Raw genomic sequence first — 72,089 nt, forward strand, 5'->3', positions numbered from 1 at the left:
AGAAAGTTTCATCTAAGATGGACTCTTTAGTTACTTACAACTAGAATGCCTATGAGGAGAAGCTTAGTAGATTTTTTAGTTGTGGTCATTCTATCCTTGAATCCTCTATATCCTTCCCAAAACATGTAGCATTATAAATCTAAGGTTTTTTTTGTTAAGTTAGAGCTTCATAACCATAAGGAGGACAATTTTTCAAAGGTGGGAAAATGCTTTATCAAGAATACACTATGGAAGTCGAACACGGATCTTTCACTATCTAGAATCATTATGAGGATGAGACATTAATGTTTAATGTAGTTACTTAAGAAAAAGAAGCAAGCCAATAAAATAGAGCCCCTAAAATTGGAAAAAGGGGATGTGGTTAGAAGAATGAGAGGTAGAGTACTACTTTCAAGAGGGAGTCATTAACCATTTGTTTTGTAAAGGGAATATTATTGAATACTTTAATGGGTTCCAAATTAACATGGAGAAAAAGAAATACTACTCATGAATCTAAAATTTTCATATTAGAATGTTAGGGAGTTTGAGTCCTCTAATAAAAAATATATTATTTCTAAAGAGATTCCAAAATATGAACAAATATTTTGACATGCTCTGACTAAAAGAAGTCAAAATAAAACATATTTTGAAAGGATGAAGTTGCATCAAAATGGAAAGGGACGTTTTTCTATTCTTATTTGACTAACATTGAAAATTTGATCAATAATTGGAGATGTTTTCCCTAAAAAGAGAAATATAAGTCTCCCTTAAATAGGAAAATTTTGAATCTATTTTTTCTCAATCTATGCTCCGAATGAATAAACCAAGAGGATAAAATTGTGGTAATGGATCTTTGATATTCCTACCATAAATTTGGTGATGTCACGAGTCCTTAACATGCTCAAAAGCACCGAGGACAAGGCTAGAGAATTGATGTTTGAATGTAAGTGCAATGAAAAGTTTTTCTAGAATAGATTGGTAAAGAAGCTCAACTTGATTGATCCTTTTGTAGTCATGAAGAACACTTTCAAAGGTATAATGTACACTTGGTCTAACATTCAACAACATGATAAGAGGATTTATTATAGAATGGATAGAGCTCACTTTAAAAGGTTTTTCTTCAATTATGTAAAAAATCCTTATGACAATCATGTCAAGGTGCTCCCATATCCACTATTTAATCACTATCTTGTGATAAATGAATATTTAGAATTGATTACCAAAGGATGAAACATAAAAGACTTGATGCTTTTTCTATCAACACTTCACTACTCAAAGACATAGATGTTCTCATAATAATTAAGATCATTTAGTGGTACAAAAAGAATATATGTAATCATGATAATCTAATTAGAAGATGAGTTCAAAATACCCATCCTTGGAAACATATTTTTGGAATTGTGGGAAGAAAAAAGGCTAAGGATGCTAGAAGCCATGAGCTATCTTTGAAAAAATCTTTCTAGAAAGTAGATTTGGATTTGCAAGATCATTCCTCCATATTGAGTGATGTTGCAAAAGTCACTAAGGTAACAAATGATCTAGGCAAGATACAAACTAGGAAAGTTCCTAGAGTGAAAGTTATGGCCAAGATCAACTAAATGAATTTGGGTTACAAATGCTCCAATTTTTTATTCATGTCCAAAAATAAAAAGAAGAAAAATATAAAATTGAAAGGCTCGATGGAAATGAAGAGACTTTCACCTCTCCTGATGATATTTTGAGAGCCATTATATAATATTATAGAAATTCATTCCTATCAAAAGATGATGGATTAATAATGAACGAAGTTAGGGATAAGATAAGAAATGTTATCCCCAAGAAAATTTCAATAGAGGATGTAGAATAACTTAACTAGTCTATCTTTACTTCTATCCATAATATGAGAAATATTAAAGCACTAGGTCCTGAAGAACTGCCATTTTAATTCTACAAGATTAATATAGAGTTTCTAGAATTTTATGAACTCTATTTTGAAAAGGGCTCCCTAGGGAAAGAGGCTAATGATTAGTATCATCAAGATAATTCCATGTAGTGATGAAAAACATCTTACTAAGAACTAGCAACCCATTACCCTCCTAAATGTGTCATACAACATTTTAGCCAACATCTTAGCCTCTAAGGTGGAGAATATTCTCCTCAAAAACATTAACCCAACTCAAATAGGTTTATTCAAGGGAAGATAAATATTTGAGAGTTTGGTTAGATTCTTGGAGAATCTTAAGTGGGATAAAACGTTAGGACAATTTTGGAAGGTTGTTGATTTATTATAAAAAGCCTATAATAGGGTTGAATGGGGTTCTATGAAAATAATGCTTCAAGCACTTAGATTTCCCTATGTGTTTTTCCATATGGTGTCCACCCTTATAATAGGAGCTATGGATTGAGTTGATATTAATGGTTTTAGGTCTAACTAATTTGAGATATCTAGGTCAATTAGATAAGAGTTCTTTCTTGTTCCTTCATTATTTATCATTGCAGTAGACTCTCTTCATTATATTCATTGAGATGGCTTATAACAAAGAGATCTTAAGCAATTTTTTGATGATACTTATTATCTTAGTCTTCATAGAATGTCTTATGATTAAATTAGACATTTTTTTCTTAGCCTTGGCTAGCAATATCTTTGTATCCAAATCTATCATTTTAGGATGCAATGATCAACCTCTCCACATTACTGTGTAAGTTTAGAATTGGCTAGGGAGGTCCTAATCATGTTGCAAGGAATTTAGGAACTCTATTTACTATAAACTTGAACATTAATAAAATGTGGAACTAGATCAAGGAGAAAATCACAGTGAAGATGAACAAATGGAACTCCAACTATCTTACCATGGATAGAAGAGTTCAAATCTATCAAAAAATCATCTTTGCCTATTTTATTTGATTCTCCTCTACATGGATCTTTGATATTAATCAATTTGAGTTACTCTAGAAAGCCATTAGGGCATTCCTATTCTGTGGTGATAAAGGGAACATGACATCAGATGTAGTTAATTGGGAATGGTTCTCTAAAAGAAAAGACATTGGAGATGTAGAGTTCAAATATATGAGAACATAGATTATTGCTTTGGCAATAAAGTGGATGGCTAAAGTCATCTAGGGAAATGAACCTTGGAAGGTGTTGATAAAAAATAACCTAGCTAGAGCTCATCTTTGCATAGCTAAGTCTTGTAGCAATTTGAATATGATAAATCTTCTCACCTAAAAGGTCAATGCTTGTGTAGGAGGATCTAGTGTATTCAAGTCAATCTAGAAGAGCTAGAGATATATTAGAAGAGTGTTTAGCAATAAGATAAGGATAGAAAAGGGGAAAATATTACATGGACAAAGCTCTATTTTGTTGAATCCTAAGAATGGAAATGGGCTACTAACACTTGTGTAAGGGTTATCTTCAAGGAAATGAAATAAATATTGCATTTGTAGCTTTAAGAACATTCTCAGTGGCGGTTCTCTTGTATAATGGATAGTGTTAAAGGAGAAGTTTGGCATACCTATTTTCCATTGGAGTACTTACTACAAGGTAGCCTTCTTGTAAATCCTAAATATTTCTCTATCGAGCCTTATTCATCCCAGATTATTTGGCCTCACTCCACACCCCTCTATCTTGTTAAGCCCAAATATGTATATTTTGTCCTCATATTTAGCCCTCTTATCTATTTCCACCTTTAAAAAAGTGTAAAATCTATTATGAGCTACATGAATGGAAAAACATCCTTGCTAACCTCTAAGCCAAGCCGATTGAACCTAAGATTGTATTTTTTAATAAAGACCCTTTTTACTTGAGTCACCATTTAAGAAATTAAGAGGGGCACATAATATTGTTCTACCTGCAAGAAATTGGATTTAGTTGACCATGTCTTTTTTTATTTCATTTTTCCCAAAGAAATTTGGAAACTTATTGGGCTGAATCTTGAAAGTAGCTTTCCCTTTAAATGCATTTTTACTAATTAGCTTATACATAGAAGTAAGTGGTGTAATATTTTTTAATTTCTTTGATCATTTATCTCACTTTTGAATTATTTGAAGTTAAGGAACAATGATGTTTTAAAGGGTAAAGCTACGCACCTTACTGAGTCTCTATAGATGCTCATATTTTGCATTGTGGGTTGCAAAACCATAAAGATGAATGAAAGTAAATTGCTCTAAACCTTGATAGAGGGAAAGACAATTGTAGGAAAAAAATAGACAACTCATGAGTATAGAACTATTAAAGAAAAGAATGAATTTGAGATTACACTAGCATAGTTTGAAACCATAAACTCAAGGATGAAGGCAAATGGAAAAGAAAGAATTAAAGAAGAGAAGAACTATTTGTTCATATCAGGCCACCTACATTTCCCATTATTGTTACTGCCTCCAACTTAGGTAGTGACCTACCCTACCTGATTATGTAGTGGAGGACTTTGATTTATATTTATATTTTGAGTGTTCTATCTACGATGTATGTAAATCTATAAGATAATCTTGACAAATCAGTCATAGTGAACTGATTTTTTTTTAATAGCTGTTGAGTACACTAGTATGAACTTAATAAGTTGAATTGAATTTCCTCAAAATATAGATTCATTTTGTTTAATTTAAATGATATGCAATAGAAAAGAAGTCTTGGAACCTTTTATATTAAGAAAGATACGACACATAAGGCTTTACACCTAAAAGAATTAACTATTGGAATAGTAACATAACTACTAATGACCATCTAGATATAGCACAATAGAGCCAAAAGAAACAACAATAAGAAAATAATACAACAAAACAAGACACCACCTAAATGAAAGATAAATATGCGAAAATTATGAATACACTATCAATGTCTTATTATATGAGGTTCAAGAAGAGCATAAAAAATATTCTTTTATTTAAAATAATAAGTATTTTACTCTTATCTTTGTCTATATGTTAATACCCTTATGACATTTTGAAGTGTGTATTACTAATAAATATAAATTAACTAGATTTATGTTAAATAGAATAAAAAAGAAGTCCGTCTATAACTCCAACATTATAAGTCTTTTTCGGAGGTAACTTCTGACTGATCCTTCAACCTTTTTAGCCTTTTTGTACTTCAAGATCAGCCCCATATTTTTTTGTTATTATCTAATACTTCAAAAACACTATGAGCCTTATAAGCCTCCCTTAAAACAGCAGTGACAAAGCAGAAAGATAAAAGAAAGAAAGAGAAAGACGTTATCTTGGGGCCGACCTCATTTAACATGAAAGCGTGTCATTCGATGGAGATGGTTCGTCACGTATAAATACTCAACACGCCTAACTTGTTATCAAACGCAAGATTAATTCTTTTCTCCATCAACAATCTATCTGTCTATTTCGCATTGTCGTGCTCCATTTGCTCTCTGAATTCGGGAAAGAAGACCAGAGTGGATAGTTTCTGTGATGTTAGTCACCACATTCAGTTTTCCGATTCGATTCACGTCTTAAACCCCTCTCTGAACTAAGCAATGGGAAACTTGATAATATTTACCCTGTTATTTGTTCTCTCATGTGTTGGGAGATGTTCATGTTACAGCAGCTTTTCAGTGACAGGCTACGACCCACAAGATTTGGCGTCAGATGAAACACTTTTACAGATCTATGAGCGGTGGCAGTCGGAGCATGGGAAGGCCTACAACAGGCTATATGAAAAAGAAACCAGATTCCACATATTCAAGAGCAATTTGCTTTTTATTGACGCTCAGAATCGAAAAAACAATTCGTTTTCCCTTGGCCTGAATCAGTTTGCAGACCTCACCCATGATGAATTCAAAAACATGTATTTGGGTACTGTTTTTCGTTCTTCAAGACGCCATTCGGAAACCTCTCCGAGCATTCGATATCAGTATAGAAAAGGCGATCACTTAACTGAATCAGTGGACTGGAGAAAATCTGGTGCTGTAACGGAGGTTAAAGACCAAGGAACTTGTGGTAAACTAGGTTTTATGTTATTCAATTGTTCTTTATCAATTTAGTTGTTTTTTCCAAAAGGTTAATACTGATTGTTTTTATTTATGTAAAGACAAAAGGTTTGTACTGATGGTTTAATTTTTCTATGTTTTATAGGAAGTTGTTGGGCTTTCTCCACAGTTGCAGCTGTCGAGGGGGTTAATCAGATTGTGACAGGGAAGTTAATATCTTTGTCTGAACAAGAGCTTGTAGACTGTGATACTTCTGTTAACCGGGGATGCCATGGTGGATTAATGGATGCTGCATTTCAGTTTATTGTGGATAATGGTGGTATTGACAGTGAAGCAGATTACCCTTATAAGGCTCTAGATGATGCCTGTAGCATGCAACGGGTACACTTCATTATTTTTTTAATGCTTCATGTTTTGCTGTGACCTTTACTTCCCTTGAAACTAATTGGATTTTTTACTGTAAGATTCTCTTGTCTCAATAGTTTGCGTTTCTCTTTTTCTACTTATTTCACAAATTGAAACAAACCATGGAGAACCAAAGCATTCATTGTTAGGTCTATGTCAACAATAAACTCTAAAGGTTTTTAAAGATTAGGGTTAACCGTCTGCTCCAAAGCTGTTGAGGAAATTACAAAACAATTTAGAGAGGAAACATAAGAAAGAAACATAGAAGATGGAATATGGCAAATGAAAAATATACCATGTTCATAAATCATGCTCTATTATAAAATCTACTCCTTTGTTTGGCATAAGCAATGATGTTTAAGCCAAATCCCACAATGACTTTTTTGGAAGTCTGCTCCTTACGTGAAGAATCTCAACTTAGACTAGTCTTATTTTGACACTGGGCAAATAGTGTTTAAGATCAATGTGAATATGGTATAAACCCGCAATTGAATTTTTATGGCATGACCTGCAGAGAAAATCCCACGTAGTTTCAATTGATGGCTATGAAGATGTACCTACACATGATGAAAAATCATTGCAGAAGGCTATAGCACATCAACCGATCAGTGTGGCGATTGAAGCTGGTGGAAGGGAGTTTCAATTTTACGAATCTGTAAGTTTTATTTTCCTCGGATTTTAGCTAAGGCTGGTACTAATAAAAATCATTTAAGTGTTTTATGCTGAATTGGTTTTTGGACAATTATTTAACTGATTTTTATGGATACAGGGTGTGTTCGATGGTAAATGTGGAACAAATCTTGATCATGGTGTCACATTAGTGGGTTATGGTTCCGCTGATAAGGATTATTGGATTATAAAGAATTCATGGGGTCCAAGATGGGGTGAAAATGGATATGTCAGGATGGAAAGAAATATTAAAAGCTCATATGGAAAATGTGGTATTGCCATCCAACCATCATACCCAATAAAAAATGGGCTCAATCCTCCTTCACATAACCCTTATCCTCCATCTCCAATTCAACCTGCAACAAAATGTAATGCATATTATTCATGTCCGGCTGGTACCACATGCTGTTGTGCATATAGATTTTATAGATTATGCATTCATTGGACTTGTTGTCCTGCTGAATCTGCCAGATGTTGTAATGATCCTTCTCATTTCCATTCTGTGATTTGAGTACAAGGAGCTGTCGTAAGGTCAGACTCCGTATATCTATTCCTTAAATGGTTTTCTATATTTTGTTTGGGAAACATTTTTTCATCAGGTCTTTGTAGGTTTTCTTAAGAGATCTAATAGTTGTTCATTTATTTGTGCAGTGTTGAAATGATCTATTCTTGAGAAGCCGTGGTCAACAGCTCTCAAGCAAAGCTTCATTCATTATCAAACTTATTACACTAGCACACTCCTAGCTTCCTGCTCACCGTCATCTTATCAATCTTGAAACACATCCATCATTTTGGGTGCCTTGAAGTTGCCAATCGAGTTTGTCTTAATCCTAATATATTTCAATATTTTTATTCCATGTTATGGCAACTGAAATTACAGTTCTGTCGAATGTTGTGGCAAAGTTTTAGGCTTGGATTTATATATTTTAAATGAAAACTAGGAAATTTATTTATTTTCATTATTATTTACTCTTTGGTTTGTATACAAATAAAATTCAAGAGTACAGCAATGGGATTATTCAGTAATGCAATGGTTATTAATTACTTAAAGGGATCCCTGGTCTTATATTTGTGTAAATGGAAATCAATAGCATACAAATTCGAAAAAATAATCAATATATAAATGGAATGATTCTTAAAATTATTGAGATTCTTTTACTTCTTTACGTGGAAGGAAGAACAAGTACTAATAAGTGAGAGTATCTGTTATGGAAAATTTGCCAGGGGCATGATCATAATAATATTTCTTATTATGTTGGCGCTCTTTCATAGGCTCATTCTAAACTATTTAATTTGACAAATTGATCAAAGCCCTATTCATATAAATGAGATTTTGATATAAAAAGGCTGAAATTTATTAGTCTTATATTTATAGTCTACCTTCAAAATGAATAAGGATTCTACATAAATTTTCCATATAAAATTTCATCTCATACTAAGAATTCATATAATATGTGGATTTCAATTGTAGCTTGTTTCAAATGTCATTTAATCTTCTTAAATAATAATAATTATATGTAACATAAAAAAAAATTGTTCTTTAAAATATGATAGTTGTTATTAACTCTTTTTGTCCTATGAAACTGTACCTCAAACAACAAAATCTATTTAAACCAAAAGATCTAATTCCTAACATACTCCAAATCAAATGTTTTAACATCAATCGAAAGAGATAAAACTTGGATTAAACTATTTCAAAGAATTTAATACTCTAATAAAAGAACAACGAGCATTAGTGGATAAAATATTTTTATTTGTCAATAAAATGGAAGTGCCTATATTTTATTAATGGAGATTTATTTAGAGTTATCCCCATTCAAGTGCAAGCACTAGGAGAAAGAGGATTGTGTATGAAAACTCCTTGTGTATGAAAACTCCTAGTGTAGCCAAAATAGAATTTGTTACTCAACTTGGTGAAAGTTTAAAAATTCATATAAAAAACTCTTTATGAAAGTAATTCCAACTTGTTTTGTTCTTTTGAATTTATGATTCAATCTTAAGGTTAGTTATTTATTTTGGTGTTTCAATTGAAAAACTAAGAAATTATTTCATCATGATTCCATAAAATGAATACATATTTTGTGATATTGTGCACATGATTAGTTTTCACATATTACTTATTAAACTGTGGTAGTATGATTCCAATTTAGTGTATGATTTTGTTAAGAATGTGTTTCCTAAGGTTATCACATACCTAATCAATATTTTGAGGTTGAACTGACTCAAGTCATTAGACATGGTTCTCTCTGCTTCTTCTTCTTCATTATCCATCTTTAGCATAAGCATTCTTCTTGGTTTCTTAACTTTTATTCTCTACTTTTCTTCTTTAGATGGTAACTTTCTCCTTGTTTCACTTGTCTTTGGTCTAGGATTGGTAATTTTTACAACTTCATTCTTTTGTGGCATGACAACTATAGTGCTAGCTACCCTTGATCTTTGTCTTGTGACCCTTGATGTTGTGGTTATAGTCTTAGTAGCCACCTCTTCAAAAATTTATTCACTTTAGGTTTAACCACAATAATTTGTTTACCCTTGGTTTTCTTAGCCTTGACAAGAACTAACTCTTTACCTTTTTCTTCTTGTCCTTCATCATTATCACCTTCTTTTATGGTTCTCTCTGATTCTTCTTCTTCATTATCCATCTTTAGCATAATCATTCTTCTTGGTTTCTTAACTTTTATTCTCTACTTTTCTTCTTTAGATGGTAACTTTCTCTTTGTTTCACTTGTCCTTGGTCTAGGATTGGTGGTTTTTAGAACTCCATTCTTTTGTGGCATGACAACTATAGTGCTAGCTACCCTTGATCTTTTTCTTGTGACCCTTGATGTTATGGTTATAGTCTTAGTAGCCACCTCTTCAAACATTTATTCACTTTAGGTTTAACCACAACAATTTGTTTACCCTTGGTTTTCTTAGCCTTGACAAGAACTCTTTACCTTTTTCTTCTTGTCCTTCATCATTATCACCTTCTTTTCCTATCATCTTCTTTCTTTTCCTATCCAACTAAGGAACCTTTGTTTGCATCATCATTATAATCTTGGTTTTCTCATAGATACTAAAAGGTTCAACATTCTTATCAATATCATCTACCCATAATGCATTAATGGTTGCTGAAACTTCATCAGCACTGACTTCATAATGAAGAAGTGTCAACCATGGAACTCTTATAATTATAGCTTGAAGATATGTATAATTAGTATCCGCTAAGAAGTATATATCATCATAATATTGATCAATGGCCATTTTAGGGATCCTGAACCTATTTTTCATCTTTTACTTAAAATATTCAAAGTACTCATCTATAACTGTCTCAAACTTATCACTTGTTTGACTAATAAACTTTTTGACTTGCTCGGTAATAGGTTTATTGTTATCCCATATCACATCTCCTATTGTAGGGAATGAATTCTATAAATAAAAGAATATACAAATAATAAGAGAACAAAATTTACATTATTCTTTGCCTTTCTTATGGCTCTTAGATTGTCTACCAACTGAGTGAGATGTAGTTCAGCTAGATTATAATTATGATCCTTCTTAACAAGTTTTTATCCCATATCCACAATAGCACATGACACACTATTAAGTTGGCTTGACTGGTAGAATTTGTGTGCTATAACTCTAACAAAATATTCTATCTCTGGTTCTTCAATGGTTATGATTGATATACGTCTACCATTCCATTTTGCATGAGCATTGTTTGCAGTCACATCTCTTTCTTGGCAGAGAATGGTCTTTATCCTATCTGGAATAGGGCATCCCATGATGTGAAGGATGATAAAGGTTATTATCTTTACTAGTTTTTTCTCCAACTAGAGTTTCATGTCATGGATCCATCTTAACACAATCTTGATGTATTCCACTTTGAAAACCTTCACGAAGTTTAGGGAGAGAGTTAACACTTTCTTGTCTACTACCATGTGCTCATCTATCAACCTACCATTCTCACACAACTTGTTGTATAGACTCCTCAGCTCAAAGTCTCCAATCTCTCAAATCTTACACATATAACATGATTTGATATTGTGAACTATAATAACCATTGGTAGAAATGTTGATAATACATGAGAAGAATCTCTAAGTAATGCAATATCTGGGTATGCTTGAACTTCGATAGAGAACATACTTCATTTAAAACTATATGAGCATTACTACAGTTCAATACATCCTTCTCACTTGCAGATATGGTTGATACCATTTCTTTAGATCAGTTTTTAAAGTGCAAGAAACTTTACAACTGGTCTTAATTCAATCTTAAACAACTTACTTAAGATGCCAATGACACACACTAGATCTTCCCCAACTACTAATAAAGTTTCTCTGCAATTACCTTCACGATTTGCTTTGCGAGTTCTCAAAATCCTAGTAAGTAAAAAGAGCCTTGAAATCTACTATATAGGTTCAAATGATCAAGTTACATCTCCATAAATTCTTTGTACATGTATTAGGTGCATAACTATTGTCTTGGCCAACTTAGTGGAACTCATTAAACACACTTCCCTAAACTTTTCCTAGTCTGTATCATAACTTGGTACTTGATGTTTACTAGATTTTCATGTTGGCATAAAAAAAAATCATTTTTCTTTTCAAATCTTATATTTTTCTTTGTACATCTGGGTTGGACTTACATGTCCTTGTAGATTATCATGCTCAGTTGGAATTACATGGATATAGTATTAGGAACTAATTTATAATTTATCAATTTATAGCATAGTTCCATACATACCTTATCATTTTAGTTTGAGGTGTAGAGTCACCTAATTCATTGGATTTGGTGATCACAACTTCACCCTTTTGGATGCAACCTCCATAAGTTTTCTTCTTCCAAGTTTGATTCATCTAAATTCTCACTTCCTCTATATTGACCTTTGTCTTTCCATTGTTCTCCTCAACATTGAGTTTTGTCACCTAGTTCATATAGTTATTTCTTAGGTTACCAACCTTTAGACAATTAAAATATTCTAATCTAAAACTTCTCAATTTTTCACAATATTGACAATTCACCCAAATATTTTAATCCCAATTTACGACATTATCTTGTTTAGGTCCTTTTCCTTGATCTTTAGGTGTGCAATTTTTATTTACTTTGGACCTTCAATCTTTTACCTTATGACTATACTTATGACATGTATAACAATAACCTTCAAATCTAGATGTATTTGGTTTCTTATTGAGGTCTTTGATCTAGACTTCATGTTCTTGATGACCTTTTTTTTACAAGTGAAACAATAACCACTAACTTTGGGTTTAGAATTTGACTTACCAATTTTTTTCCTATAGACATTTGTTGGATGACTTGGTTTTCCAAAATGATAGCATGAAGGCTTCTTGTTCTTTGGTTTTATAGTCACATTTCTTTGTTCTCCCTGCTTTGATGATTATCCTTTTTTGGAACATGATAGGAACTTGACATAGTCTAGTCCAAAAGGTATCATGAGGTCTCCTTGATGCATTCATCTATCCATTAAGAAATTTCATAGCCACTTTAGGTTTGTTCAATCTCTCAATGAATTCTTCTTCAAATTTCAACTCATTCACCAATCTATCATTCTCAAATTTCAAATTGGCAATCTCCATTTCCTTTCTTACAATCTCATGCTTTGCACTTAGTAACTGATTGATCATGTCAAACTAATTGTGAGTCATATTTTTTACTTCATTGATCCTTTAACCAAGTCATGTAGCTGTCTATATTTTGTCTTCATCTACCATTTCTTTGTCTTCTTTAGCCTTTTCTTTGTCTTCCTAAGCCTTTTTTATTTGTTTTGTTGCTCCACATTATCTTACTGCTTGTATCTCATGTTATCTTTTCAATGCTCTGACTTCTTTATTCAAAATGGTGTTCCTCTCCAATAGATCTACTACTACTATATCTAATTCACTAGAACTATCTCATCAAATAGTTCTTCAACAATCTCTTCTTTGTATTGAGTTTCATTTTGTTGAAATTCCATCTCCTTTGTAGTTTTAACTTGTTCAAATCTATAAAATTATTTACACTTCAAACATGAAACATATTGATCTCTTCACATTAACCCTAATTTAAACATTAACCTTATATCAATATAATTATTCAGTACTGCATAATATCATATCTAACATCTAACAACATAAATGAAAAATCATAAACTCATAACAAATTAATACACAAATTTAGTAACACAAAAAAAATCCAAGGTGAAGGTAAAACTATAGTGGGGATGACATCCTCAAAATCTTCACTACTTGAGCAATAACTTTGTGTCTATTAAGGCTACAACAATTTAATAGGTCTATAGGAAAAACCCTTAGCTAGGTAATCCCTAATAGTATTTTTTATCACTGTTACCTGGGAAAGTTCCTCATGTTGCATATTTTAGAAGAGTACAATTTTTTAGCATAATATCAAACAGTGGTTATCACCCAGATTGGATCTCATTATGTGGTAGATTTTGTTATGATTTCATGTTATTGGAAAGGTTTATTTACTTCACGTGTTTATTGAATATTAAACGGGTTAAAGTGTTAATCAACTAACTTGGTGAGATTTAGTTTGATTTATTCATTAATGACTCACTCCCCCCATCTTTAATAACCAAGTTTGTATTAAAACACAAATACTTCTTTAGAATTATTTATAGAACCCTATTATTGTGTCTCATGGCATGAGGCATTCTATATAAGTTATGAGAGTAGTTTTGGCAATGTTGCTGCTTATAGATTTGGACTATGTTTATCTGTACACTAAAGTGAATCAAATGGTGGCTAGGATGCCAAATTTTATAAGATTATGTAGAAGCTAGTTTCATTCTTTCATGCTCTTTCTGGTCATAGTAATTCTAAAATGGTAAAAGTTAAAATATTAAATCCTTTTATTAAGGAGTTTTTAATCTATTTTAAAGAGCGATTATTTAATGGTTTGTAGAAGTATTTTAATTTTAGAAAATGTAAATAGATTTGTCTCTATTATGATTTTTCCTAACTTAGTTTTAGCTATTTTTGTTGATAAAGGGTTTCCAAAACATTACTCTTGTACATATATTCTACGAGTTAAGAAAACATGATGGTGGAAGCCTTGGTTTAGGGGTAACAATAGGGAATGTTTGTGAAAATAGTAGTATATTTGAATATGTTATTTTAAATTAAGTGTTTTTTATGTAAGAACATGTATGCACAAAAAAGTGTGAAGATGTGTGTGTGTGTGTGTGTGCACGCGCGCGCGTGCGTGCGTTTGTTTGCACGCGCGCGCGTGCATGTGCACTTATGTAAATGATTGTGATTGTAAATATCAGTTTAATTACAAATAGATAATGATCTAGTGATTGGATTAAAACTCAAGCATTTGTAAGACCACTAGCATTTGATATTGTATAAGACACTTTTACTAAGATAGGAGTTTGTGCTCATTACCATTGGTAGTGCTAAATAATTTTTAATCCTGTAGTGCTCTATGAATCAATAAATATACTAGTTAAGGAATATTTTTTCATATGATGAGACGAGTTCACTAAGTATGATTTTAGACCAAAAAAATGTATTACTAGTTCCTCTATAAAAAAATCTTAGTTGGATTTTTTACTCATCTCGTTGAAAGCATAAGAAAACATAAAAAATATTTATGAAATTAATTTCAAATTATGTGTTTTTTTGTTGTGTTTATGATTATGTTATCTAATTTTGTGTATCAAGTGAAAGATTAAAATAAATTATGTCACTCATATTCATCCCCACCATTCTCAAGGTGAATCCACTTCCAATAAGTGGTGTCAAAGTCTACAGTCTTTACATATAGGTCTATCCTATGGGTCAACTCTTGTCTATTGGAAGTATTATGGCTCAAGAAGATCACTCACAAGAGATCCTCTCTTTGATGACATTGATTAATATGTCTAAAAGGTGATGATGAAATTTTTTATGAATTCTATTGACATAAGGATGTGGGAATTAGTTTTTTTTTTAAATGTATTATTTCCTTTACTATTCCTATAGATCCTCATATAAATAATAAATTAAACTATATAAAAGAGCCATATTTTATACACTGATTGGTCATACTAAAGAAATCTTTGTTAAGGTCATCTTTTGTAAATATGAAAATAATATTTGGCATGAATGTGAAATAATTTTTATCAGGAAGATGCATTTCATTCTTTGAAAAAACATAAATATTGTTGTGAAAATTTACCTTTTCACAAGTAAGTGCAGTCCTAATAAATCAATCTAGATAAATATCAGTGGTCGGATGGGTTTCCACCATGATTATTTCAAAAATGATGGGATTTTAAAGGGATACAGGAAGCTGAGCCTTTAGAAGGAGTATGAGATCTTGGAAAAATCCTTAGGGAGTTAAATAATACCTTTTTTTTTTTGTCTTTTTTTTTATTATCAGTAAACGGCCAAGGCCTTGATCTATATTATTAATTTAAAAGAAATTACAAAGCATATCTCCGTTCAAACGGGCACTGGTAGGAAAGAACAGAGAAGAAAACCTGCAGTCTTGCCCGAGACAAATGTCCTATATTATTACAACTTTAAGAGGGGCATACCCCAGTGAAATAGTTTCTCTAATAATTACAAATAATCTGGGGGATACCCCTGATAATTTACAACTCAATAAATCCATAAATTCTTGGCGAGTGAAGGTAGGATAGCGATCAATAGATTGATTATAATTTCTCATTTTACTTCCTACATTCAAAAATTTTTATACTAGATATTCAAACAAAGGGTTAGCCATTAATGAGAAAAAGAAAAAAAAGCATAGATACCTAGCAAAATAAAAAGATAAATATGAAGACTGACTGCAAAATTAGTAAACTAAACTATAAGGAGAGGAAAAGTAGTTAACTCTGCGAGATGACCACTATGAAATAGTCAGAGAGTATACATAAAAATCAACAATATGAGCTAAATTTACATCATAAAAAATTTTAAGAAAGGGTTCCTGAGCCATGATTGCTTTACTAAAATCATAACGATACTCATAAAAAGGAACCTACCTTAACCAATTATAACAGAGAAGAGCCTATTCTATGAGATCGCCCAGCTAAAGCTTATAGAAGCGGTTATCTCAAAGGATTAATTAGTAAAGATTTAATGGGCCCTTAATAAGAGGCTACATGTTAACCAGTCGTAACTGGAGTTAGAATCAGTTGGCCAAAGTGAGGAAAGAGGTTTATCAAACAGATCAAACAGGAAAAACCAGCCAATCTAAAAATTATTTCTAATTGGAAAACAGAGTGTGACCCAAATAGCTGATTAACTACTAAATACTGAATTACATAGAATGCCAAGAAAAGATACTATACCCAGAAAGCAAGTCTGACGAATTTCTTGAGAATGGAAATCAATTTATGTGTTACCCACTAAATGAGAGAACACCACAACATTTGAGAGGAAGGTAATCGGGGGAAAGGGGCCCAATCCATGATTTCACTGCTAACACATTACTTGATTCATTATTACCAATCATGACTAGACCAATTATAGAAGTATTGCATCTTTTCGATGCTATCGACCGGACATCATAGATAGAGGAGGCTAAATAGGCTTAAAATTAAAGAAACCATATCCTATGTTTATGAGCTTACTAGCCATTGATGATGCTTGAACCAGTGCCCAAAAAGGAAGAAGATACTGATCTTAGCAAAAACTTTAGTCAAGCTGAATCCTCAATATTTAGAAAAAACCAAACTGGGTAATGGAGTCTACTCCTAAAAGAAGATCTAATACTCAATCTTGATTTTCAGAGACTTCCATACATAGAAACTTTATCCATTTACATAAACTCTAGAGATTTACTAAAGATGGAAATAAAATAGTAGAATCGTGAAAGCTTATAAATACCAAGTCTCGGAGTTATAAAATATCAAAAAAGTGGCACCGCCAAATTCATGATAAACTTGTAGAAATTACCTCATGCTACCATTAAATCTATATCGGGTAGTAAGAATTTCATACAAATTCTGAGTATTTAAAGTCTGCATATTTCATACAATTATATTGTCCTTAGAAATATCTCATATGCAGATGCTGAGAATGTTAATAAAATAATAAACCAGAGAAAATTAAGCCTAGAAGGGCCAAAATAGGTTAACATGAAATACAAACCTAATATGAATTAAATAAGATACCATCTCAATTATAGATAGGGTACTAAAATTTTAAGAGCTCAAAATATACTAAAACTCAGTACAAATATCTTTAATATTGATTATATATTAACACACCAGTTTACCACAGAGTTTATCACCAATTTACAGACCAAACCATTCATGCTATAATATACTGATTTATAGACCATATACTTGTGCTTCAGTCTAAGGGACAATCATTTTAGCTATAATAGCGTAGTACCAAAATCACCACCAGTATATATATTAGAATTCTTATAGTATTATATCTTATCTAGAATGGCCAACATCTAACTAGCCGGTCCCCTTCCTTCCTTCCAAAACACCATAATCACGTCTGCCATGTCATTTGTATGCTCCACTTGAAAATTCAGTGGAAATGTGTAGTCATGTTTCACTCTACTTGATTTCTCTGTATTTGGGGTACTGAATTCTAAATCATCCAGATTGTCGAAAGACACCCTCGGCTTGATGTAGGCATTGAAGTGGTGAAGATAGTTGAGGAGCCACTCTTTATTTTCTTCTATAATAATCCTTCACCATCGAAGGAGAAAATGTAGGCTGGCCTCCATTTTTGGCCATTCTCTGTAAAAAGCTAGGTTTTCTCGAATGAACAGAGACTGTCATCGAGGAGTGGTTACTAAATTCGGATGCCCTATAGGGAGACTCATATATCTTTCAGGGAGGGGAATCCTGAATTTATTATCAATGCTGAACATTGCTTCTTCCAGCCCCTTTCTCCATGTCAGAACAAAAAGATCATGACAGAGCTAGACAATGTCATTCGCTTCTACTTTAGCTCTTACTAAACATCCAATAAAGGACCCGATAATATCGCTATTGGTCCTTTAGGTATACCGATAATCAAACACCTCCTCTCCTAGTGCTCTGCAAATAGCAAAGTGCATCATGTCATCCACCAGGTATAAAATGCAGTTCCACCTTTCTGGTTTTACCGACCCACAAAAGGCCATATTTCGATTCTCAGAGGCATGAACAGGACAATGTTGGATTCCATTCCTAAACTGAGAAATTGAGGATGGGTAGCTCAGATACATACTTCTATAAATAATGAAGGGAAACTTCTAGATGCGAGCATGAGATATACCATCTCATGAATACGTTTATCGAAAGGCTAAAGCTTACCCATGCGACATACTAGAAGTGCAGGATATCACAAGAGGGTAATCATTATACGAAATCTCGATCTGTCTACACCATGATTTACATAATATTGGTGTAAAAGGTACCTTAATCATAAAGACTACATACTTCACACACTCGAGCTACCAAAGATTGGTCTACCATTATTTTAAGATTATTAGGCAAAGATGATTAGATGTCTTCTTTAGTGGGGTCACTAAATATAAGAGAACTTTATGCTACTAGATATCATAATTTAACTAACTATACTTAAGATATACGCTCCACTTAGACCATTATTAGTGCAGAATACAATACTTCTTATTAACCAATAAGGAATTGACTCCATCTGCACCTAGGTTAGCTAGCTGATCTGCCCTACTGTTACCTTCCCTGAATATGTGACAGATCTTATACTCTTCCAATTTATCCAATGAAAGGATAATTTCTTCTAAGTGAGAATTTAGGACCCAGTTAGGGGTGGATCTTTTCCTAACAGCATTGAGGATGATTAGGGAGTCACCTTCAATAATAACTTTGGTTAACTTAAGCTCTAGGCATAATTGAATCCCTTGATGGAGAGCCTCCAATTCTGCTATATTATTTGAGGAAGGTTGGATAGGCATCACTTTTTTAGCTATCCAACATCCTACCTCATTGGTTATTATACATCCAATACCCACTATACCTGGGTTGCCTCGCGCAGCTCCATCAAAATTTAGTTTGACCCATCCAATCGGTGGCAGAACCCATTTGCAGATTTTCCTAGCCTCTATACTTTTCTTCATGTAAGTTAAGGGGGTGTTGTTTAGATTGGACCATCACTTCTTGATAATGCCATCCCAATTTGAAAAGGAACCTTCCTCTAGCCTTGATTTACTTAAGTAGGAGTTGACTAATTCTACAATACTAGCTTCAATTTTGACAATAAGCTCTGCCAGTTTGAGTTCCAAGTTTTGGAAAATACGTTGATTCCATTCCTTCTAGATTTCCCAGATAATGATCGAAGGGGATATGTTCCAAAGCTTATTGTAGACTCCCTTAACTAAATTCATGGGCCAACCAAAGAGAAAATCAATCAAAGAATTTGGAAAAGGTGTAGACCAATCTAGCCTCCACCTAATCCATTCCCAACAACTTTGGGCATAGGTACAATTGAACAAGAGATGATCAGCATCTTCACTATTACAATGGCAAAGGGTACACCTAGAGGGGCCGTGGAAGCCAAGAACATAAAGTCTATCCATAGTTAAAATCCTTTTTTGAATAGCAAGCCAAAGGAAGAATCCGGCTTTTGGGAGACAAGAGGAGTCCCAGCATAGTTGTGATGGGATATCTACAAACTCTATTTGATGAGTTTTGAAAATAGCTCTATAACAATTACTGACATTGTATTGCCCATCATTGTAGGCAGCCCAAATTAGGGTATCCTTTTTTCTTGTTTGTTTGATTTTTCTATCTTTTACTAGCTTATCAAAGCTTTCCGTAATTTCCTCTTTTAGACCTAATCCTTTGATAGATTTCCAAGACCATTTGGGTGAGCCTTTTGATATTGAAAAGATCTTATAATCTTTAACTTTATTGCCCCAAAGGGACTTTAAATTATATATGAGTATCAGAATATTAAGTTGGTGAGAGAAGGTGGTTTACCATTCCATGAGTCCTCCCAGAAGAGGGCTTCATCACCTGAACCTACATCCCAAGTAAGAAACTTACTAACTAGACTATGAAATCTTAGCATGAAGTTCCAACATTCTAATCCTTTGGTAGGAGAAAAAATTCTGAAAATTGATAGTGGATCCTTTGCGATGAGATATTTATTATAGATTATCTTAGCCCATTTTCGATTATATTTATTGTATAGGCACCAAATAAGTTTCGCTCCTAGAGCTTCATTTTTCCATTGAAGGTTTTTTACCCCTAAACCCCCACACTCTTTGGGTTTGAAAATATGCCCCCACTTAATATCTCCATCCCTATCATTCCATAGGAAGTTCCTCATCTTGGACTCAAATTTCTTGAGGTTCTGCTTAGAAAGAGGAAGGCAAGATAGCAGATAAGTAGGAATGGCTGATAGTACTGGACTAATCTTGGTGCATTTTCCTGCCTTAGTTAACCATCTATCTTTCCATGAGCCTAACTTGGAATCTAATTTCTTTAGGGTATCATACCAAACCTTACCTGATTTAGTTCCTTTTTCTAAGGCTATGCCAAGATATTTGCAACGAAAGGTTCCTTTCTTGTAACCCATGATCCTACAAATTTGCTCCTCAATTTCTATCTTAGTGTTCAAAAAGAAAATTTTGGATTTATGATCGTTGACCTTCTGTCTCGAAGCTTTCATATATAGGTTAATAATGCTTTTAAGAGATCAAGCTTCTGTAATCGTGCTTTTCTCGGATACGATAGTGTCATTAGCAAACTGTTAGTGAGTTATATTAGGTAAATCTTTGGAGACTGTGATACCTAAGATCTTCTGTCTATTAGATGCATCCTGAATAGCTCTTCCAAAGGCTTTCGCCATGATAATAAACAATGAGGGGGATAGAGGGTCCCCTTTTCTAATACCTCTAGATATATCAAAAAAACCTTCTGGATTACCATTAATGAGAACCAAAATTTTAGGGGTAGAAATAAATTTGAAGATTAGATTGATCCACTGATGTGAGAACTCAAACGCTTCTAACATTTTACACAGGAATCTCCAATCCACCATATCATATGCTTTCTAAATGTCTAGTTTCATGAGCATACAGGCTTCCTTGTTGATTCTTGCTGAATGAATCATTTCTTGAATGGTGATGATACCATCTAGAATGGATCTACCTGGCATGAACCCTGTTTGTTCCTCTAAAATAATCTTTGGGAGGATCTTTTTGAGTCTGTTTGCTAAAATCTTGGAAAATATTTTATAGATAGTGTTGCATAAGGCTATTGTTCTATAATCTCCTGGGGATTCTAGATCAAACTTCTTAGGGATCAATGTAATGAAAGAGAAATTAATTTCAGCAAGAAGAGAGCCTCTGTTTCTGGATGCTTCGATTGCTTTCCAAAGGTCAATACCTATGATATCCCAACATTTTTGGAAAAAGAATGCCTGGAATCCATCTAACCTGGGGATTTATCTGAATTCATGTTGAAAACCATGTTCTTGACTTCATCTAAGGTGATGGGTTTAATCAGATTAATATTATCTTGTTGATCCACAACTTTCGGAATTACTTTTAGAAGACTAGTTTAAGCAGTGTAATTTGAACCATTATGGTTATTTAGTACATTTTTGAAATAATTAACAAAGATGTCTGCAATTTCTCCTGGTTTTTCTATTGTAATACCTTGTTGATTTTTTACACTTGTGATTCTGCTCTTTGCTCTATTGTAGATGGTTGAGTTATGAAAGAATTTTGTATTACGGTCACCTTCTGCTAGCCATCTTTCTCTCGATTTCTGCCTCCAGAATATCTCTTCTTTGGTTAGAATATTTTCTTGTTTGGCTAACAGTTCTTTTTGAGGAGATAACTGTTATTGTCCATACCTTTCTTAATCACTTCTGAATGAAGTTCTTTAAGCTGATTTTCTATATCCAATTTCTCACAGAAAATGTTGTTAAACTGGTCTTTATTCCATCTAAGGATATGTTCCTTAAGAATTTTTAATTTGTTGACGAAGACAACCATTTTATACCTTGTGAATCTCTCTAAGTCCCACCAAGCTTTAATATTACTTAGAAATTTAGGATCTAGGAACCACATTTTCTCACATTTGAATGGGTTTCTGTCCAGTTTAAGGGGCTCTAAGAATTCAAATCTAACCGAAAAATGATCTAATCCCGCGATGAGTAAAATAGAAGATTGGAAGTTAAGGTTGCAGGAATCTAATTCCCCTTGTATCATAAATTGAGAAAAGTCCTTTCTTCTATTGTTCCATGTATAAATGCCATTATTGGTAGGGGTGTCAATAAGATTATGGTTGGCACACCATTCCTTAAATATTTTAGATGCTTGCGATAGTATTTGAATACCACCATACTTTTCATTTAGGTCTAGGATGGTATTGAAGTCTCCTCCTAATAGAACAAATTCCTTATTTTGAGTATTTAAGAAATGACCAATTTCTTCCCATACTAAAATTTTATCAGAATTACTAACCGAACCATACACATTGATGATAATGAACTTAAGATTTGATTTTAAGCGTTGGACCTTACTGATAATCCAATTCTGAGATTTATTAAGGATATTAAGACTAACCTTCCTTAGGTCCCAAAGGATTACTAAACCCCCTGATGCCCCTAAGGATTCCTGAAACATGGATCGCCAAACTCTGAGCATCCTACTTAACTTATCTATTTCTACAGAGTTTAGTTTAGATTCTTGAATGAGAACAATATCAAAGTTAAAGATTTTTAGGTTATTTTTTAATAACCTTTTTTTGCTAGGGTCATTGAGAGCCCTAGCATTCCAAGTGGTGATCTTCATACCTGATTGGGAAGGTACTTCCCCTTCCCATTATGGAAAATCTAGTCAATCTTTTGTTGTTCCTTGCTCAGACCCTCTGCTTCTCAAAGTATCTTTAGAGATTTCCTACCTCTTTTACCCTTTACTCTGCCACAATTTGGTGATTTAGGTCCTTCTTGGGACATGTAGATACCTAGCTAATCCAAGTTTACTTCTGCTTACTGTACTATATTCTTTGTATCTGTATTGGGTTGGTCCTCTTCCTTTGGTTCAATTTCTGATAGTATTTGTTTAGCTAAATTTGATTGACTGGTGAACTCTGCTGCCAACTCGTCCATTTGAATGTTAAATATGTCTCTTCTAAGATCTTCACTAGTGTAGTTCTCCCCCCCCTAACTGGATAACTCTCTGGATAAGATCTTCCTTCTGAGTTGTTGAGGTATTCTCACACTCTTCAGGACAGAAAGCTTGGACTAATTCATCAGTAAGCTGATTAATCTTATCTTCTTCTACCTCTGACATGTCAAATATAGTGTATGATGTGTTTGAGAAGTTTTCCTTGTTCAAGAATTCTTGAAACTCAATGATTGTTAACATAGCTGCTTTGTCACTGCCTTTAGCTTGATTCTGAAGACGGTTGTTAGGAGTAAAAGGGGAACTGTAGGTAGTTGCAGGGGTTTGTCAAAACTTTCTATTTACCTTATACTTCTCTAGCATGCTATCCTCTAACCTAACCTGGATAGGTTTTGGTGAGTTTTCATTCTTTTGAAGTTCTTGTATACTGCTATCCCTGCATTAGTTGAATAACATGCTATTTTCTAGCTCTTCTATTTGATCTACTGGGGTCTCTTCTGGATAATCTATAGAGTCAAGGATCTCACTTAATTGACTATCTTTTTTTTTTTTGGATAATGTTCCCTTTGCTTCCTTATGTTGATTAGTGATTGACTTTTCCATCACTTTGTTACAATTCCTTTCAACATTTGTAGTCTGTGTCTTTATATCCTCAGATCCACTTTTTATTGTCTTTTGTTTATGCTTGTGAGATCCTGTTTCTTTAAATTTCTTATCATTTTTAGGGGAAACACTCGTCTCAGTTAGCCATGAGTCCTTTATTAAGTCCGCTTTTGCTGCTATTGGTGTGTCTTCTGTCTTGTCTACAATAATGCTTTTCAATGGAGCCTTCTATTTTGTTTGAGACACTTGACCTATCTGGATATCTGGATGAAGGCTCTGTTTTCCTCTCTCTTTTTTTCTTGTTGATTATCTTAGAGCTTAGCTTTGGAAATTTTTCCTTGAGGTCCGAGTTGAGGGGTAGGACCTCAGCTCTGTTATTGTGTGTAATATCAGATTTTAATATATCGATGATATTCCCTTTGTAAGCTTGAAAGCTTATAACGTAAGAAGCTTTCTTGGAAATAATTTTCTTTTGAAACTCCGAAGGGTGATTAATATTTAGATTAATGAGAATTTTTATACTGTTGCAGCTAAAAAAAGAAGCATCAATTGCAATAACTTTTCCTATTGCAGAGCCTATCTCATAAATAATATCAACATCACATAGCTCTGGAGGAAGAGATAACATGGAAAACCATAATGGGATCATACAATCCACCCTTTTTATTTGGAAATTAGGAAACCAATCAACAAAATTGACACAATAACCTTTAAAGAAACATATAAAAACAACAAGAAATTCATTTTTGATCGATTCTTCTTCACAATTTAAAAAAAAAGTGTTTTCATAGTGGTGGAAAATACTTACCTAATCCTGGTAGTTACCTGATAGCCATTCCATTAGGGGATGGATATCTTTAGAAGGGCCAGTCCATATTGCAAATACCCCTTTTGATTGACATTCAAACCAAGAATTTTTGACATCATCAATGGTGATATGAATAGGTTTATCACAGGGTTTTGACCACGGCGATGCTGGAAAATAATTAGGAATTGGGGAGTGGGTATTATGGATATACCATCTATGCGGGGGTATGTAAGATGGGGGAGAAGCTTGATTTAAATCAGATTCAAAATTTGGAAGGCTAAGAGGATGAGAGGAGTTCCTCAAGGAGGGCTCAGATACGAATTTCTTTGGAAGCACATATTTAGTCATATTGAATACCTTGATCTATTTATCTAGCTGATCTACTGTAAAGATTGGCAATTGGGGGCGATTTCCATAGTGGTCTTTGCAATCAACAGGGGCTTTCGCTTTGATTTTGACTATTTGAAGCCCTCCTTCTTGACGAAGGTTGATAGGTTTCATTTTTGGTTTATTCAGTACCGTGAATCTGTTGGCCGTGGGGATATCAAACCTAGCATCTTTATTACCATATTTTATGTTATGCATTTTGCTTCGGTTCACAGGAGAGCTTCCTTGTCTTACTACTTTAACAGCGTGAAATTTCCTAGGTTGTCTCCTTTTTTCCCTATGCCCTCGATTTGGGCCTAAATAGATAACTAAATTTTTTTCATTCGGCATATTCATAGGTAGAGCAGAAGTTTTATTTAATAATTGCACTAAATAATACCTTTTTTACCCTTATACTAAAAAGATATAAATCAAAGACTTTAATGATTTTCATCCCATAGATTTTTTCAATACTCTCCATGAATGATTGAGGACACCCTTTTGGCAATGTCCTCAAGAATTTTTAAGCCATTGAAGAGAATTTACATGTTCTTAGTTGTGCTTGAAGTAGATTTCAATTAACAATGAACATTTTTGCCTCATCAATTATGAATATATAATGTTTGTGTCTGTGATTTCAAGTAGTAATCTCAAGCTAGCAACATTATTCAAAGTAAGAAAAGTGGGTCTTCCCATATTCATGGAAACTTTTGGTACTAATATTGATAATTATTATTAAACTAAGATTGAAGAGAAATTAGATGTGCATGATGATGAATCTGATCAATTTCTACAAGATATGATTGTTAATTTCATGCTAGCAAGTAGTGATACTTCTTCCACTTCTCTGGCATGGTTCTTTTAGGTGCTCTTATATCATCAAATAGTTGAACAACACATTCACTATGAGATTACAAAGATCTTAGCAAAATTAAATGATATTGATGAATTTGATAGCTGGGTTATTTTTAGCTACAAAGAATTGAGAGAAATACAATATCTTCATGCAACTTTGTGTGAGTGTTTGTGCTTATGTCTTCCTATTCTCATCGATTCTAGAGCTTCCCTCCAAGATGATGTATTACCAGATGATCAATTTGTTGGAAAAGGGCAGTTTTTTTAGTTTAAAATACTTACATTAAGATGAAAATGATGAGAAGTATGTCAATTGTAGAGTATTACAAAATACATACCCATAAAATGAATTAGACCCATTATAAGAAGATAGAAAAGGAATCAAATATAGTAGAAGAGTAAACAATCCATATTTGTAGAAGCAATAATGAGTAGAGGGGTAAACAACTAGCAAAGATCTATGCAAAGGTGACAATGGCAAAATATCTCGTGTTGTAAAATGAGCACCAAACCAATTACTAAATAGATCAAATGAGTGGACATGGAATTTTTTTTTTTTTAATAATTTGGAATGCTCATTTTTGGAATATGGAATCAAAATAGGTATTTGGAAAATTCCACCTATTTAGATGGAAGACCAAATCATAATTTTGTGGGGCAAATTAGGATACCGTTTTCTAATTTTTCTAATTTTCATTCTCATTTAGCGGATCAAAACAATGGATTTGATAGTTTTTAAAATTCCATATTCAATTTTTTTCTCTAATCCACAACCAAATGAGTTCTAATGGAGAAAAAGTAAGATCAATACAACAGTGTCAGTTATGAGAATATTATTAAAGGAATAAAGATCACTAGTGACCTAGATCCAAAAGTAGACCATTTGTTTGTTGATGACACTATTATCTATGAACAAAGTACTGCAAAGGAGGAAAAGACATAAAACATAATATTAATTCAATACATTAGTGCATCAAGTCAATATATTAACCTTGAGAAGCTATAAATAATAGAGAATCAACACAATAATGATGAGACAATCTTCATTCAACATGTGAGGCATAATGCCTACCTAGTTGTAGACATATACATTCAATTTTCAATCTACAAGATTAAGTGTTTGAGCTTATAGAGCCAAATTTTAATATTTTCCTTATATCTAATTTCATTATACTTTTTATAATCTTCGATCTCTAATTATATATCCAAAAAGACCATATTCCAAATTGTTAGAAATTTATTACAAATTATAGGCCTTACCCCAAAGGAGAATTCAGCAACCATACAAACAAGAAAATAAACTTTTGTATCTAAAAGGAAGATAAACTTCTACACATGACTTAAATATGGTGCTTTGATATCCCCTTTTCTCTTTACCTTAATGGAAGGAGCATCAATAAGATCAATAAAATAGTGCCAATTATGAGAATACTATTAAAGGAATAAGGATCACTAGTGACCTAGATCTAAAAATAGACCATTAGTTTGTTGATGAAACTATTCTCTATGGAAAATGTACCACAAAGGATGAAAAATCATATTAAAAAAACTAATACAATACAGTAGTGCATCAAGTAAAGAGACTAACCTTGAAAAACTAGAAATCTTCTTCATTAATACCCCTCCTAATCTAGAGCAGTATATTTGTCCAACTTTAAATTTCAAAATAGGAAGTTTACCTTGTAAAAATTTGGGTCTTCCATTAGAAAAAGGGGCTCATTTTGAAAAAAACATGGGATCAAATAATAGAAAATGTCATAAAATTAGATTCTTGGAAATGAAAATGACTCTCTTTTATAGGTAGAGAAATGATGGTATAATCTATCCTTTCAACATATCGTATTTATACCTTATCTTGAACTTATCTCCCAAGAAAAGTAGGGACATGTTATCAATAGATTCATTAGGAATTTTTTTGGTAGGACATTGGGGAAAAGAAAAAAAATTCCCTTTTGGCTTGGGACAAGGTATTTCGACCAAAAGATGAGGGAGGTGTAGGGTTCAGGGAAATCAACATATAAGGATAAGCTTTAGAAAATAAATTAGTAGAATGTATATAAATTCACTCCTCAAGCAGGAAAAGATCCTAATAAATAAATATCCTAGAAATAATGATCTAATTAGCATATTCAAGGACAATTCCCTTGCTAGAGGATCAAGAATTTTGAACTTCATGATGAATTATAGACCCCTTGTCCAAGATAGACTAACATGCAACTTGGGGATGAGGGAAGAATCTAACACAAGGTAGTAGGATATAAATTTCACCTCTTAACTACCATCACTAAAAGTTACACATTAAATCCAATCAAACCGCAAGAAGTTATAGATAATCAATGCAATAATAATGAGACAATCTTCATTCAACATGTGAGGCTAAGGCCGACTTAGTTTTAGACACATACATTCAATTTATAATCTACAAAATCAAGTGTTGGAGCATACAAAGCCAAATATTAGTATTTTCATTCTATTTAATTTCATTATTCTTTTTATAATATTGGATCTCTAATTATATAGCCAACAACACCACAATCCTTCCTGTTAGACAATTAATTACAAATGACAGGTCTTAGTGAAAGGAGAATTTAGTGACCATACAAAAAAAAAAAAAAAACTTATGCATAGAAAAGGATATGTCCACACATAATCCAAGAAGAGAATATGAAGTAATGGAAACACCATGATGCCAAATAAATCCTTGTTGATGCAACATCTACATGTTACTCAAGCTACAAGGGCATCAACATGTATAGAAAAAAAGAAGTCTAACTCCCATCAATAATGAAATTGGATTATGTGATGTTGGACATAAGATTAATGGTAGGTAACGGTAGGTATTCAAAGAGAGAGCATGAACAACAATGACCATTCTTTTAAAAAAAAGACAAGAACAATAAAAGAAAATCATTTAGGTTGATACAAGGTTTCCAAAGTACCAAAATGCTCTTGCATTAGAAGCTCTCATCTAGAAAGACACATGGTGTGGATATACTGCTTTGGAAAAGGATGATGAACAAGCAAATTAAGGTTGATAGTTCAAGCTACATCAAAGAAAAGGGTTATAGATTATGTGACCATTGAGGATGGATGAAAATATTGGAAATAGGAGGATTTTATGGACATGAATATCCCACCTAAGGAAGTAGAAAATTTAAAAGGAACCTTATAAAACAAGAAATTAAATTTAAATTTTGGTAGGTAAAAATTGGTGTGGGATGGAATCAAGATCGGGGAATCAAACTTGAAGGGGGTGTATAAATTCGTCAACTCTCTTTGGATGAGCATAAATGATTCCCTCCCTAAAACATTATGTTGGAATAAAAATTATTTTCCTATAGTAGGATTTTTTTCATGGTTAGTTTTAAATAGGAGAGCCCTCACCTCTAAAGGATTTAATAAGATGGTCCAAGTAGATTTCTTTTATGTAAAAATGAGGAAAAAATCATTGACTATGTTTATTTGCATTGGCCTTATTCAAATCAATGTTGAAAATGGCTCTATTCATAATAGGGGTGGGTATCAACATTTCCTAGAACTACAATGGATATGCAACATGCTTCACTCCTCATTAGAAATGATAGTATTACTTTATTTATGGATATCTACACCTTCCATGGTCCTAATGGAATTTTAGAAGGAACACAATTGAAAGAAAAAATCAAAATAAGAAGAGCATGGTAGTAAAACCTCTAATTAGTATTGAGACTTCAACCATTGAACTTACAAAAAATCATAATATAATTTTAAAAAGGAAGTCTATAATATCTCATTGGGATGATAAAATAAGAGGCAAGTGGATAGGTCTAAAACTACCTCCCTTTGTATGAATAGACATGAAACTTCAAAAAAGCAAGAAAGATATGTGACAATGAAAAAAACTCAAAGAGAGATGGTTTAAACTCAAATTTGATAGAGATTCAAGATGGAATCCAAGAAAAGAATGCATTTTTTATAGTATCCATAACTTAGAAGGCAAGGAGATAGAAAAGTTAGCAAGATATATATAAACTAATAATTGGGTGGAGTAAACAATTTTAGTTGAAGGAATAAAATTTAGTAAAACTCTTGGTTGGAAAAAGGTAGAGATTGATGGAGATTCTAAAATTATAATAAATTCAAAAAGGAAATGATATCTCACTAAATTAGAGGATGGTCTTGATTTTATCTATAGTCCTCTCACTATGTAAGACTTTGAAAAGATCACAATCAGTCATATATACTAGGAGGGCAATCAAAGAATGAATGAATTTTCTAATATAGTTATAGAAGAATGTAAGCCATAAGAAGTTTAAATTTAAATATAGATACTCCATTTGAATTAGGGATGGCTTAATTTTTATAAATTTCAACCATAGTTTATATCTCATTATTGTGGAAAAGATTTTGGGGTCTTTCTTTAGCCTTTACTGACTACCTACATTTTGTATGAAAAGATAATATGATTGTATAGATATATTCATCATGGAATATGGTATGGGATCCTAGGAAAATGAGTTTGAGGTGATTTTGGAGGATTTGGGAATCATCTAGTTTAGACTCAGTGGAAATTCAGAATGACAAGGAGCCTCTTTCCCCCCATTTTATGCTAGTAGAGTAACTTAAGTTTATTATTTATGTATTCTTATGTAACTAAGTCATAAATCCACCGTTTGGTGTAAAAAAATAATAATCATGTTGCTTAACAATGTTATCTCAGTTAAGGAATGACTACTTCACACTATTAGATGTTTATATTTTTGTTTAAGAAAAAACTTTTATTGCATTATATTTCATTTGTATGCCTTTTTCATATTCATGTTTTCTGAATTTTTAGAGCTTTATCCTTAACATAAGTGCAAGACATAGTTCTTAGATTATATAGAGATCCTAATCAAAGAAATAAGAAGGGAAGGCAAGGAATGATCCACAACGAAGGTAGAAAATCGAACTTGGGAATATAAGATTATTATTTAAATATATCTATGTACTTTATGATGTATCATGGCTTAGGCCATTTATCCATCAAAAAAAAAAAAAAAAAAACTAAGATGTATAAAAAAATACAAAAAGATTTATAAGAAAACATAAAACTAACTGAGATATATTAGTGAATAAATAATTTATAGTTAAAAAAAATTAAGAAAGGAAGAATGTTGCATACCTACTATGCAAAATTATTGAAAGAGGTCAAAACTATTGACTAGATGTTTATGCAATCAAAGGATGTCACTAGGTTCATTCTAAGTCCTACAATAAATAAAGAAATTAAAACTAAGATGGTGAAAATGAGGCTTACTGATATAATTTTTAAAAATCTTGATAGAGGATGTTCACTTGAACACCCCCCATTTGTGTGATCACCCCTACATGGGGTGTTCACATAGAGATGGGAATATCCATGAAAGCATACCATGCAAAGGGCTTCACATGAACCTTCAAGGAGTCTTCATGCAAACACACCGCTTTTTGTGAAGGAGGATAAAATATGATTTCTCCTTAATGCCAAAATTCCTTCATAGGAAAAGATGGGAACTACTCTTATGAGCTCACCCAGCCTCGAAGGAAAGCCCTATCATCTGCCCCAAAACCAAATCTTAGCTCAAAAACTAAGGGATAATTTTATTAGTCAACTTGTCCCCATCAACAAGTCAAAATATTAAGTTTGTCTACATAAACTAAACTTATAATTTTCTAGTATGTCTTGTCTTAAATGTGATAATATGTAAGGGGATAAAAATTTAGTTTTTTGGAATCAAGTATAACATCCATTTGAACCCCAATATCACAAAAATGGGGTGCAATGGGTAATATAGATTCCAATTACGAGTTTTAATTTTAAACCATGATATACCTAGGATTAGGGGGCTACATGATGACACTCTTATATATGTATCTTATGGTTTCCTTTTATTCATAACCTCTTGAAACATCTACTATCTTGAATATCATTAATATTCACCTAAGTGGTTTCCCTATATTATTATTTTTATTTTGTGTTCCTTTGTATGAAATATTATTTTTTGTGGGATCTTAAGTTATCTCCATCAATATGATAGTGGACCTTAGGGTCAAATATGGTTGATTGGAAAATAGTTTACCCATCAATTATATTTTTGAGAGTTTGATCAAGAGATAGGACGGTTGTATATCCTCTTCTCTGTAGTTTTCTTTTCATGTGGCTATATTTCTATTTTTTATTATTATATCCTTCATATTTATTAAATTTATGTGTTCAAGTAATATGGTAATCTCCTTGATAAGATCAATGTAAAAGGATTATGTAAATGAATTTCAATGATTTCTTGTAGTTTGTAAATGTAGCATGAATCTCTAATTACATGTGACAAAATGGAAGAAATAAATAAATATGTTTGACCTTGAAATATTCATGTGAATATCATGATCATTATTGAAATGAGTTTATTTATAGTGTAAGTTTTTTCATAGTTTAATGGTTTCCAAAACGTCTTAGTTGTGCACGTATGTGTTATTGGTAGTGACATAGAAGAACCTAAGAGGATCTTGGTATTTGATTATTTTTTAGTTTATATTTTTGAAGTAATGATATATATATTTTAATTAGATCCCATATCATGCATTTACAAGATTAATATTAGCTATAATGTTTTATTCAAGAAATTGGTTTCTATTTCATTAGAGTTGTGTCATCCTCTAAGGTACCTTAAGTGACCATTATAAGACAACCCCCTTATTTTAAATAGCACGTAATACAACATCATCTAAATTATACATGCATTCTAATTTTATAATTCAATTAAAAGAGTGAAAATAGTTTCATCAAGGCATTGAAGGTAAGAAGCAATTTCTACTAGATCTCAAGCATTTATAATGACATCCATGATTGAATTTTCCTCAATTCAAGCCAAAAAATTAACTAGTTCAAAAGGAGTATTTATATGGTATAAATATTCTATTAATGCAATATAATTCATATCTATAATTTCAAAGATACAACACACTTTCATTTTAATTGAATGCCACATATATTTAATGGTTGATTCCAAAATTAAGATTTGACCTAGGGGCATACCCTAGTGCTTTTAAATTATTACATTTCTTTTAAATACTTAACATATTTTATACATACGTTCTTGATACATTTGTTACTAGGAGTTCATCCATCCTTAACATAAAAATTGTCTAATCTAGATTAGCCTACAAAAGTTCTACATTCACAACCACTATAAACTTGATTTGATAGTTATAAATTTTTATAATTTAGTTAAGATACTATGTAATCTTCTAGAAGATATTTAATTTTTCTAATTAACCATTTTCTTGTTAGAATAGTTGAAAATTGGAAAACTCCATACTTGCTAAAAATATAGAATTAATATCTAAAAATATGAGATTAAGAAATCTAAAATTTGTTTTGAAATAAATTGAGATTAGTACCATTAAAGGCTTAATCTATTATTTATGATTTATTACATTCAACTTACTTAACATATTCCTAATTGAAATGAGAATATAGTCTAAATCTAAATATGATAAAATGATAAGAAATGCTACAGGAAAATATCACAAAATTGAAAATCCTTAAAGACTCATAACATATAGACGCTTGTCCTCCAATACAGCTCTAACCACCAAAATAAAGAAACATACAAATGAGTAGAAAAAATGGCCAAGCTAAGTAGGAGAGATAGATCCCCCAAAGAAAAAAATAAAAAAGAAACAACGGAAGGCAAGAAAGAAACCAAAAAAACTAAAATCACAAAAGTAAAACAAAAGGAAGGGAAAGAGCATAAAAAAACCAGCCCTATTCTAAACAAGGCAATAGAGATAGAGAGAAAGCCAAGGCAGGAAACCAAACACACCCAAAATGTAGAACGATAGATAAGAAGAAACCTAAAGAAAGGAAGCAAAGAAAGAGAAGAAAACCACTAAGGAATATAAAATTGACAAACATATTTAAATTGATTTATTAGAAACAATGCTATATTAAATTGATAAACATGAGGGAAACAATGTACTCATAGGACCAATTATGGGAAAAATTTATATAATAGTTAAAATATTACATAAGTGTCTATATAGAGGGATAAATATGAATAATCTCTAACTAAAGGGTCAAAAGAAGGACCAGAGTTCTAGTGTTCCAAAGGGGAGGAAAATGCCAAAAGTGGAGAATACTAAATAAAGCTAGTCGAAATTAAACCATAAGAACTTCTTAGATCCACAAAATATTGAGAGTTTTGATAATATGCTATATTATGCAATACATCATTATATTTATAATATAAATATTTGGCTTAGCCCAAGGAGAGCACCATATAAAATGACCAAAAATAATCTATAACATAGGGGAAGGAGAAATAAGAGCCCACTTGACAAAATAGGGTAAATGGTTAGAAACAAACACTGCAATAATCTTAAAATAGGGGAAGGATGCAAAGCCTATATCGAAATAGTATCCTTAACATGAAAAGCATTATCATAGAATCCTTGGAAACCTACAAAGGTGCTAGACCAAAAACCAACATCATACATTTAGGGTTGAACATCCTCCTCTTTCCTTCAACATACCATAATGATATCTATTTCTCTGTCCATATTGTTTTCCTTTGAGCCTAGAGGGAAAAAATAAGCCCAAAGTTGTTTATTAGTTTTCAACATATTGGGTAGAATGAATTCCAACTTGTCAAGATCATTGAAGGAGACATCTAGATCAATGTAAGCTTCAAACATTTGTAGAAAATTGACTAGCCACTCCTTTCTCTGATCCTCTCTAAGCCCTCTCCAATGGAGTAGGAATTTAATGCAAGAATCCATCTTTGGCCAAGTTGAAAAGAACTGAATATTGTGCCTAATATAAACAGATGACCTTTTAGCCACATTGACATGCCTGAAACTACCCGATGAGTTTTCCATATAAAATTTTGGAAACAGAACCTTCTTATTTTGGTATAAGTAGAGCACTACTTTTTCTAGACCTTCTAGCCAGGTTGGGTAAAATACATCATAGTAGAGCCAGATGTTCTCCCTACTATCTATGTTTTCCCTAGCTAGATACCCTATAAAGAAACTCATTACTGAACTATTGGTGTGCTAAGTAAAATCATAGTTAAACACCTTTTCACCAATAGCCTAAGAAATCACAAACTTAGAATCATCATCAATAGGATTGAGGATCATGTTCCATCGTTCAGGTTTAACAGACCCCCAGAAATCCATAGTCAGGTAACTTCTATTGAATGAAAAAGTGAAATGGAAAACTCTATCTAGACTCAAACAAAACTAAGAAAAGGATAAAAAACCAGCACAGAAGACTAAAGAGGCCCGAATAAGGAAGCTGCGAAAAAGTAGAAGGCTCTAGAATCAAATTATCAGGAAGGACTAGATACACCTCCTAATAAACAATCATGACTAGACGTGTTAAGAGGTATTAATAGTTCATTATTATCATGCCTCTAGCTCATTAAATATTTACACTATACAAAATGTGAGAACCTAAAAATGATTAGTCATAAATAAAATTAGAAGAAAGCTCTTTTTGATATTTACCACCCAACGTGGAATTCTCCTACACCATGTGTTTAACTAAGGTGAAAACTCCCAAATGTATCAATCAAAAACTACTAATGCATTACCCTAAGTATCTTAAGTAAGTGTAATTAGTGAATATTTAATTAAACCAACACCCCTCCTCCCCACCCACCCTTAAGTGTAACTTAAATTCACAATGCAAGATGGGTCCTGACTACTAGGCCATTTTAGGTACCCATGTATAATATGCTATGCAATACATGAAATGTAATCTCTCATAAAGTGGAGGAAGAGAGAAAATTTCATGGGAAAAACCCTCCTCCAAAAAGAGAGATGAAAACAAGATGCATTGATGGATGGAGTACTCAAGAGCCTACAAAAAATTGCATACATCATGTAAATACAAAGAATGATCCCCCCATAGGAAGAAAATAAGGAGACATGATATCCCCTACATAATAAAGAAACTCCAATATGAATGAAGAGTACATGCAAACAAGAAATAATCCAATGCCAGCAAGAAACATGTCTCTCCTTAGAAAGAGATAAATACATCAAATGATGGAGAAGCCACTCCATGTGAAAAGTGAGGAAGGAGGAAGAAGGTCTCCATGTATGCATCTTTGAAGACCGAATAGGTATCTCCAAGCTCAAAGTTTCTATCACACCATCAAGCTGACCTATAAGATGTGAAAAAACAAGAGAACATGAAGAGTTGGGAAATCCAATCTCCAAAGAAGGTGAAGAAGTATCTCGAAGAGAAACTCCATCAGATGTATTAATCAAATCTGCATTATGAAACTCATTTGAAAGAGCATCTAGGAATTCATCCCACGCTACAAGAACTGAAGCATAAAGATCATCCTACTGAATAGTAGATCTCATGTCTAAAGAAGCAGGAGGTGGAAGAGTAGGAAGTTCAACACTTGTCTCAAGAACAAAATGGTTCAAGTGTCCAATTTTCTCCTCACATGAATTATTCATCCTTGATTAAGGGTTAGGTACATCATGAATATCATCATTAGTATCAACAAAATGTATATAAGAATACAAGTGCAATGTATGATCAACAACTCCCATAGCTATGACATCTCTAGTCCCTATGTCCCTAATATAGACATAATCAGGAGTGAACTCAACAATTTTACCTTTTTCTTGATGAGTAATTTGGTAAATGGAAAGGATATTAGTGGTCAAGGATGGTACACAAAGAACATCATTATATGTACCCTCTACCAGGGTAAAAGCACAAACCCATGTCACCTTTTATAAAGGAGAAGTGATATCAGAATTTAAAATCTCCAAATTTAACAAAATAAAAGTGGCATTTGTGCTTAGAATTTGAAGATGATGTAAAGTAATGAAATGTGTAAAATTGGATGAAGTTTATGTCTATAATTTTTTTTTTTTAAATTGAGTGAAAATTTTATTTATTTTTGAATTTTTAAAGTGTATTTTTTAATTTTTTAAAAATACTAAAAATATAGAGTTTTTTTCCTGTCAAACAAATATATGCAAATATTCATATTTTGGTTTGATTTTGGAATATTTTAGAATTAACATGTATACCTGGTACACCGAAAAAGAAAAATTGAAATTCAGCTAATATTTTTGAAGTTATAATTGGTCAAAGTCAAAGTTATCAGAAATAGACAATTTTTTTCTCCTGCCAAACCTTTTCCATTAAATCTACATATTTTTTTTTTTAAATTACATATTCTTTAAGAAGACTCTCTCCTCTAGTACACCATAAAAAAAAAGAAAAAGAAATCACATGATTTACTATTTTTTTCTTATTTTTGAATAGACATCTTCCTGAATCTTAAGATACCTACTTGTAATATTTTTAAATTATAACATATTATTCATAATCAAAACTTTTAAAAAATTATACAATCATAATCGTGACTCTGAGAACTACAAAAGTATATTTTTAGTTTTAAAAAATACTTCAATTTAGTAGGTCAAATTGGCCTTCAAAGTGAGATCTTTACAGAAGTTATAATTTTTGCTTGTTTGGCTGCCACATAGACTGTTTCGACCGTAATTGTTTCGACCGGAACTGTTTTGGCCGAAACAATTCTGGCCAAAACACCTATCGGCCGAATAAACTGCTAGCGGTTAATGTGACTATTTGATATAAAAAATTATTGTTTTTCCTTTTTTAAAAAAATTAAATATACAGGGACAGTGAAAATTAGAAGAATATTTTCAAAAAATAATTAATTTTGAAGCAATTTTCAACAACTGTTCTGCGGATTTAATCAATATTGCAAAGGAATCGAATATTTTGAAGGTGTTTTTTTTCTCTTCTAATTATTTTTATTTTTATGTATTATATATTGAACCATTAGCTGATATTTAGTGAAATCTAATTTTTTTTTTTCTATAGATTGAAATATTCAATGGGTAGGAAAAGGAAAAGATCAAGGAAATATGATAGAAAAAGAGATGACGAAATGAAAGGCCATACAAAACATGCTCAAAACCAACCTACTGAAATTCCTGAACACGATGAGATTCATGAAGAAAATGAAAGTAATGAAGAGGAAGAAATTGGTAGTTCTATTGACAGAGACAAATTAGAAAGCATAAAAAATTTGATGGATTTGGAGGAAGAACTACTTTTTAACCAAATTCCATCTAAAGATATGATAAATGATAACACTATCAGAAAGCATTGTCAGAACATGTGGGATGAATATTTCAAGGATAAAAGTATATTTGGACAAGCACAATTATTTTTCAAGTTATTTAGGAGAAAAGATATGAGACCTGTTTTAGAGTTGTTGGGTGTTGATAACAGGAAAAGCCATGCCCATAATATTAATAAAACAATAGTTGAACATTTGCAAAATGCTTATAACAAAATTGACAACACAACTCGAGGAGGTGATTTGAGTAATGCACGTAGAGCATTGATGACTACTATATCTAGTATAAAAATGACACATAGAAAATAGGTACGTGCAATTTCTCATGTACTACATATATCTAGAAGAACTATCTAGAGATACATCAAGAGAAGAAATATGCTAGATGATAACATTGAGAATAACTGGGTGAATATTTGTAGAGTTCCTCAAAAAGACAAGATTTCTAAAGAAGTAAAAAGACAAGTTATTGAATTTTGGACCACACATTCTCGTGTTTCTCCCAACAGGCATGATACTATAAAAATTAAAGATCAAGAAATAGGGGCCAAAATTGAACATCCAAAACATTTCATAGATATAACTCAAAGTGAACTTTTTGAAGCATTCAAACAAGAATTTTCAAATGTCAAAATATGTCAGAGAATGTTTGAGAGTTTACATCCTTCCTTTGTATGCATAAATAAGATGCGAGAAACTTGTTGTTGTAGAAACCATGTTGAATTTGGTCTACACTTGCAATCATTTAAAAAAGTTATGGCAATACTTGATCCTAATTTGGTCATCCCTAGTAGTACAACACAATTTGTGAGGTCCATATTATGTGATAAATTAGAAGATTCAGATGAATTCAAAGTGCAATGCATCAAAAATCAGTGTGAAGATTGTGCAGATTTACACAAATTTTTTGAAATTATGCAAGTTGAGAATATTAATGAATCCATACCAGTTTCATGGATGAGATATGAATATGAGACATACCAAAATAATAGAGGGGATGAATCTAGAAAAATTGTATTCAAGGAGAGTGAATTGCATTATGATGAGTTCATGGCCAAGTTCTGTCCATTGATATATCCACATATCCAACATTTTCATGGTGCACGATGGCAAGCTAAACAGTTTCGTAATTCCAAAAATTGTTTTTCACCTGGTTGTATACTTTCAGTTGTAGATTTTTCTGAGAATTATATATTTGCACCTCATACAAAGCTCCAAAGACAATATTATCATTCTGAACAAGTTGCAATATTTGTGCAAGTGACCTATAGACATGCACAATTTGAGGTGGATCAGATAGAAAGATTGGATGAAAATGAAAGCATCATCATCAAAGAGATTCATTTCTATATTAGTGATGATAGAGTTCATGACAGGAGTTATGTGGCTCATTGTTTTGCAATGTTCTCTGAAGACCTCAGAAATCGTGGAATAAATGTTTCAGAGCACTGGATTTCGTTTGATGGATGTGCAAGTTAGTATACACAAAATAGTTACACATTTATTTAACTTTATTTTAACTTATATTTATTTGGACATGTCTATTTCTATTTGATATATGTACATGGATAATTGTAGATACTTATCATGTTTCATGTTAACAGGACAATTCAAATCTGCAAAAGCATTTAATTGGTTAGCAATGCAACATGCTAGAACCAATGTTAGGTTTTTATGGATTTTTTTTGAAAGTGGACATGGAAAAGGGGAGCATGATGGAGCAGGAGCATGTATAAAACGTGTGCTTCGACAACATGAACTTGCAGGTAAATATATGCATTTTTAAAATGTACATGTTTAATACTCTAATAGCATATATTTTAAATTTTATATATACATGCATATTGTATGTACATATAGGGAATAGGATAGAGAGCACAAATCAAATTGTTGAATGGTGCAAAGTTTATTTTGCTACTCGAGATACTGAATACAATAAGCGTTACTTTTGGGAGGTGAAAGGTGAACTAAGTTTTATTTATTTTTAATGTACTTTTCAATTCCAGTTGAGTTTTAAATTAAATATTTATTTTGAAATATGAAAATTATTTTTTGTATTTGTAACAGATATAGATCGATCTAATCCTTACAATTGTCAAACGATTCCTGGAATTAGAAGTTTACATCAAGTGATGAATACAAGAAACCATAAACCTCCAGTAATTAAAGTAAGAGAGAAAACATGTTTTTGTGATGACTGCATTAAGGACAATGTAGTGAGTGCATGTGAAAATATTGGGAATGGATATGTTTCACATTGGAATTTGAAGGAGATAGTTAGAAAGCCTCCTTTTGAAGATGTTGACATTGACATTGACATTCATGATCCTGTATATTCAGCTGATTATGAGCGCATTTCTAATTCAGTTATGGAAGGTTTGTGTACATATATACATATATATAAATTAATATACATGTATATTTGTTTTAAAATTAATTTATATTTATCTTTTTATATACATGCATGAGATATTTTTGTAGTTCAAGCCTTACTAGATAATGCGGAAAATGTGGACTATTATCTTTTAAGATGCACAAAAGCAAAACACAAGTTGCTAGAAGGAACTATAGATGCTGATGAACAGTCATATCCAGTTGGATTAGTTGTTATTGAAGGAACATATTATCAACAAACAAGGGTAATTGGTAGTGGTATTGAATTTATTGAATACAAGCCTAGAGAAAAGGTTTTACACTATAGTAACCATGTTATAGGAACCAAATTACAATTTAAAGTAGTACAAAGAAAAGAACGTTGTGGAAATCAAAAGTGGAAATTGCCTATTGAAGAACACGAAAAACTTCTAGAGATAGTAAAAAGTAGAGAGGATCCTAACAATACATTGTTTGTGGAGATCTAGTTTACCTATGTACTTATTGTGGAGCTCTAGTTGAGTTATGCCTGTATAGCTCTTATACTTTCATATTTAATAGTGACAAGATATTTGTTTTATAAATTTTTGTACATTGGATCATTTATCTTGCATATGCAAAATTAGACATGTATTGTTATTTTTATTTAAATTCGACATGGATATCTCATTTAAGACCAGGTCTCTTAGGACCTCCCCTTAAGACAACCCTTTTAGTATTTGTATGTATTTATATGTACATTGTTTATGTTTTCTTACATATGATTGTTAATGTTGTTATGTATTTATGTACATATAATCTTTATATGTTCTTATATGATAATTTCTTTATGTTTGTATATAATCGTTATGTTCTTACACGTATATGTTATATGAACTATGTTACCTATTACATACATTATATTTTATTAATTAAATGTTGTTAATTATAGTTAATTAAGAATGTATGTCATTAAATAGAGTTAATTAAGTCATTAAATAGAGTTAATTGTTAAGACATTAAATATAATTAGATTAAATATAGTTAATTAGATTAAATATAGTTAGTTATAGTTAATTAGGTTAAATATAGTTAATTATAGTTAATTAAGGCATGTCATTAAATATAGTTAATACATGATCTACATTAAATATAATTAGACTAAATATAGTTAATTATACAGTTAAATAAGACATGTCATTAAATATATGTTATATTGTTATGTACATCAACCATTAAAATTATATAGTTAATTACACTTAGATTAAGGCATTAAGATGAATAAATATACATATACATGTAAAGTTGAATATTGAAAATATGAATAACATATAGAAACATGTGCATAACACATACATAAGTTACATAAAAGATGAAGACATCAAAAGATCAATAAAATAGACATCTACATTAAAAGATCAATAACATACATGTGCATATATTTGGAGAATATAATGTACCCATATCAAATGTATAAAAATAGATCATGTATCAAATGTCTGGAAATAACATATATAAAACATCAAAATCTCCATATAAACATGTATCTAGAAATAACATATAAAACATCATTTAGTGTCCATGATATAAACACATACTTAGAAATAACATATAAAACATCAAAGTGTCCATATAAACCGTGTATCTGAAAATAACATATAAGACATCAAAGTGTCTGGATATAAAATGTATGCATATGGAAATAACATATAAAACATCAAACTGTCCATATAAATATGTATCTAGACATAACATGTGTGTAATAAAATAAAATGCCACATATGATCTAATCAACTACATCCCCCCTCCTGATCCTGGGCCTTGTCCCCAAAAGGGTCTATCAGCTGCATCTGAACCCTGTGTCAAACGATAACTTGAACCATTTAATTATATTTATAGAAAAATTATATCAAGATCTACATGTATATAAATCAAATATATATATATATATATATATATATATATATATATATATATATAAATTGTAACATACCTGAGACTCACGACGTGTAGGATCTGTCGGTGTTTGCAGATTAGCAAAACGTAACATACTATCACTCAAACCCTATAACACATACACAAACACACACATATACATTAATTTAAACATATAGAAATATTATTTACTATAATAAAAATAAATCTAAACATATAGAGATATTTACCGTAGCATTATGTAATGCTCTATCGATCTGACTGATATCTAAATCATGTAATGGAAAAATAGTATCAACATCCAAGTCAATAGTGCAACCCTGATCTGAAAGCATGGAAGTAAATTGACTAGGCTGTATGGTGCCACTGAGATCTTGAGTAGGGAGGGTGTTGTAGGGTCCTGAGTAGCTGGGGCTGGTGCTATAGCCTGGGCCTATGTAGCAATAGGAGTAGTAGAAGGTGCAGGAATGTCCTCCTACCTTTGTGAATCCTCTAGGACTGTTGTATGTGACAAAATATGTCGAATCTAAGAGCTCATGTCACGAAGTGGAATCCTTGAGAGTGTAGATAATGCTCGATATGCATCTAAAATTTTAGATGCTAAATATGATGCCAAACGATGCAATACATCCACCTCTAAGACTGCAGAAATGTCTACAGGAGAAGGTATGTCTGCAACTCCATAATCATCATCAACAGGTGTGCTAGATGATGTAGCTGTGGGAGGGGTACCTCGAGACTGTAGCATATATCGACTACATTGATCAAAAGAAATCTTGTGTAACTATGTGGCGACGGTGGCGATCCTCAAAAAAATTTGTGTCCTAATTGTGTCATCAAGAACACTCTCACCTGCAGTAGCCATCTGTGGACCTCTCGGCATAACCAAAAGGTTTGGACCCACCATTGCCCATTTTTTAATGGGTGCAGGAGTGTCCACAGGTCTAAATCTATCATAAAGTCTCCCCTGACCCTACCCAACATGCCCTGGATTATCTGTATAGTCAATATCATAATGTAAATGAAATTCTGTAAATAATTGTTTGCAGAAATATAGGGGGAACTCATCCTTTTGTGGCCATCTATAATGAGTAGCCAACCAACGAGGATACATCAATGGTGCGATGAGTGGATCAGTACACTTCGTCATAGAGTAGCCTCTGACTCTGTGATGATCTGCATAAGATGGAAACATGGATTTCACCATGCTGGTGGAAACCTTAGTGTCAATTTGTGTGTACTTCACAATGCTAGTGACACTGTGAGATAAAGAAGAATAAAATGTCTCAATGCTCATATCATCAAAAGGGTTGTATGATTCAACTATCTAAATCATACAAAATAACTCCTCTCGCATCGTTGTGACCTTCTCCCTATTAGGGAGGGTGGTAGAAGAGGAAAGTGAGGTATCCAAAACCTGCATAGCACGAGATAATCTCGCAACTGTATCTCTAAATAACTTTTGTCTATCATGAGTGGAGGAGGTCGATCTACATGTTGTGCCAGACTCAACACTCTGACCCCCACCACAAACATTGGCATCCCCTCAGGATGCAGGAGCACAATCCCCAGAACCGGATGCCATAATGTATATATGAAAATAAATATGAGGATATGAATGTGAAGCTACAAGAGTGATAAATATCTAGAGATCTGCACATGCATATATATACAAATATAAACATACAAGTGTATTTAAATTAAAATAATTAAAAGTTAAATTTAATTTGAAACACATGTACATATAAATACACAACATTAAATCTATGGTGCTAAATTCAATCATGTAACATACATATGTCTTTTAAAACAAATTATCTTAGAGACCATATCTAATGTACATTGTAACGTGCTCGTGCAAATGTGAAAAATAAATATTCGTACATGTGCATGTATATGCAATAAAAATAAAATAAAATTTCTTGATTAAATGATAACTAAGTGTACACATGTACATACATGCAATGAAAAAATATAATTCTTGACTAAAATCTAGATTTTGATTTAAATTCTTTGATGATTATGGGGAGTGTAAATGAGAGTTAGGACATAGGGATAGAAAAATTTGTTACTAGATAAGTAAATGAGTTTAGTTAGCAAATGTTAGTTTACAATTTAGAACTCATGACTTAATTTAGTAGTTTGAATTAGAGTTAAGAATGTTAATAAAGTAAATGGGATATAGTTTTATTAAGGTTGATAGTAAGGTCAGTCTATTATGTGCTAGTAAACATATGGATACCTATTACAACCTATAACAAACATAATGACCTAGTAGGAGTCCTTATGTCCCCTTAACATATATATGGATAAAAATACCTAGAAATGTATCATAAGAGGTCGTTATGTGTCATTTGGTAATGTAAGAATCATTATTACCTAATAAGACCTATTATATCCTAATAATACATATTAAGACTTATTAGAACCTATAAAAAATAGTATGACCTATTACGACTCCTATGTCCCCTTAAGACACACATGTATGGATAAAGTATTGAAATACGCAATTGACATAAGTGATCTTAATGTGTTGTTTGGTAATGTAAGACTCATTATTACCTGACAATACCTATTATGTGCTAGTAAACATATGAATACCTATTATAACCTATAACAGACGTAATGACCTAGTAGGAGTCCCTAGGTCCCCTTAACATATATATGGATAAAAATACCTAGAAATGTATCATGAGGTCGTTATGTGTCATTTGGTAATGTAAGAATCATCATTACCTAATAAGACCTATTATATCCTAATAATATATTTTAAGACTTATTAGAACCTATAAAAAATAGTATGACCTATTATGACTCCTCTGTCCCCTTAAGACATAGATGCATGGATAACGTACTTAAAAGCATATCATTTAACTGATCTTAATGTGTTGTTTGGTAATGTAAGACTCATTATTACCTAACAATAACTAGTTGTTAAAATGAACATCATCAATATCTAAGTGTGGTTCATTCGGTTAGTAGAGGGCCTATGTTATGGTTAGAATGTGGTATGGGTTATGATTGTAGTTAATATAGGGTTATGTTAGAAGGTTTATTTAATGTCAAAATTAATTTCACCATAAGATATTATTGTTTCACCTCTAGATCCATCAGGTTATGTTAGAAACTGAATAATGTCCCCTAAAGGTTTTCTACATTTTTTACTAATATTTTTCTACATGTTTACCTCATGTTTTTCTATATTTTTTAACTAATTTTTTTGACATTTTAACCTAATTTTTTTCCTAATGTTTTTCTATATTTTAACCTAATTTTTTTCCTAACATTTTTCTATATTTTAACCTAATATTTTTCTACACTTTTAACTAATATTTTTCTATATTTTAACCTAATGTTTTTCCTAATATTTTTCTATATTTTAACTTAATGTTTTTGTACACTTTTAATTAATTTTTTTCTACGTTTTTATCTCACGTTTCACTACATTTTTGCTAACAAATTAATTTAAATACCATTCTAAAACAATCTAAAATAATTAAAGTAATTTAAACATATTAAAAAATAAACAATTTTAAGCATTTCACTCACAAAATAGGTCAAAAACAACTATTTTAAGTACAATTAACATCTATTAATCAAAAAATACATTTAAAAACTATTAAAAAAGGGGAAGGAAAAAACCACTAACTAGTTATGGCCGAAACCCTTGACCCGCTCTCCAAAAATCCAAGAATCGCAACAGTAACAATGATAGCCGCTAGAGGTTTGCATCAGGTTTTATACTAGCTCAGGGGTTCGGCCGTAACAATTTTGGCCGAACGCATTTCGGCCAGAATGGTACGAGCCACGTAGGTGAGTGAAATTGCCATGTATGTTCGGCCGGAGCTGTTATGGCCGAAATCGTTACGACTAAAAGGCTTTCGGTCGAAACCATGAAAGATATCACAAAGGATGACACAGGTTTGTGCTTTTACCCACCATAGGAATAGAACATTTACTACAAACCTTCATGTATGTATTATTACCCATAAATATAGGTGAAGAAGTACAAGGCTCAATAGAAGAAAACATGTCCATAGAAGATGCCATGTCATGTGATGCACCTAAATCAAGAAGTTGTTTACCTTGCTTAGGAAGTGTGGAAGAAATCAGTGTTTGTCCTTTACCTTTGGATGATGATGTAGATGTAGCAGCTGCCTGATGTTGAGAAGAAGGAGAAGACACTGATGAAGGGAACTAGATAATCTTATTTTGAAGAATGTGAGTGAGCTCATCAATCTTCTTATGGAAACATTTATGCTCATCGTGTCCTAACTTTTTGCAATAAGCACATTTATCTCTCTTTCTTCTAGATGATTCCTCTCTTGAGGAGGACTTGGATTCAATATTATGTTGTTAAGGAGAGTCATCACCTTTTTCATGTTGCTTAGGATCCTTGTGTTGTTTGTTTCCCTTTCCTTTGGGAGCCTTCGAAGATGAGTCATTTGCAACCAATTCTTGATGCTTGGAAGGCTTCAATTGACCCATGTGGTGCTAACTTTGTTTGTTCCTTTGTGAGCTAAGCTATAAATTCATCAGGAGAAGGCATTTTGTATGCACTACCAAGAGCATCCATAGTAGCATAGAATGTGGAAACAAAGATTGAATATTCAAGACCTAGCTTGGAAAGAATAGGCAATATCAGTTGCTCATCATCATCATCATTAGTAATACCACAATTCGAAAGCTTCAATCTAATGGAATTGAACTTAGAGACAAAGTCTTGAATATTTTCAAAATCAAATGGACTTAGACCTATAAGCTCATTCTCTAATTTGAATTTTCTTATTCTATCAGGTTTACCAAAGATCCATTCTAATGTTGTTTCAATGAATTTCAATCAATGTCATTCATTAGTCCTAGATCCTGCTTGCTCTTAAATTAAGGTAGGGTTGGCCCAACAATAGAAGGAAGGGCTATAGTTGAAAGAAAGTTCAATGAGGTAGTTGCCCTATTATTATATTATTAGGGAATCCCTACTATTCTAAAGGCGATTAGTGGAATGAACAATGGGCCTATGATTGATTGATGGTGATCTCGGCCCCTTTTGTTTCTATAGGCAACTGCCAATTCAACTTTTGGAGGCCCTACTCTATAATGGCACATCATGAGGATGTGTGCAGGATGCAATATGATATAACAAATCATGAGAGATGGTAGATCTAAGAAAGCCAAGTGCTTTATCCCTTCTATCAAACCATTTTCTTCTTTCTGCAACACCTATAACTAGTTCTAGATCTTGTCCAAGAATCATTCTAAGCAATCCAATACTCATGAATTGATTAGAAACTGCTTTTTTCCATTCATAATAGTTATGTAGAGTGAGCAATAGAACTTTTGAAAAATCTATAATGAAATCAATTGATAACTCCTTCAAATTATTGATTCAATTAAGAAAATTACAATCCAAGTATTCACAAGTGCAAATATAGCCAGAAAAGACCTATTTCTGAAAGTGATATGCCCACTCCAAATCAATGAAATCTAATTATAGATCTGGAAAATAGAGTAAAAATCATGCACTTTCAAAGAAAAAATTGCACTTGAAAATGTTACTGGATGTGCCCAAATAGAGCCTTAAAAGTTGAGGAAAATAGGATTTGCGATTTTTAGAAAAATTCAGAGACAGAGATCCAAATTCACCTACAATACTATGTAGATTGTGAAATTATACCCCAAAACAAAAAAAAATTGCTCATAAAAAAGAGTCCATATGAGGGAGATATTGTTGTTTGAAAATCGCCTCTAAAATTATTTTTTCTTAGTTGCCCCTGCTACACCTTCAAAAATCAAATGGCTTTAAATTTTGCCTTAGATGTCCAATTTGGATGAAATAAAATTGATTTAGGAGTTTTTGGACCTCCTCTCTATGATGCCAACCTTTGATTTGCACCAACAAGCTCCAATTTTCACCTGTAATAGAAGGTCACAAAATAGGACTCTCAAAATCCTCTCCAAATTGTGATGTCCAAATTGCCAATGCTGCACCAATAATAAGTCAAGCCAAGATTACACTTCCTGAGAAGAGATCTTCATACCATGAGATCTCTAATACTATGTTAAAGTTTCAGGTGAGTCTACAATACCCCTAGGATCAAACGAAAGACCAAGATAACCTCCACAAGAGATTGGCAAGACAATTGCATGAAGATGGAAGAATGGTATTATTGATAATGGACTTGACTGATATCTATTAGATTTATTTAAAATGTACATGATAGGCCTCCTTATATAGGAGAGGTGATAAGAGATAATGATAAGGAGAAGATAAGCTATCACCCACACAAGGTGGGAATACATGTCCACCAAAGGTGGATCATCCTCCATTATGCAATGAAGTATGTGCAATGATGAGGATGATAATGTGATAAGTACACTAAAGGTGGAATGAGATAACAACTATGACCACCCAGAGTGAAATTCTCCTACACCATGTGTTTAATTGAGGTGCAAACTCCCAAGCATCTCAATCACAAACTACAATGCAATGCATTATCCTAAGTAAGCTTAACTAAGTGTAATTAGTGAATATTTAATTATGCCAACAAAATGAAAAAAAAATAAGGCACAACAATACCGTAGTTACTTAGTACCATTATTTTTGGACGGTTGAAGTTTGACAGTGGTTGAACTCTCGAACTCTCTAACATTTAATTATTCTATAATTCTGATGCGAAACTCTTCTTACTAATTGATATGCAATATGAAAAATAAAACACGGCCTAAAATTGATAAGAGATATGTGCTGAGTGTACAAAATGTAGAATTGTGTGAGATTTAAAAAAAGTATAATAAAAATACTTATACCTTTGAAAAATAATTAATGCTCATATTTTCTTTTATATGTAAATTCAGATTTGTCACTTTGAATTTTATATTAATAAAATATCTACAAAGACATCATATTTATGTATAATCTAATACAATAGAGTAAATATTTTAAAATTCATAAAACTAAAGATACTACAAAACAATGACCCCCTTCTATGACTCCCTTCTTGATTTGTATGCTCTACTATTAATTTTGATAAACAATTTTTATTAACCCTCTCTTGTTTAAAAATTGCTTGATAATATCCTATAAAATATAAACTTTAATGTACTTTATGCTCTCTTCTTAATTATTTAAAATGACTCTAGAAAGATCGAAATCTAACTCTTTCTAAGAAGGGGCCCCGTCAACAACACCTCCATCCTTTGTTCCAAAACTAGGTGCCTCTTTGCAAAGCATCCTGAAATAAGGATAGCGTATAACAAATAAATGAAAAAAGAGAACATAAAACGTTATTTTGGGGCTGACCTCATTTATCACGAGAGCACGTCAGTCGCATTTGACATGTTTCGCCACCTATAAACACAAAGTCCGTCAACATTGTTTACAAATGCATTATGCAATCTTATTTTCTTCATAATCCGAAATCTCTGCTTTCATATATGGGGGATTCGATTATATTTACACTATTACTTGTGCTTTTCTGTATTGGGAGATGTTACAGCGGCTTTTCTGTGATAGATTACGAACCGCAAGATCTGGTTTCAGATGAAGCACTTTTTCAGATGTATGAACGGTGGCAATCGGAGCATAGGAAGGCCTACAATGGCCTCGCTGATAAAGAAACCAGATTCCACATATTCAAAAACAATTTGCTTTACATTGACGCGCGGAATCGAAAAAACAATTCGTTTTTACTCGGCCTCAATCAGTTTGCTGACTTGACCCACAATGAGTTTAAAAGCATGTACATTTGGGTACAGTATTTCGTTCTTCAAATTACCTGTCGAAAAACTCTCCTAGCATTTGGTATCAGTACAGAAAAGGCGACTATTTACCTGAATCAGTAGACTGAAGAAAAAATGGTGCTGTAACCGAAGTTAAAGACCAGGGATCTTGTGGTACAAACTGCGCTTTTATATTATTTAAGTTGGTTTTGTCAATTTTGTGTTTTCATAGGAAGGTTCATACTGATGACTTATATTTTCTATCTTTTATAGGAAGTTGTTGGGCTTTCTCCACAGTTGCAGCTGTTGAAGGAGTTAATCAGATTGTGACGGGGAATTTAATATCTCTGTCTGAACAAGAGCTTGTAGATTGTGATATTTCGCCTAACCAGGGCTGTAATGGCGGATTAATGGATTCTGCATTTCAATTTAATGTGGACAATGGTGGTATTGATAGTGAAGTAGATTATCCTTATAAAGCTAGAGAGGGTGCCTGTAGCCTGAAACCGGTACACTTTGTTACTCTTTTTTCATACATAATGTTTTAGTTCGAGATTTTCTCTGCTTAAATTTAATGTTCATTTATTCCATGACTAGAGTTCTAGTTTGCGATTTTCTTTTCTTGTCGATTTTTCATATTTAACAAACTTTTAGCATTTATTTTAGAAACATGCTAATCTCCTGACATAATATACTAAAGACAAAATAAAGTCAATTTTTCTTTTCCAAATTCAAACATAATAGTATATATTTTTTTAAAAGTTGAAAGAAACGATTTTGAACTAGAAGCATAAAAGCATAGAACTTTTTACTTATTATTAAGCAGGTGAAAAGGCAGTGGAAAGATTTCTACTTGTCAAACATTGTAAACTTATCAAATAGAATAAAAAATTATACTTCTTCTAGAAAAATAGAATAAAAAATTATACTTCTTCTAGAAAGATTCATGTTGGTGAGAGTTAGAGGTGGCTATGTCAGAGTCCTTAAGGAGATTATTTTTACAATTAATTTGTATATTAATGAATTAATCTAAGTATTGTATGTATTCCGAATTGCAGAGTTTCATTGTAAGCCACATGCCTTCTTTTCACCTGATCTTCCATATTTGGAGTCTATTCAACTTCTTATGACTTTTCATAAGAACCTTGGTTAATCAAAGTCAAAGATACTTTCAGTGGCATCCATGTCATATTAGAACCGTTTTTGTATTTTGGCCATGGTTGGAGTTATTTTCCCTATGATCCTGGTCTTACAATTAACCATGAAGTTTCTATAAACCTCTCTATTTTGAAAATTATGTTTCCTAAATATATAGTTTCAATTTGTGCAATACGAGTTGCAGAATAAATCACATTTCGCAACAATTGATGGCTATGAAGATGTACCTACACATGATGAAAAGTCATTACAGAAGGCTGCAGCACATCAACCGATCAGTGTAGCTATTGAAGCTGGAGGGAGGGAGTTCCAATTTTACAAATCTGTAAGTTTTCTTTTCCTTCGATTTGAACCAACGGTGGATTTGTTGAAGTTTATTTTAGACAGATGTATATTGGTTTTTGGACAATTGTTTAGCTGATTTTCATTGACACAGGGTGTGTTCGATGGTAAATGTGGAACAAATCTGGATCATGGTGTGACATTAGTGGGTTACGGGTCAGCTGATAAAGACTATAGGATTATAAAGAATTCATGCGGCCCAAGATGGGGTGAGAATTGATATGTCGGGATAGGAAGAAATATTAAAAGCTCATCTGGAAAATGTGGTATTGCCATCCAACCATCATATCCAATTAAAAAAGGACTCAATCCTCCTTCACCCTTTCCTTATCCTCCATCTCCAAATCAGCCTGCAACAAAGTGTAATGCCTATTATTCATGTCCAAGTGGTAGCAAATGCTGTTGTGCATTTAGATTTTATAGATTGTGCATTCAATGGACTTGTTGTCCTTACGCTAAAAGAATTTCAAAATCGGTGAGTTGAATACAAGGAGCTGTCTTAAGGTAAGACATCTTTTTATCTCTCAGTTCAATGGTTTTCCATATTTTGTTTGGAAGTTTAATTCATTACATACTATTTTTTCATGATAATTTTACGAATGTATTTCATTCCAAGGCTGCAGCACATCAACCGATCTAATAGTTGTTGATTTATATTTGCAGAATTGGAATGATCGATTTGGCGAAACAATGCTCAACCGTACTCAAGCCAAGTCTCATTAATTTTTGAACTTATTACGCTAGCATACTCTTTTCCTCACATATATCTCTCTACTATAAAGATCAATGGTATTTAACAAAGAGAGTGCCGTTTCAATTGGCAATGCAATTTTTGGTGCTTTGAAGGCGCCAAATGATTTTGTCCTAATACTGGTATTTTTAGGTATTGTGTGTTCGTTGATATGGAGACTGGAATTACTTGTCTGTCAAATGTTAGTGCAAGTGATTAATGTTTCGTCTTTGATGTTTCACAAATTAGAAATCAAGAGTAAGACAAATGGGATTATACATTGATGCAAAGGTTAATTGTTTATCTCGGAATTGTACTTAAAATTCTTTGTCTTTAGTCTCTATTGAAACAGAAATCAAGAGCATGGATAGAATTCTGCAATAATGAGAAGTTTCTTAAACTATATCTATTTATTTTCTTAACAAGAATTTCGATGTTCCAAAGTCTATTTGATAAAAGGAAAGGAATACACATTACAGAGACCTATAATACATTTTAGAGATGTTTAGATTGTCAAAAGATTATGGATTATGGATGATTTCTTCAGTTTTTTCATAGTAGTGTTCTATTCAGAGTTGCACATTGTTCTCTATTTCTTTTAAAAATTACTTTTTATTACACAACCTTTGCTTATTTATTTTAAGTTACCTTAACAGACTTCATTGCTTTAACCAGACTACTCTTTTATTCTATTTTATTTGTTTAGTTTACTCTAATGTCTTATATGAGGACATTGATAATGTGCGCATCTTCATTCTCAAAAAGGTCTTTAACTCTTTGTACTTTGAAAGGCTTTTAAATTATGCTTAAATAAGTAGGCCAATGCTTTCTAGATATTATCATCTATTAATCTCATAAATAGTTGACTATTATAATGTTTATTCATGCAAATCTATAAGTATGAAATTCTTGACATTATTTTCTTTATATAATTTCTAATATAAAAGTCTAATTGATTCAACCAATTAAAACATTAAAAAAAATTGAACATCTAGTTTTTATAAAATGTAATATTTATATAAAAAAACAAAAATAATGAATTTTAATGATATATCAAAGTTTAATTTAACAGCATATTAATGAAAGAAATTCCAAATGTCACAATATTACTAATAACTATTCTAAATGATATATCATCGAGCACCTTGAATTTAGTTTGACAAAATTGTGGAATCAAATAATAGAAAATATCATAAAACAGAGTCTTGGAAGGGGAAATGACTCTCTTTTACAGGTAGAGAAATGATGATATTTAATCTACCCTTTTAGAAAAACCTATTTACACCTTATGATGAATTAATCTCCAAAGAAAAAATAGGGGCATGCAATCAATAGATTCCTTAGGAATTTCTCTTGGTAGGGCACATGGTAAAACAAAATAATTGTTCAATTAGCTTGGGACAATGTATGCACACAAAAGGATGAGGAAGGTGTAGGGATCCAAGAAATCAAAATCCAAGGAAAAAATTGATGAAATAAACTACGATGGAGAATGCATATAAATTCAGTCCTCAATTGGAAAAATGTCATCATAAATAAATATATGTGAAATATTGATCTAATTAACATATTCAAGGACAAATCCTTACATAGAAGATCAATAATTTTGAACTTCATGATAAATTATAGATCCTCTATCCAAGATAGGAAAACATGCAGCCCCAGGATGGGGAAAGAATCTAACACAAGATAGGAGGAGACAAATTTCACCTCCTAATTATCATCGCTAAGAGTTCCACATGAAAGCCAGCCACAATAAATTATAGAGAATAAATATAGAAACGCTAGTTATAAGGCCTACTTGGTTGTATACATATACCTTCAATTTACAATATACAAGGTAAAGTGTTGGAGCTTAGAGATCTAAGTCTTAGTATTTTCCTTTTATCTAATTTCATTCTTATTTTCGTAATCTTGGATCTCAAATTATATAGCCAATGAGACAACAAGATAACTTGTTAAGCAATTTATTACAAATTGTAGGCCTTTCCCCAAAGAAAAATTTAGTGAACCTTACAAATAAGAAAATAAACTTCTTCATGGACAAGGATAGATCCAAACATAATCCAAGAGGAGGTTCTTAAGTGTTTGAAACCTTAGTGATGGCAAATATATGTGTTACTCAAGCTATTAGGAAATAGACATGCCTTGAACAAAGAGAAATATAACTCCCATCGATGATAGAAGTAGATCATGTGATTGGAAATAGACATGACTTGAACAAAGAGAAAGATAACTCCCATTGATGATAGAATTAAATCATGTGATTTGAGACATATGGCCATGATAGGTTCCCCATAAGGAGCTAACTGCATAGTAAGACATCAACAAAAATGACCATTCATCAAATAGGGTATAGGAAAAATAAAGGAAATATTTTTGGTTGGTGCAAAATTTCCAAGGTACCTAAGATGCTCTTCCATCAAAAGCTCTCTTTTAGAAAGACTCTCTCGGAGGGTACAATGCTTTGGAAAAGGATTATAAGCTTGTGAAATTAAGGTTGACACTTGAAGCTAGATGGGAAAAAAAGTTATAAATTATGTCACTATTGAGGATAGAGGAAAATATTGGAAATAGAAGTATTTGATGGACATGAATATCCCACCTAGGGAAGTAGAAAATCTAAATGTATCTTATCAAACAAGAAAGTAACTTTCATTTTGGTAAGGAAAAAATTGTGTGGAATAAAAGTAAGAGTGGGGAATAAAACTTGAAGGTGGTGTATAAATTCCTTAAGTCTCTCCTAATCAGTATAAAAGACTCCCTCCTTAACAGATTTAAGAAGATAGGATACAAAGGCTGAATCATATTTCCTTTATTTGAAAATGGGGAAGAAACCATTGATGTCATTTTTTGTGTTACCCTTATTCAAATAAATATTGGAAATGGATCTATTCACAATAGGGGTGGGTATCACCATTGCCAAGGACTATGATAGATATCATAATGATTTCCCCTCATTATAAAGGATAGTATTTAAACTTCTTTATGAAGATCTACACCTTTAATAGTTCTAATAGAATTATGGCAAGAATGCAACTGAAAAAGAAAAAGAAAAAAAGATCAATGTAGAAAAACCTCTAATTAAGATTGAGACTTCTATCATTGCACTTACAACAAATCATAATATAAATTATCAAAAGAAGAAGGATTTAATATCTCATTGGGATGAGAAAGTAAGAGGCAAGTGGATAGGTCTAAAGTTGCCTCACTTTATAGGATCAGGATAGAAAGTTCAAAAAGAAAGTGAAATATGTGACAATGAAAATGGCCCAAGGAGGGATGGTTTTAACTAAACTTTCATAGAGATTCAAGAAGGACTCTAGGAAAAGACAGCATATATTTTTTTTTTATTATGTAACTAAGCCATAAAAATACCCTTTGGTGTAACAAACTAATAATAAATTTTCTTAACATATATGTTATGTTAGTTCAAGAATTGTTACTTCTCTCTATTAGATTAATTTTTTAATGACTTAGATGTTTATATTAGTTTTATCTAGGAAAAATATTTTATCACTTTATATTTCATTTGTATACCCTTTGTGTATTCATATGTTGTTATTTTTTAGATCTTTAAGTTAAACATAAGTGCAAGATGTAGTACTTACATTACACACAAATCTTGATAAGAGGGAGAAGAAGAAGGGAAGGATGATGAATGATCCATAGTGAAGGTAGAAAATGTAACTTGGAACTAAAAGATGATTAATGAAATACATATATGTATTTTATGATGTATCATGGCTCAAGCCATTATCTATATAAAAAAAAACTAAGATGTATTAAAAAAAAACAAAAATATTTTTAAAAGACATAAAGCTAACTAAGATATATTAATGGAAAGGTTATTTATGATTAAAATAACATAATGAAAGGAAAAATATAGCATACGAAGCATGAACTATTATTGAAAGAGGTCAAAACTATTGACTAGATTTTTATCCAAGAACATGACATAACTAAGATGGTGAAATTGAGGGTAATCTCCATAATTAAAAAAAAATCTTGCCATTGGGTGTTTGCTTGAACACCCCACATTTATATGAACACCCTACATGGGTTGTACATGTGGAGAGGGGTGTATCCATGGAAGCACCCTATCCAAAGGGATTTACATGAACCCTCTATGAGGCTTCATGCAAATACCACACTTTTTATGAAGGGGGATAAAAAAATTTCTTAATGCCAATCTTCCTTCATGGGAAATATTGGGAGTGACTCTTATGGGTTTAGCTGACCTTCAAGGAAAGCCCTATCATTAGACTCAAAAAAAACTCTTGGCTTAAAAACCTAGGGATAATGTTGCTAGTCAACTTTTCCCTTTAGACAAGTCAAAATATCAACTTTGCATACATAAAATCAACTCAAAATTTTCTAGTATGTCCATAATGTGATTGTTGGAATATTCAAATAGGAAGAATACTTATGAGAGGGGGGGGTGAATCAGAAGTATCACACTTTAACCAATAAAACTTTTAGGCGGAAGTAAATTGCATGCATGTAAATACATCAAGTAAACATGAAACTAAGACATGCATCAACAACACATAACACTGGAATTTGGTAACCCAGAAACCCTCCAGAAATAAGAAGGTAAAATTGGGGTGGGGATGATACCCACAAAAATTACTGCAGGAATATTGTTCAACCACTTATGATGGTCTGCCCTGTTAAAGGATTTACACTGTGTCAATAGTGACCTGGTTAGAGGATTTACAAACACTTTACATGAAGTGTCACCCTGTTAAAGGATTTAATCACCTATTTAAAGGATCTACGAAATAGTTGTTAAGCTAACCTATCACCATAGGATTTTCATTCTAATACAATTGCTAGAAAGTATTACGTACAATGAACCTGATAGATTACAATCATTGATTGCTGAATGCAGGCACTTGTTCTGCTTTCTCTGATCTTGATCCTTTGTGATTTGATAACCCTTGTTCTGAAATTAGATTTCCTTATACACCCTTGTATATCCTCTCATATATTTTACAATGAAATTTCATCTTCCTTATAAAGACATTTGAGGATTTAGGGTTAAGTATGGATCTTCGATCCATATTCAATCTCTATTTTTTGCTCATTGTTTGCACTTCTTCCATTGGTTGCATGCCTTCAGCATTTTTCTTATTGGCTGCATGTAGATTGCATAGGAAAGATAAAAGATTTGATCTTATCATTTAATCCTTTGAGATTTACCTTATGTTGGCTACAAAAATTGTTTGCATCATAGTTTGTGCAATTATAAACTCTTATGCTGATATTCTGAGTTACTCGGCTCCTGAAGCATTACTGATGCTCGGCACATGTTGTTTCCTGGATAACTCAGCACCTAAACAAAACTAGCTTACTCGGCACTTGTTTTATTTCTATATTACTCAGCATAATCTATGACTCGGCACTTGAATATCACTCAACACTTTATTCTGCTCGGCACATAAAGTCATTCGGCACTTGAACTTTACTCGACACCCGATCTTCACTCGGCATCTGAAAACTACTCGGTACATGAAGATCATTCAGCACCTGAAGTCTTTCCTAACTCGGCTCATGTTGTGGCTTGGCATTCATGGTGTACTCAGCTCCAATATAGAAACTAGGTAAGTGTATTGGCACTCAAGTGTCAAAAACCATTATGAAGTTAACAATCTCCCCCTTTGACATGAGTGAAAAAAACACTTAACTGACCTTATGAGTACATTTACTAATCTATTTGGTATATACAGAGTTTAAAGAAAACTTGATCAAAATTTGTAACTTACAATATATACCTAAAAAAAAATTTGTAACTCCCCCTGAGTTGATTGTGCCATTATCTGTATATCATGCTCCTACTTTTATCTTTTCTTCCCCATTAATTCATCTTCATAATAGCTATAACTCCCTCTATTATATCTCTTTTTCTTCTCCCCCTTTTTGACACTTATGTCAAAGAATGTTTAAGGTTAAGACCATATTTAGCCAAAAATGTGTTGTTTACCTCCATAATCATCCTGAGAGCTGCATCCCAATTGTTTGAAGCAATTTCCAGTGACTTATGCTGGATGGAAGTCTCTGTAGCAAGATGAATAAGTCCATCTGATGTAGAAAGATTAGGGTCTTTCTTGAGAATAGTTTCAGCATAGACTTGCTCTTTATGGAGCATTTCTAAATGTGGGGTAATGGAGGATTGGAGCTGTATCAATTTTACCTTGATATTGGCCTCTTCTGCTATTAACACATCTATTTCCTTTTGAGTGTGAAGCGTCTGGGTAAAATGCTTCTCACTTTGAGCTGGATCTTTAGGTAGTTGCATGCTAGAAATATTTAAATTTCTTTCCAAGCTCATTGTCTTTTGGCTAGTCTCCTGTGTGAAGTATGAAAAGTCACACAACTTTTTGTACAATGAGAATATATTCTCAAGTACCTTTTTCACTTTGTCAATTAGCTTTGCCAATTCAACCTGGGAAAGTGCAATTTGACTTGATATTTTCTCATTTACTTTTCCCTAAAATTTTCTTTCAGACCATTCCATAAGCTTTGCATTTGTCTCTTGGTCTTCATTTGTCACCTAGTCAACAATATTTGTCAATTGCTCCATGATATGCTTTGACTCATCTGGTGATTTCAAACTAAAGGCATCCATAAAGATGTCCTTAATCTCATGTAGTGTTTGCTTTTTTTTATACTCCTTCCTGAGTATCTCTTGTCTTTTTCTCCTATTCAGTGCTTCCTACACCTCATTTATTTGATCAATGGTTATAGTTTTTGAGTTATAGCCTGGTATGACTATCTCCTCATCTAATTCAGGGTCTCCATAGTGAATCACCCTCGCAACTTTTGTATTACTAGATGTTGGTATAGATATTTCCAATGGTTGGTGTGAAGGAGTTCCCGAGGTAGGTAAATTTATCAATGTTTGTATTGCCTCCTGCTCTTTAGGGGTTTCCACTATTTCCTCCTCCCACTGTCTTCTATCTTGATCAATTATGGTAATCTTAGGAAGTGCACCTTGTGTTTGTGCTATAGGATCAGATGTAATAGTCTATCCTATTTGTTCTATTCCTTCTTTTACAGCTGCACTCGACTTCTGTATTGTAGTATCAACTATGCCTATTGAGATAACTGTTGGCATTTGAAGTTGACTACTAGTAGCTATAGAGATGATGGAAGGTGGTTCTTGTGGATTCACCTTATCTCTAATTGTGCTTTCTACTAGTTTTTGCAATTCATCCATACTGACCAATACTGGATCTACACATAATATTGCTTGTTGTGTAGATTGGTCAAGGATTCTTTTGAGATCTTCTATAGTTAATGGATTGATATTCTGACCAGAAGTATCAGGAACATCAATAATAGTTACAATTTTTGAAGGTGTGATGGATACTTGAGGAGGGCTAGAGGGTGGCAATTGTGTCTCTTGCACACTCTGATCTAGTTGCTGCTCTTGCTCAGCTGTTGCTGTTATATCTTGTTTTTGTGTCTCTTCCTCCTCTCCATCTTTCTTTTCTTCTTCCTTCTTCTCTTCTTCTATCTTCTTTTCTTCTTCTACTTTCTTTTCTTCTTCTCCCTTCTCTACTATTGTCTTCTCTTCTCTCCTTTTTCTCCACTCTTCTAGTGGAGTAGTAGCTTCTTCCTTGTATTCTTCTTCAAGAAAATCTTCAATCTTCTTGTACAAGTTTTTCATTGATTTCATTGTTCTTTGAACAATTTCTTCCATCTTGTTTTGGAGTATGAAGAATGCCCTATATTTAGGTGTAAACATATTATTATGCCTTTTGACTGCTTTCTTTACTTGTTCCTTAGTCAAATCCGGCAATATGCTTGCTAGGGTTGATTCCCTCATCTCCTTCTCCATTTTCAAACAAAAATGCCATCCGTCTTCTACAATTTTAGACAGTTCTTTTGGCAATCGTCCATCTAGTTCAAGTGAAGTGTACTTGAACTGTGCCATCATTCCATAAACTTTTTCTTCTATCGTATTCTGTTCTTCTTTGGTAAACTTATTGAAATCAACTTTATTTAAGTTGCTTAAATCACCATTTCCAATCTTTTTACATAAAATATCAACTGAAGAATGGCTTACCTTTTCAGATTGATCTTCTTCATTAGTATCAGGTTAAGCCACATATCTTCTTCTTTTCCTTGGCTCTTTCTATGTTTCCTTGATTTGTTTCTTCTTTGTAACTTCCTCTTTAGCCTTTTGAGTGGAGGCCCTTATTGCAGCTCGTGTTGTAGGCTTTTGAGGTGATGGAATGGTAGATTTCTTTGGTTTTTTCTAAGTTGGGGGTTGTTCTGTTGCCTTTCATTTCTTTGACTCAGCTTCAGTTGGTGCTTCCTTAGCTTCTTTGTCTTCTACACCTTCCTCCTTGTCTTCACCCAGTCCTTGAGTTAATTCCATTGGGCCTTGTTCTTGCTCATCTTCATCATCATTGTCATCTTCTTCTTCTTCTGCTTCAGCCTCAATTTCTTCACCAAATTTCTTCTTAATCTTCTTTAACAATTTGTCTTTCTTCTTTAATGTGGAAGTAGTTTTTAATTCCATGTTTATTTTTGACCTTACTACATCATAAGTGCCAAAATGTGGAGCACTTTTATCTATTTCTTCTGCCAATAATGCAGTTATTGCTGCAGATGCCTCATCAACATTGATTTTATATCGAAATGGCCTTAGCCATCTCACTCTTGGAATTGCTGCTTGGATGTATGTGAAGTCAATATCAACCAAGAAACATATATCATTAACATGTTCTTCTACTAAAGTAACTAGTATTCTCACCCTTTGTTTCATTAATTTCTTGAAATCTTTGAAATAGCTTGTCATCAGGGTATCAAAATTTTCTCCCATTTGTTCTATATATTCATTGATTTGGGAAATGATTGTTCTATCATTCCTCCATGTCACTTTGCCAAAAGAGGGAAAATCATTTTGAACATAGAAGAATATACAAACTAGAATTGCTCCAAATTTGCATTCAGTGCCCTTTGTCCTTCTTATGGCAGCTAGGTTTTCATTAATCTGTTGTAGTTGCAGTTCTGCAAGATCATAAGTATGATCCTTTTTCACCAATTTGTAGCCTACATCTACTGCAATACATGGTACACTGTTGAGTCTACTGGATTGGTAGAACTTATGGGCGATGACTCTAATAGTAAATTCAACTAGAGGATCTTGTATGGTGTGAATTGTCATTCCTCTCTTATTCCACTAAGCACCAGTGTTCTTTTCAATAACCTCCTTCGATTCACTTCTGAATGTTTTGAACCGATCTAGGGTTGGGTACCCTGTTACTCTATGTATGATTTCTTTGGTTAATTTGATGGAAATATCTTCTAACCACAGACTACCACATTGAATTTTGCTCAGCACAAGTCTAACCCATTCTGTCTTAAATACGGTGGGAAAGCTCAAAACTCGAGTCAAACGCTTTCTTTCAACAATTTTGAATTAATCTCTTAAGACTCCATCTATGCACAATTTCTCATAGGTTTTCCTTATTTCCATATCTCCTAGTGCACCAATCTTACAATTGTAGCATTTCCTAACATCTTGAACCATTAGAACTTTTGGGGGTATTTGGGAGAGAGCTCCGGCTGGGTTGTTTTTGTATGCAACTTTAGGTATGGGACAAAAATCAGGTTGCTTGACCTCATTGGACACTAACTGAACTTCAAATGACTCTTTGTCCTCGATTTTCTGGGAACTTGACACCATTTATGCAAACTAGGGTTTCCTTTTTACAAAATATAAAACTGCGTAGCTCGGCACAAATGAAAAATACCTCAAGATCGATGAAAACACGTTGGGAGAGGTTGCAATCTACTTGAAATGCTAGATTCTTTGCTTCTTGATCACGATGAGTAAAATTGATTAAAATCGCAATAATATACCTTATTTTCATTGCATTAAATGCTCAACTGCCAACTCGGCTTCTGAAATTTTTTTTTACCTAACTCGGCATCAATTATCAACTCGGTCGATGTTAGGAGCTCGACATGTGTTGGAGTTTAACTCGGCATCCAAAGATAGCTTGGCAACATCATTTAGATTTTGTCTTGACATCTTGTCTCATGCAGATTTATACTTTGCATAGCTTCTTTGTCTTGGGACTGATGTGTGATATAGCTTTGTATATCAGTCCCATATACTTCTCATGCTTAGTTTGATGAAGTGTGATCACTTGACCCATTGGGTGAAGTGATCCCTCCACTTGATGTGTTGCACTCATCTTTCTTTTGCCAAGTTTTATTCATTTGCCCTCTTATATTTTCGGCATCAATCTTTTCTTTGCCCTTATTTTCTTCAGTCTTTGGCACCTTTGACCTTGTAGGACAGTTTCTGCTGGTATGACCAGTTTTCAAACAACTGAAACATGTGGTTTGGTTCAACCATCTCCCATAGTTCCCTTTGAAATGTGTTCTTATGTAGTTCTAGGGCATTTGTCCAAATTCTTGACAATAATGACAGCTATACCTGGTGTTGTAATCCCAATGATAATGACTTCCATTGCCTTTTGATTTTGCTGGTTGATTTGATGTCCACATAGGTTTTGATCTGCATTCAGATGCCCTATGTCCATACTTTTTGCAATTATAACAATGTCGATCAAATCTCTAAGTCCTTATGACATTGGATCTGCAATCTTGTGTCATATGTCCTTGCATGTTGCACTTGTGATAGAAGTTCTTACTCTTGGGTGTGTTTGATTGATTGAATCTTCTACTCCTGCAAACATTAGTGGTATGCCCCTTCTTAGTACAGTAATGAAAAGTGGGTTTTGAATCCTTACCTTTGTCACTTCTTTGTTCAGCACTCTTTGATGATTCTCCAACTTTAGTGCTATTGTATCCAAGTCCTGATGTATCATGGGCGGATCTTGAAAATTTCATCAATTGTTCAAAATACTTGATGGCTTCGCTTGACTTGTTGAGATTCTCTGCTACCTCTTTTTCTCTGTTCAATTCATTCTGTATTTGTTCATTCTACATCTTCAAAGTAGAGATCTCAACATCTTTCACATTGAGTTCATGATGAAGGTTCATCATTTGGGCAAGTGTATCCATCTGCATGTTTGAGATCCTTATCAATTTAGTACATTTCTCTTCAAGTTTGTTTGCAATATTTATTTTGTCATTTTCCATCATGACTTTATCCTCAACTACACTTTTCTTTTGTTCAGTAATTTCACATATCATTATGGCCTGTGATTCATGTTCCATCTTGAGAGATCTTATCTCCTCTACTTGAACTTTTTTTTTCTCCATCAGTTCTGCTATTGTTGCATCAAATTCTTTAGTGTCTCCATTGGCAAACAGTTGTGTGGTATCAACCTCCTTGTAGTGTATATCATTTTCAGCTATGGCTATCTCCTTTCTTCTCTTTAAAGATTTTCTTAATTCCACTCTTGCTTCTTCTACTTTTTGTAGAGCGAGATGCACATCAATCACCTGGTTTTCAATGATCTTTCCAAGTTTGAAAACTTCCATCTTTAGATCTTTTTCTCTAAGCTGTCAAACTTTTCCTTGTGAGAACCTAGATGCTTTGATACCAATTGTTGGAATATTCAAATAGGAAGAATACTTATGAGAGGGGGGGGTGGGGGTGTGAATCAGAAGTATCACACTTTAACCAATAAAACTTTTAGGTGGAAGTAAATTGCATGCATGTAAATACATCAAGTAAACATGAAACTAAGACATGCATCAACAACACATAACACTAGAATTTGGTAACCCATAAACCCTCCAGGAATAAGAAGGTAAAACTAGGGTGGGGATGATACCCACAAAAATTATTGCAGCAATATTGTTCAACTACTTATGATGGTTTGCCCTGTTAAAGGCCTGCCCTATTAAAGGCTTTACACTATGTCAATAGTGACCTGGTTAGAGGATTTACAGACACTTTACATGAAGTGTCACCCTGTTAAAAGATTTAATCACCTATTTAAAGGATCTATGAAATAGCTATTAAGCTAACCTATCACCATAGGATTTTCATTCTAATACAATTGCTAGAAAGTATTACGTACAATGAACCTGATAGATTACAATCCTTGATTGTTGAATGCAGGCACTTGTTCTGCTTTCTTTGATCTTGATCCTTTGTGATTTGATAACCCTTGTTCTGAAATTAGATTTCCTTATACACCCTTGTATATCCGCTCGTATATTTTACAATGAAATTTCATCTTCCTTATAAAGACATTTGAGGATTTAGGGTTAGGTATGGATCTTCGATCCATATTCAATCTCTATTTTCCACTCATTGTTTGCACTTCTTCCATTGGTTGCATGCCTTCATAATTTTTCTTATTGGCTGCATGTAGATTGCATAGGAAAGATAAAAGATTTGATCTTATCATTTAATCCTTCGAGATTTACCCTATGTTGGCTACAAAAATTGTTTGCATCATAGTTTGTGCAATTACAAACTATTATGCTGATATTATGAGTTACTCGGCTCCTGAAGCATTACTGATGCTCAGTACATGTTGTTTCCTAGATAACTTGGCACCTAAACAAAACTAGCTTACTCAACACTTGTTTTATTTCTGTATTACTTAGCATCATCTATGACTCGACACTTGAATATCACTTGGCACTTTATTCTGCTCAGCACTTAAAGTCATTCGACACTTGAACTTTACTCGACACCTGAAGTATTTCCTAACTCAGCTCATGTTGTGGCTCGACATTCATGGTGTACTTGGCTCCAATATAGAAAGTAGGTAAGTGTATTGGCACTCAAGTGTCAAAAACCATTATGAAGTTAACAGTGATAATATGTTAGGGGAAAAAATGTAGCTTCTTGGAACCAAGAATAAAATCCATTTAAACTTCATTGTTACAAAAATGCCGTATAATACGCAATAGAGCTTTGAATTATGATTCTTAATTTTTTGCCATCATATACCTAGGATAGTAGTGAGATATGTGATAAAACTCTTACGTATTTGTCTTAGGATTTAATTTATTCATCCTTCTGGACCACCTCTAGTATCATCTAGTATATTACATATCATTATTATTCACCTAAGCATTCTCTCTGTATTATTCTTGTAAATTTTAATTCCTTTCTATTGAATATTCTTTTTTTTGGAGAGTTTAATTAAGAGATAAGATTGTTGTGTATCTTCTTTTTTGTAGTTTTACTCTCATGTGGATATAGTGTTTCTATTTTTTATCTCATTATATTTAGATATTTAGGTAATATGGTAGTCTTCTTGACAAGGTCACTATAAAAACATTATGTAAATGAATTCCAATTATTGCTTTTAGTTTGGAAGTATAGAATTAATCTTTAATTGCATGTGATAAAATTAATGAAATAACTAAATATGTTTTTACTTGAAATAATCATGTGAATATAATTATCCTTAATTAAATTAATTCATGTGTATTGGAAAAACTTTCATAGTTTTTAATGGTTTCCAAAATATCTTAGTCATGTGTGTAGTGCATTGTTGGTAGTGAGTTAGAAGAACCTCAGAGAACCTTGGTATTTGATTTTTTTTACTTTTTATATTCCAATTAATTATATATATATATATATATATATATATATATATTTTAATTAGATCTCATATCATGTAGTTGCATGATTAATGTTAGCTAACATATTTTCTTCAATAAATTGGTTTCTATTTCATTAGAGTTATGTAATCCTCCAAGTTACTATAGTCAGGCATTATAAGATAACCCTCTTAATTTAAATAAAACCTAATATAATTGTTAGTGAATAGATTGTCTTTTTCTACTAAAACAACAATTCAATCTATGCCCAAGGCCCAAAAAATTCAATAAAGTTCATAACAGTTGGGTAAAAGTTGTGTTATTTGTTTCCCTCTAAATTTTATAGGTACAACTTCCTTTACAAAAGATTTATCATTAAACTCAAAAAAATAAAATTAACTAAGTGCGCACTTTTTCCAGAAAGTGCATAAGGAATGCTCATGTACTCTTAGGTACTAAGGTAAGAATTTACATATTCAAAGATTCAATGAATGGAAAGCTCGTAGTCTTTCCACTAATAAGTAGATTTTAACTAAGGAAATGAACTTTACAATAATTCAGACTACTATTGGAAAAAGACAAATGAAACCAAACTAAAAAGAAATAGCAACAGATGTCACACAGAACTAATCATCATAGCTCACAAAGTAACCATGATTGAATTTCTTTAAACACCAAGTTTTATGGCATGACAAATGTGATAGATATATATTCAAAAATACTTCTTTAGAACCAAGTTATATAAGAAAGCATTTCAAAATATATGACTATCTATCTATGGCTACTTCTAAATAATTAACTTAAAATAGTACTAATTTTATCAAAGTATATTTTGGTTTCTAGAAATCTAACCCCTAACTAGCTAAATGCTCCAGCATTTATAGTTCATTACAAACCCAAAAAGCCCTCCATGAAAGCCCAGCCTTTCAGTTAGAAATAGTTGTGAGGACAAGAAATAGTTTTAAAATAAACTTAGAAAACAATACAAAAAATAATTGCTTCTAATTAAATTGCATTGCCAACATTCCCTCCATCTTCCATAGTTTTCTTCACTAGTTTCTAGCCCATGAAGGCATTTTTGAACTCTTGCATCACATGGGAGTGAGGATTCTTTAAACTGAGTAATGTTGATTTGCAAGCATCCTTTTTCCCATTTTATTTCTTTAATTTTTTGGCTTTTTCTCGGTATGATATTCTTGTTTAGATATAACATCAATTTGATGTTTGCCAAGCTAGTGAAGTCTTCAGGGGTAGGTGCGTCATTTTCTTTGATATTTGTCATAGCATCATTGAAGTTCTTGATCAAGACCTGGAGTCCATGTTACCATCTTTTAATTGTAGGAAATGAGTAGGATTGACAACCTACATGTCTTTTTAAGAGTTCTTTATGTGTTCTAATGATTTTAGTTTCCAATGATCATATTTCTTCAATGGCTCCTTTGTAAATTGACTCCTTCCATCCCATATTTCTCTTAATAATGAAAAGCATGCATGAATCCATGGTTTTCATGGGATTTTCATTTAGAAACTCCAATACCTTGTATTTCTCAACTTCATGAACTTGGAATACAATGGCTTGGTAGTGATTCTGGTCAACTTCCCAAACCAACACGAGGGTTTGAATTTCACCCAACAACACTTCTTCTTTAATGAATGTGGTGCTAAAATCTAAAATGAGTCTACTATCTTCCTTTACAATGGATGACACCCATTCTTGTATTGCATCTAAGAGCAGTTTACCCCTTTGCATTTGTTTAACCAATTGTTGGTTGTCTGAGGAATCGGTATCAAAAGACTGTGGGGTTTGGACTAATGGAAGGCTACCTAAATTCATCAGTGAATCTATATAAGCCACCATGGTCATTATCAGTGCCTTTAATTCTTTCTTCTCCTTGCTGTCCCTTTCTAATTGAGTTAGCATATGGTCTATAGAGAATTTGAAGAAATGGTTACCAGTGTCTCTGTTAGTGGCCCCTAATTCTACAATGGTGACCTTAAATACTTTGGCATCAATTTCTCTAGATTCATCTTTGTAATTGTATGTGGCCACTTCTATCATTACCCTTCTGGTCACTAGATATTTGATCAGTCTTGTGTCGCTCTTCATCTTTTTACTCTTAGAACCACAAGCTATGTACTTGGTGATAATATCTTTAACAGGTGTAAACACAAGTTGTAGGGTTCGCTTCTTACTAAGAAAATTTGATAGCCATGATGGAATAGTAGGAGTAGGGGCCATCCCTTGACTTCACATAGGAGGAGTCATGAAATTAGGCTGATCCAACCTAGGAGCTTCTACTAACTACACATCATCATCCTAGCTATCTGAGAAGCTGATTTCTTCTCCTAGGCCTTGTTCTTGACACATCATTTTGTCTTTTTGAATCTCCTAACGCATGAGTGCCTCAAACTTAGTCTTTGATCTAGTTCTAGGGATCATGCTTTGTTTAGGGGATGGTGTTCTTTTTTTCTCAATGGGAGCCAAAGTACTACTTGTAACATGAGATGAAATTGATATGTTAGAGGTCAATGTTTCAGAGAAAGAAAATTTCTTTGGATATTTTCGAATCTATTTTTCATTGATAGCCTTCATGTTTCTCCTTATCAACCAATTATCTATGTGAGTTAGGATAGATTTGGTTCTCAAATTTATACCATATTCTTCCCCTTCGTGCCAATCTACATCCAATTGTTTTAGCTTTCTTGATTCTTCCCATCCTGATTCAACAATATCTGAACCATCCTCAACTACTCCTTCCAACTGAAACTTCAATTTGAGAGAATTTATTTGTAGGAGTGTTAATATTGAATGGTCTCTCTTTATCACTTCTTCTTCATCACTAAAATCTTTTTGTAAATCTTCTAAATGCAGAACTGTGGGTGATTGACCCTTCAGACCAAGCAGTTTAGATACAAAACATTTGTTGTCAAAATACTCCTTCTTTGGTAGGATCCAAGATTAAAATTGAACAAGTTGATTCCAATAACTAAGGCATTAACCATGTTTCTGGAAGTTAAGTGAGCAATCTTAATAGGGAAAATAGATTCCCAGTTTTCCTGAGGTAGGTTATCTTTAATTACTAAAAACAACTATCTACAAATTCTAGTTATGATAAAATAGTCTAGAGCATAATGAGGAAATTTTACTGGTTCTTCTTCAAAAGCTCCTATTATTAAGTATGTGAATTTAGGAAATTGGATAAAATAGCTCCCATAAATTTAAACCATCTTTTGGGCCTCTGGGGATAATCTATGCATAGGTGTCTTTTTGAGGTTCAAGTAAACACTTTCTATCAATAGATCATGTGTTTTCCTAAAATCCTACAACACTCTATCCCTTTGGAGAAAAGGATAATACTAGTAAATAGTTACATCTTCACTCCAAGTTTCATGAGGGAGGGAAGTAATATTGCTGACACAAGCAATGCAATAGGTCAGACAGGAAGACATGTAGAAATCTTTTCTAAAAACATTAGCATGTTTTAGTTGATTTCTCATTGAGGTGGTTATCAATTCTACCCAATCCAACAATTGTTCTCCCTTTAGTATGATTTCTACATAATGATACATCTACTCTTCGAAGAGAAAAAAATCCAAAGAAACCTTAACCCAATGCAATAAGACCATGAGGTCATGAATATGGGGTTTCATATGATCCTTGCTGATTATTTTGGGGATTCTAAATTGCCTTTCTAATTTGTTTCTATCCACTTCCTAGCAGACATGTTACAATATTTTTCTAGGCTTTCCTGATACTCAACTAAAGACTAGGTAGGGTTAAAAGTAACAAAAGTACACTTAGACAAATGCAAGATTGATGAAATAGTCTCCCGAGAGATGGATAACACTAGTTCTACATCTTTGTCCAAAATGCTCTTAGTCCTCACATCATAGTGGTCAATACATAACCAAAGTAACTTAGGGCTCAAAATGGTAGGAGGAAAAGACACAAATTTAATCAAACCACTTGTTAAAATCTCTAGACAACCATTAACTTCATCAGCTTGTTCAAGAAAATTTCCTTGTAATTTCTCAACCTTGGCACCCTCCAAATTAGTATAAAAAATGACAAGCCTCCTACACACCAAACTAGAAATATTCTTGAAAAAATGTAGAATAGACTTCATTTTAAGAAAAGGAAATAAAAACCCAACACTGCCTTGTTCTTTGAAACACACACACATAGAGGAAAGAACAAGGGGTTGCTTGTCTTCTCACCTATGATTTGCTGAGAGAAAACCAGACCTTTTTCCTTCACTTATGGTTGCTCCTCCTTCAATTTGTACTTTTGCATGATAAAAAAATGAAACATGAAACTCATACTTTAAAAGGACAGAAGACATACTAGCAAACGTGCCACCCCATTATGAGGTATTCATGGTGATTTTATTGTGGCTTGATTTGCATGCTCAAAATTGCAACAAGACACCTTCAAATAATGATCATCCTTCATGGGTGTCCTTGTAATAATTACCAAATTTTGACAAATAATCCAACCCCTAGATGAAATATTTTCTTTTTTGAATCATGATGATAGCTAATCTCATGTCTCAAACAAAAATTAAATCTGACATGATCCCCAATCATTACTCCTGACATCTTATTTAGTTTCTTGGGAACCAGTGGTCCTTGGAGAATCATTAATGCTTGCTCAAAAACCTTTAGCAATTGAACTACTTTGAATTTCTTTAGACTGAGGTTCGAAGAGGTTCAAAGGGGTTCGATCAAACATCTTCATTATACTCAGTGGGTCCCACTTGTAGAAAATAGTTAGTATCAAAACCTTTGGTTGAACTACTTCAAAGCGTAGTTCAAAGAGGTTCAAAGGGGTTCAAGACACAAGATTTGTGATGGACATCACAGGATTAATGTCTATATGCAAGGATCAGTGATATTTGTAACATATGAGACTAAGGATGGTTTGTTCAATGTATGATTTTGGACTTCAATGAAACCAGAGAAAGATTAAAATATGGTGACTCAAGTTAAGGTTAACAATAAGATAACCCTCTCATTTTAAATAACAGATAATATTACCTCATCTAAATTTTACATGCATTCTAATTTTATAATTCAATTGAAAAAGTGAAGAAAACATCATTAAGGAATTGAGGATAAGAAGTAATTTTTGTTAGATCTCAAGCATTTACAATGACATACATGATTAAAGTTTCCTCAATTCAAGCCCAAATATTAACTAACACATGGAGTCTTTATATGGTATAAATATTGTATTAATGCAATATAATTCATATCTATAATTTTCAATGTGACAACTATTAACCTTAAAGGAAATTATAGTATTCTCGATTATTACAAAGTATTTAGTAATTTACAAGGACGAGTTGGTTGGTTAAAAATGTGACTGATATACTCTAGATATAGGTGGAGCTATGTAAAGAAAAAGTATATGCATTCAGTAGTTTCCAAGTAGTACTAAATGTTGAGCAAATCAATAGTCGCCAAGTATACATTGATTGGTGAGTTACATAGGAGGAAACACAAGAGCCGAGTTCTATAGAAGTTGAGAAATATATTAGAATTCAAGTAAAGTATATATCGAGGGAGAGCATGAAGAAACACATGATCAAGCATCATAAAGGTATATGTATTGAGTTTGAAAAAGAAATTATATGTGTTTAGAAAGGAGCAAAAACTTATGTAAACCATTTTTTCTAAGCTAGAGATGTGATTTTATGATTGTATAGTTAATCAAGGGTGTAATTGCACCTATAATTATGCATCATAAATCCCTATGTAATGAGATCAATCAATCAAAAAATTGGAAGGACTGAGCAACAAAAAGGATCAATTGGGATCATCACACAAGATATATAAACTTCCAATATGTCTATTTAAGCACAATTGTAACCTAGAATTTTTTGTTGAGATTTGAAGGATTGTACATGTATATAAATATAAGGGTAAATTACAAAGTTAAGATAAGGGAAATAAGTAGTGCAGAGAGAAATTACTGTTTACCAATCATAGAGAGGTGGTCTATCATCAACATTCAAGTGCAAACCAAAGGATCAAGTGTACAGTTATATTTTACCATGTGTATTAGGTTTAATCTCCTAATAGAGTGGCCCTAATAGGCCTATGTCAATTTCTTAATTTATTGATCACTTGATTGTGTATTTTTAATACCTTAATCAAGGAAGACTTAGTAATATTATAATCTCTTAAAAGGGTAGACCCCTCACAAGGTAGATTATCAAAAGTGATCAAACTTTGTATTCATAACAAGCACACTTTATTACTATAGTAGTGAATATTTTGCAGATGCTATCCTCAACATAGTTTTACCTTTATCTTGGAGGGTTTTTATGTTACCAAATCTAGTGTTATACATTAGTTATGTGTTTATGTGTTTTATTCATGCAAGTAGATGTTAGATATGATATTTCATGAAGTTGCATGTTTAATTAAATGAAAGATTAAGGGAAATGAATAGAGAATTGAGTATGAACATGGTTTTTATTTTAAGTACTAATTTTTTTGAAGATCCTTATTCACCTTCCCCCCAGTCATGTTCTCT

General features: G+C 32.5%; 1 protein-coding gene and 1 pseudogene across 1 annotated transcript; both read left to right on the forward strand.

The window, feature by feature from the left end:
* The first annotated feature begins 5,438 nt into the window (after positions 1–5,438).
* On the forward strand, positions 5,439–37,273 carry LOC149561243 (cysteine proteinase COT44-like). The gene is made up of 5 exons (XM_089827785.1): positions 5,439–5,901; positions 6,037–6,272; positions 6,811–6,951; positions 7,066–7,467; positions 37,187–37,273. Exons 1-5 carry the CDS (start codon positions 5,439–5,441, stop codon positions 37,271–37,273), a joined length of 1,329 nt encoding a protein of 442 aa, XP_089683911.1.
* A 12,257-nt stretch (positions 37,274–49,530) lies between these two features.
* LOC149561244 (putative cysteine protease RD21B) lies at positions 49,531–52,114 on the forward strand (annotated as a pseudogene).
* Positions 52,115–72,089: the final 19,975 nt, after the last annotated feature.

This window comes from Cupressus sempervirens, chromosome 4 (assembly GCF_028749045.1).
Source record: "Cupressus sempervirens isolate cs-2001-9-10 chromosome 4, ASM2874904v1, whole genome shotgun sequence".
In the NCBI taxonomy this organism is placed as follows: domain Eukaryota; kingdom Viridiplantae; phylum Streptophyta; class Pinopsida; order Cupressales; family Cupressaceae; genus Cupressus; species Cupressus sempervirens.

Excerpts from the sequence above, each read along its gene's own strand:
- LOC149561243 (XM_089827785.1), top strand. The coding sequence starts at position 5,439 with ATGGGAAACTTGATAATATTTACCCTGTTATTTGTTCTCTCATGTGTT. Across the intron at positions 6,273-6,810 it reads ATGCCTGTAGCATGCAACGG|AGAAAATCCCACGTAGTTTC; the intron begins GTACACTTCATT and ends CATGACCTGCAG. Across the intron at positions 6,952-7,065 it reads AGTTTCAATTTTACGAATCT|GGTGTGTTCGATGGTAAATG; the intron begins GTAAGTTTTATT and ends TTATGGATACAG.